The sequence below is a fragment of the Musca autumnalis genome, unplaced genomic scaffold, assembly GCF_047663935.1.
Source record: "Musca autumnalis isolate F117 unplaced genomic scaffold, ASM4766393v1 scaffold_1, whole genome shotgun sequence".
NCBI lineage: Eukaryota > Metazoa > Arthropoda > Insecta > Diptera > Muscidae > Musca > Musca autumnalis.
The window spans coordinates 104694633-104766721 of NW_027411644.1; the positions used below are offsets into that span (position 1 = coordinate 104694633).

At 37.8% G+C, this 72089-nt stretch overlaps 2 protein-coding genes across 2 annotated transcripts; both read right to left on the reverse strand.

The window, feature by feature from the left end:
• Positions 1-19547: 19547 nt before the first annotated feature.
• On the reverse strand, positions 19548-49828 carry LOC141397896 (dynein axonemal heavy chain 5-like). Its single transcript, XM_073974805.1, has 10 exons — positions 49637-49828; positions 42353-42412; positions 41254-41391; positions 41030-41189; positions 33561-33711; positions 28075-28711; positions 27905-28012; positions 19960-21039; positions 19773-19892; positions 19548-19718 (listed from the first exon to the last, which is right to left on the reverse strand). The coding sequence occupies exons 1-10, from the start codon at positions 49739-49741 to the stop codon at positions 19548-19550; spliced, it is 2730 nt and encodes a 909-aa protein (XP_073830906.1). The 5' UTR covers positions 49742-49828.
• Positions 49829-56309: 6481 nt separating this feature from the next.
• On the reverse strand, positions 56310-58289 carry LOC141397933 (uncharacterized). Its single transcript, XM_073974940.1, has one exon. It carries the CDS (start codon positions 58287-58289, stop codon positions 56310-56312), a length of 1980 nt encoding a protein of 659 aa, XP_073831041.1.
• Between the last annotated feature and the right edge of the window lie 13800 nt (positions 58290-72089).

Below are 72089 nucleotides of genomic sequence, written 5' to 3' on the forward strand. Positions count from 1 at the left end.
CGTAGAAACAAACAATTTTTTTCTATAACAATATATTTTTGGTCTGTTCCAGAACTGCAAGAATCTACTAATTTTTACTATTTTTTCCGATAACATAAAGGGAAAAATACTATCGTAGTAAAAAATAGTAGCTTCTTGCAGGTTCTGGAACAAAGCCTTTATGTGTTGTTTCGATTTTGTTTTCGAAATACAAAACACACACATACATATATATACAAAACATATTATACGGTCTGTCATAGTTGGATTTGTTCAAGTTGCAATTGAATACGCCCCAGCAAGCATTTTTTATCGCCCATTACCCGAAGCAGTCACTCCCAGGAGATAGAAATACACATCCGCGATCTCGCATTCTAATTGAAGTAGGCACACCGTTCGGGAAGAAATGAACCACGTCCACGACACTACTTGTGAATGCCGCTTTCGAGACTTCCTAGAAGTACTTTTAGCGATAAAATTGGTTGTGACGAAAAAAAAAAAACATTTTTTTTTCATTTTTCATTTTATCTGTTGTTAGTCTTTTAATTTTTATTTTTTTTACTATTCTAATTAATGTTCCAAATTACATACGTTTTTAAAGAACTATCCTTAGATGAAATCGCCATCTTCATTAATTTTTGTACTTTTAAAATTGTATGTTGCCTGGCCTGGGAATCAAACCCATGACCTTAAGAATGCAAAGCGAACATGCTTACCACTGCACCACCGTACCTTATAAACACCAGATAGACTAAAGTCTAATATTAGTTTAAGGTTGTACACGCCTCAAATGAACGTAAACAATCGAAGTGTCTGCATTGACCAGAGAAAGTGTCGTAAGTAGTAGCATTGTTAGTGTAAAAAAGCAATAATAGAATTTCGATCTCCTTTTCTGACACTAGGTAGTTATTCAAGAAGTTAAAAAAGGGACAGCAATGCAATTGTTATTGTAAAATGATAAAGGATCGCTATTTTCTAGAATAGAAGTTCAGAAAGCGATTACTTCTGATAGAGGAAGTGACTCACTCACTCCCAATTGCTGGCTGGGGCTCGACGTATTTCGGTAGTATTCTTAAGAATACATGTGTTTGGGTGCCACCGTGGTGCAATGGTATGCACACCCACCTTGCACACATAAGGTCGTGGGTTCGATTCCCCGGCCAGGCAACATCAAAACACTTTTCAACGGTAGCAAAATACCCCTCAGTAATGTTGGCGACGTTTCCTGAGTATTTCAGCCATGTAAAACTTCTCTACAAAAGTGGTGTCTTAGACACGCCGTTCGGACTCGGCGATAAACTGTAGGTCCCATATCATTGAGCTAATATGAATCGGGGTGCACTCATTGATATGAGCCACACACGCTTTAGGTATACGGACGTATTTGCGCATTGGCCTTACATTAACTATTCAAATATTTGAAGATAATAAATATTGTTGATTTTTGGAAACTATGGAAAAAATACAAATTGTCAACAATTATCGGATTTATGACAAAACTATTTGACGTATTAATACCAAAATTCAAAAATCTTCTAATAGGAATGTTTTCCATCGACTCCCATCAATATATTTGTACTCCGAGGTACTTGGTTTTGACCATTTTTGGCCACTGTCGTGACACTGTGCGTCGTTTTGTTTTTTATTAGCAACTTTTTATGCCTTTTATACTTTACCGAGTTATTCATTGAGGATTTTAAATTTATCAACAGATTTTTCTGCTCAATGATACTGTTTAGGATTGATAATCGTCCCAATTATTATTATCTTAATGCGATCTATTTAAAAAAGTTAAAAAATGTTAAAGTCAAATTCTTCCGCTTAATGTTTTAGTCTATCGTTGCTGAGGGCATAATTCTGAAACAAAAACAAAGAAATACTTATAATTTTTTTTAATATTGTATTTTTTGTTTTTTACCAGCTATCTAAAAAAACAAGTAAGAGAGGGCCATAAACGGACGTGACAGACCATGTGATACCCTACCCCACTACCCTTGGGCATCACCAGTTTTCTACGGAATCTATTTAATATGATTGCGAAATATTTTTTCCGTCCGATAATACAGTTGATATACATGATAACATATCAGAAATATTGCACATAACTACACTGTCATTAATGGAAAAGTTAGGTTAATTTTCCTTATTTTATAATGGACTGCCGGATCTTTTTGTATTAAAAAAGCAAAAAATATCAAAATACATTTAGAAATAGCTCTTGGGCGATTTTTATCGACCAATGAATAAACGACCAAGATTTCGAGGAATTACATTACTTCTACTATAGTTTTGGGTTTTCCCTCCAAAGGTCATTTTTGGAGGCATTATTCAGTAAAAGTTGTAGATTCAATAATTGTCTACAAGATTGGTCTTTATGATTCTTAAAAAAGACTTACCATTTTCGAGATATCTCGATCTAAAGGTAAAATAAAAAATTAGCCGCGTAAGTACATTGTGAGGCGAACCGGTTAAAGTAACGACACTATGTGTTAGATACTTCCGTAAGCTTTCAAACGATATCCACTTTGCAGTAATCGGTTCAGAAGAACCGGGTCTAACCCGGTTTTTAAATTTGGCCTTTCGGGTCTAATAACCGGCGAACCGGATCCGCAACCGTTGAAAATTATACATTTCCGTAGTCAGCGCAACAAACCCTACCTTCGGACAAAACATGAAAAAATCGGAGAGTTTTCGTTGGGGTCGTTCCCGTTGGGCTTTCGATTATACATGTGGGTTAAATGGGCTATTTTTGCGTAAAATGACTCTAACATTGAATAACTCTACTAAACACACTCCGATTTTGTTGGAATTTTTTTAAGAAGATAGCTATAATTTTGCTCTTCAAGAAAATATATATTTTTTTTGGGGACAGACCCGATTACTTCGCTTATTTTAGCCGGTTCGTCTGAATATGTGCATATTTCCCTTATAAGTGCATAAAAATCATGTGTTTTTTAGAACAGCTATATCCCAAGAATGGTTCCTTCTAAGAATAAAATTATGAGGGTCAAACTTGTAGATAATTTTTCTGTCTACAATATTTACTTTAGTCACTTTTTGATTAGACCAACCGTTTTCAACAAATAAATCCGAAAACCTAAAAACCCTTAAATTTTGACCTTTGACCCCGAATAATTTTGTTTGCACACATGGGATCGATGGGGACTTTTAGGACGTTGCTTCTAATGGCAAACCCTAGCACTCCACCAATGTCAATGTCAATGTCTATTTTGACCGGACTATTAAAAACGAAAAAATATGGAAAAATGCACCATGTTGCCCGGATTTTGCCCACACTGACCATTTCCATTATTCAAAACTAATGAAATCGCGCTCTATGGAAAGTGATTTGGCTCAAACAATGAAGTTATTGATCAGAAACTCCAATTTTATGGACCTCGAAAATCTTATGTTTTTTTCTTATGCTTAAGATTGCTTGAAACAAGTAAGAAAGTATCATTCAGCTGTGCCGACTGAGATATACCCTCAGCCTCGGACCTAAAGAAAAGAAGCAAACACAACACTTCTGACGTTTCTAAGGGCTTTTTGAGTTTTTTGAGCCAATTTCTTAGGAAGTGTGGATTTTACCCGAAAAAATTTTACCGTTTTAACTAGGGCACAAAACATGTTGCCAAACATTTAAAAGAGAGATTGTGGGAGATTTCACCCTTCGACGGTTATCTTACGTACTACCCAATGTAGTTGGTAAAACGGCAGCCTTCAAGTAGAACTTTTTGGAAAGAATTTCAAAACGATTCGAGATGAGCTGTTAAACTGCAATTTTCCTAAATTTTGTGTTGGAGGTACCCGAAGGGTTGGGCCGACATAGTCCATATTCCAACCTTATACATGACTAGATGAAATAATACGATATGCAAAGTTAGGACCAATCAGAAACTTCCTGCGGGAAGTATCTTGCCAATTTTCCATTTTAGTTGCTGCCGTCAAGGTTTCTTAAGGCTTTTAAGACATTATCTCAGGAAGTATGGACTTGCATTACCATATGCAAATTTATGACAGATTCGGTTATTCCCTTCTAGAGTGCCTCGAATGCCAAATTTTTTACCTGATCGGTAGTTTCGTTCGAAAGTTATCGTGCGCACCAGCCAGCAAGCCGGACCCCGTTTCAGACCAATGGCTGAGGGACTTTACAATAGAAAAAATTTTTTTCGCACTTAAATAAAACAAAATAAAAATACGTCGTTATAGTCCATGTTTTTGGTGCGGCTCTTATAACTTTTTCCCTGAAAACACTTTTGTAGATTAAAGTTATTTCCAAATATTTTGTAATTTATTGATTCTGTAAAATCTAATCGAATTCTGATTCTATGGTATAAAAGTGACGGGCATAATTTATTCATTATTCAATATTAGTTGTGATAAATGTAAAAAGATAAAATCATATTTCCCGGGAAAATCTCGTAACCAAAAAACGATAAAGCAATCCATATGTTAGACAGTAGTTTCGTATTCTAACCTTTAGACTGATATAATAAGCATCAAAGGACATGTTATTTGTTGGAATATACCCCAGAATTTAAAGCGTGGAGCAAATTATTATATTTTGAATATTTTTTCCACACAAATTATTGTCAACTTCGCCTGCTAAATACTCGTATACCCGATAATTATTCCAAAATATTGGCATTTTTCTTGCTCAAAACTCTTACTTCATGCAAAATTGTGTCTGTATTGAACTATACCTGCGACCCTTAGTGTGTTTATGATAACACTACACACAATTAAAACTGTGGAATTCTTGCTTATTCTAGGCTGTAACTATAATTGACATCAAGGGAAAATCCAAAAGGTCCCCCTTCTAAATATAACTCACGTTTGCGGAATGTGTCTTCCAGAAATAAAGATATAACATACATATTGAAAATTTCACCAATTTACTAAATATTATCTGATCATCATGTTAAATTGCAACCTCCTTCCTTGAAATAAACTCAAACATTACTCAAAATTTCGCTCCGATCGGGCTATAAATGCGACCTACAGAGCCGATACAAAATCGGGTAAAATTTTTGTTTTTGGTCCATTTCACCCACTAAATATTTTGCGATCATCACCAATACCTATTGGGGTATATACTGGTCCGAACCCGACCTCCATGCAAAATTTTGTGACGATTGGTCCATAATTGCGGCGTGTAGTTTGATACCAATTTTTAATGGACGGACGGACACACATCTCAAAATCGTTTTATCTCGTCGAGATATGAATTTTGGTATACCACATTGGGGATAGATAGATAATCTAAGCCTTTTGTTAGATTTTCGAACCGAGATAGCTGTAATTTGGTATTGTGTATTGTGAGAGGATTTAATTATGAATGCTTTAATTAATTGAGCTATCATAACCTAAGGAGTTTGTATTGAAAAAGTGATATCTTGCGTAGTCCCACACATCGTTTTAAAAAACAAGTAAGAACGGCGTTAAGTTAGGCCAGGCCGAACTTGTTATACCCTCCACGAGGAGTTGTTTTTTTATATATAATTTTTATTGTACAATATTTAAATGTTACAATGTAGAGTTATGCCTCAGCGCCAAAAGGCTTTATAGAGGCTAAATAGGCAACTATTATTAATAACAACGAACAAATTATACAATTAAAAATCAAATATACAAGAAGTATTTCCATATTTTGTAATAAATAGTCTTTCAACTTAGCTTTGAATGTAGACAAGGCTGCTATTTCTTTTAATTCTGACTACAGTTGATTATACTCGTTTGGTCCACAAAAAGATATTCGCTGTTTTGTACATTCAAAACGACATCTCACAATACTTAAGCTTGCGGCTAGTCGTGTAAATCTCCCCGTTAGATACATATTTCTTTGAAAATCGAGAGTTTGTGCATTTATTCCATGAATGGATTTAAATATATACAACAATAATTGATATTTATAAAGTCCCTTAAGAGGCAAGATGGTTTTGGCGTAATCGTTGTACAGGTCTAAAGTATGCGTTCTGAGTGGAAGATTATAAACAATTTTGAGAGCTTTGTTTTGCGATACCTGCAGTATATCAAAAGTTTTACGTCTGAATTAAGCTTTTGCTTAAACTTGTAAAGAATTCCAATTCCAGAAGATATTTTTGACTTGATATTTTGAATATGGTTATCCCAGGACAAGTTTCTACTTAAACAGATGCCAAGATATGTAACTGACTCTGATTCCTCAATTAAATGTCCATCTATATGAGCTCTAAAAATCATATCGTGTCTTGGAATATAAGGACTGAATCTGACAATGGATGTTTTACCGGAATTTAATACGAGTTTATTTAACCTCAAATACTCTACAAGAATTGCGGCATCACATTATATTTCTGCTCGCAAAACAAGCGGATAGCTATAATTATAAAACAAAGCTATGTCGTCTGCAAACATGAATAGTTTCCCTTTAAAAGGAATATTCTTTAAATCATTAATCTTCTTCTTTATTTACAACAAACAAACATTGTTCCACAACATCCCATACGGGACAAGGGAGACTTCTCTCATATCAATGAGTGCACCCCGATTCATATTTAGCTCAATGACATGGGACCTACTGTTTATCGCCGAGTCCGAACGGCGTGTCCTAAGACACCACTTATAGAGAAGTTTTTCAAGGCTGAAATACTCAGGAAATGTCGCCAACATTACTGAGGGGTATTTTGCCACCGTTGAAAAATGTTTGGTGTTGCCTGGCCGGGGAATCGAACCACCGACCTTCTGCGTGCAAGGCGGGCGTGCATACCATTGCACCACGGTGGCACCCTTCTTCTTTATTTACTCATCCGTTATCCGGATATAAGTGATCGTACAATTCATTTTGTTTTTTAATATTTATCGCATTATATTTATGTTATAGTATAGTGGTTGTCAGCTCTCTGTGTCTTGCAGCATTCAGCAGATCAGTTTCGTCGGTATAACCTGTCCAGTCCATGATGTTTTTGAGCCATGATGTTTCTTTTCTTCCTCTAGCACGCCTGCCATCGATTTTTCCTTTTAAAATTGCTTGTAAAATGTTGTATTTATTGTTCCTTAATACGTGTCCAAGATATGCTATTTTGCGACTTTTTATTGTTGTTATTAACTGCCGGCTTACATTCATCCTTCTTAGTACTTCGTCATTAGAAATTTTCGCAGTCCATGGTATTTTCAGTACTCGCCGGTAAATCCACATTTCGAAGGCTTCCAATTTTCTTTCATCAGAGGATTTGAGCGTCCAAACTTCTGTTCCATATAGCAGCACCGACCAAATATAGCATTTTATAAAACGTACTTTCGTTGTTACGTTTATGTCATGGCTTTTCATAAGTTTGTTGTATTTACAAAAAGCATCTCGCGCCATCTCTATACGACTTTTAATCTCTTTCGAGGGATCCCATTGGTCGTTTATTAGTATCCCTAGATATTTAAAAGATCGCACTCTTTCAATTTCTGTACCTTGAACTTTTAAGGTCACATCTGCATGGGGATTTTTTCTGCTTATGACCATATATTTCGTCTTCTTCATGTTTATTTATTTTAATATTTCTCACTTACACGTGCAAGTTTCTCCACAAGTTTCTGGAGACCGGATATACTTCCAGCCAGTAACGTGGCATCGTCCGCATACCTTATGTTATTAATTATTTTCCCATGAATTTTTATTCCGACGTTTTCTCCTTCTAGCGTTTCTTGGAATATTTTCTCTGAATATACATTAAACAATAAGGGAGATAGAAGACAGCCCTGTCTAACACCCCTTGAGATGCCAATTTCTTTTGTTGGTTCTCCACTTACTTCAATTCTTGCCGACTGATTCCAATAGAGACTTGTTATGCACATAAGTTCATTGTCTTGCATTCCTATATCATGTAATATTTCCATTAATTTATCGTGTTTTACGGTATCGAAAGCTTTTTCGTAGTCAATAAAACACATGAATACATCCTTCTGGGCATCCCTACATTTTTGTGTTATAATTTGGATGCAGTATAGTGCTTCTCTTGTACCCATTCCTTCTTTAAACCCAAATTGGGTATTTCCCATGTGTGCTTCACATATTTTGTATATTCTACTATGAATAATCTTTAGAAATATCTTCAAGGCATGACTCATTAAGCTAATGAGTCTGAAGTCACTGCATTGTTTTGCATTATTTTTCTTGGGTATTGCGATGAAGGTTGATTTTAGCCATTCTTGTGGATAGTTTCCAGTGTTGTATATGTAATTAAAAAGGTTGACTAGTAGGTGTATATTGCTGGAATCAATAAGTTTCAGTAATTCTGATGGGATTTCGTCCGGTCCTGTAGCCTTTCTGTCTTTCAATGATTTTATAGCGCGTTCTACTTCGCTCTGCGTTATAGGCGTCCCTCTTCTTGGAATTTCCGAATCATCCTCATAAGATGATCGTTCGCTATCAGTAAAAAGATTGGTAATATATTCCTCCCATATATGCTTCCTTCCCTCCAAGTCAAATACAGCTTCATTGTTTTTGTTAATTAGAACTGGATTGGTTATTTTCTTTCCATATACTCCGGCGGCTTCCTTTAGCTTCTTGTGGAGATTAAAATCATCGTGTATACTTTGTAGAAATTCAATTTCCTGGCATTTGGCATTCAAATTCGCATTTTTGGCTGTTCGGGTCGCAGATCGTATCTCCTTATTTATCTCCCAGTATTTTTCATAGTTTTTATTTCTGTATTTGCTTCGCTCATTCCATAGTTCTCGAATCTCGTCGGTAATCCATTCTTCTGTTCTTGATGATGTTCGCTTTCCCAGAGTGTTCTTTGCAGTCGTGTTTATAACATCTTTCACCTTGTTCCACAATTCGTGCATATTTTCTTCATTCAACTGTTGTAGTTGTCCATTTATATTGTTTTGCAGCTCATGTTTAGTTGCCGAGTCTTTAAGTTTTTCAATATTCATTTTATTTTGGGGCTGTTTTGTCCGATTTGATGCGAGCTTAATTCGTATATTTGCCACGAGTAAGTTGTGATCCGATGGCACATCTGCTCCTGGGTAGGTCGAACATTTTGTAACACTGGAGAAATATCTTTTATTTATTATTATGTAGTCTATTTGGTTTCTCACAATTTGGTTTTCATTGTCCTGTGGGGATTTCCAGGTGTATAACCGTCTGGGATGTAGGGGAAAACACGTATTGGTCACTTTCATACAATATTCCTGACAAAATTGCACTAGTCTGTCTCCTCTATCATTTCGTTCGCCTAGGCCATATTTTCCCGTAATATTTTCAACTTCTTGGTTTCCGACCTTGGCATTAAAGTCGCCTTGTATTATTGTTATTTCGTGTTTTTTTGTCATCTTTAGTAACTGCGCAATATCATTATAAAATTCTTCGACTTCATTCAAATTTGCATCTCCAGTGGGAGCATAGACTTGTATGATATTAAAATTTAGCGGTTTTCCGCTTATTTTTAACAACATTGTCCTGTCTGACTTTGGAACGAATCCCGTGACACAGGCCGCTATATGATTTTTAACAATAATAGATACTCCTCTTCTGTGAGCACCCTCCTGGTTTCCTGAATGATAAACCGTCATATTTTCTGATCTGAAATCACCGCATTCCGTCCACCATGTTTCGCTGACACCTAAGATATCAATTTGGAGTCGGTTCATCTCGCTTATTGTGTTATGAAGTTTTCCACTTTCGTAAAGACTTCTCACATTCCAAGTTCCAATTACAAGTTTTTTGTTTAGTTTTACCTCCGGGATTCTTAGCACCTCTGATTGCCGGAGACTGAGGGGTTTGTTTTGCGTTGTATTGTTCATGTTTTGTACGATTTTCAAGGGATTATACATCAGTGGTTTCCCCTTGCCTTCTGATGGGTTTATAGTTTCCTTCTATATTTCAGCCGCTCCACTGGAGTACAGACGCTGCTTGCTGCCGCCGAATCTCGATCAGACGCTGCCTTTTTCCTTTTTTTTTTTGGTTCGCCCCGCATATTTTATTTTTGCGATACCCGTCATATCTGATGAGCGTTCCCCTATCCACCACCTGGGGAGGCGTCCGATGGGAGAAAACAAGGAGGGAAAAAAAACTCCGCACGGAAAATCATTAATAAATATCTTAAATAAAACAGGACCCAGTACGCTCCCTTGACGAACACCAAATTTATCAGGAAGTTTCTTGCTTTTCTTTTCACCTATTTGGACAAACTGTTCTCTATTTACTAAAAAGTTTTGAAAAAAACATCAATGTTGTACTTGTGCAGCCAATATTTTCTAACTTCTTAATCAAAATATTGTGGTCTACAAAATCAAACGCTTAAGTTAAGTCATAGAAAACACCGGTAACTCCCCTTAAACCCCTTATCTAAGCCTTCACCAATGGTATCAATAACCGTTACTAAGGCTTCTTGTGTACCTGAACCTTTTTTAAAACCATATTGATGTTGAAATAGAATGTTGTTTTCATCTAGGTATGAAGATAATTGTTCACATATGATTTTTTCGAATATTTTATCGATGGTGGGAAGGACTGATATTGGCCTAAAATCTGTTACTTTGTTAGACCCATGTATTTTGGGAATTGGAGTAATTTTATGGATTTTTAGGTCAGCTGGGTATAATGAATCCTTTATCATTTTGTTGAATATTGAACATATTCGGTCAGATATTAATGATTGTTTTACTAACAACATTTGCTTTGTAATGTTGTCGTATCCTGGTGATTTGCAATGATTCAGATCAAGCACAACGTTTTCTACTTTTTCTTTGTTTATCCTCGAAAGGGAAAAACTTGTTGAAACGTTAGTTAGCGTGTTAAAAACATTAATATCATCACGGCTACTTGTTTCAAATCCACTTCGAATGTTTTGTATTACTTGTGAAAAGTATTTGTTGAAATGTTCAGCTCTATCCATGTCATCAGTTAAAACAGTACCATTTTCCGTCACCAGAGTGTTTTGCCTTTCAATATTTTTACCCAATTGACTGTTTAAGAAGGACCATAGCTTTTTATTTTCTCCACTATATTTTCGTACATTATGGTCGTAGTAACTATTCATTAGTGTCTTGTTACAGAAATCTATTGTTCTTATCTTTCCTCCTCTTTTTTAATAATTTATTTTTATAATTTATAAGGGAAACTAGTTTTTCTGACATCCACGGGTTCATTTTTTTCATCACGTCAACGACATTTGTGGTAGTGGTTTCACTAAGACTTTCAGCCGTTGAGAGAGTATTGTATAAGAGTTTATATTGAGCAGAAGAATCTAAACTATCACCGTAAGTTCCTAACTGTCTTTCCAAGTATAAGCCAAACTTTCTAGAGTCCAAATGGTACTTCTTTTCAATCATAAAATCTCTTCTGCCACACATTAAATCGATAGCGCAAAACATCATGTTGTTATCGGAGATTGATGTTTCAGTAGAACTTATTCCAATTTTATCGGAAATATTACTGTAAATACAATCTATACTAGTTCCAGTTGCTGGTCTGGTTACAGTTATGGCAGGAAAATATGCGGTATTCAGCGAAAATATTATTAAGCCTCATATTCGCACTTGTATTTGACAATAGATGTATATTAAAATCGCCAAGAAGAATGCAAGGGTGATTATTTGTTTTTGGTATCAGTTGCTCCAGTTTACTAAAAAAGAGTTGCAACGAGCATTTGTGTGATCTGTACATACACTAAACTTACAGAAACACCATTGATTTTCACATTAGTTAAGGATACCGTTATAAAGTCTAAGTAATTATCACTACCAATTTCAGAATCTAAATATTGAATTGAATTATCTATGTACAACGATGTTCCGCCAAACCCATCTGGTCTACAACAGTGTAAAGAATTAAAACCGGGTATAGAGTATAAACGTGAACAGTCTGCGTGGATCCAGCTCTCTTGAACGGCGACAATTTTAGGAATATTACTAAAACTGCAAATTTCGGATTTAAATCTGTTAAATTTTGATATTGAGGAGATACTTCTTGCATTAACAGATATAATGTTAAATGTATTCGAAAGAGAATTAACAATATGGGCAAATCCCAGAAACAGTCTACCAGACAAAATTTTTTTTATTTTATCCAAATTAAATTATTTTTTCACAGATGATTAGACTGGATATCTAATTTTAGAAATATGTTAAAAACTTTTTTTCTATCATTATTAACACAAAAATTATTACAAAATTCTACCCTACCTCAGGTTTTTTAATTTTATACAAAAATTTTACATTTTTTTTACATGTTCATATTATTACTTTAGTGTTAACATAAGTGGTAAACTCGAAAGCTATATTGTTATTCACTCAATTCTCTTAGATTTTGACAGAAAATATTATCTTTTACTATTTTAGAAAAAGTGAAATTAGGTATGAAAAGACAGATCCAAGTGGTGTAGCGTTCGTCACGAAAAATTATGTTTTTTTTATACTGTGGGCAGAAATTACTTTTTTTTTTTAAATTCATCTATAAATTTAAATAAAATTAATATCCTGCTTTTAAGGAAATAGAAAAAGAAATTTACAATAATAAAAAAAAATGTACAGTGCATTAATTTCTGTAGCGTTCGTCACGATATGAGTTCTCCAAAAAAAATAAAAAAAAAATTGTTTTTAATTCTGTTTTCACTTTCTCTTGTATTCTATTTTTGTTTTATTCTGTTTTCGTCACGATTTGAGTTCAGTTAATTGTTAAGAAACTTAAAAAATGAAATGATATTTCAAAGTTATATTTATTTTCTGATGGATGTGCAAGTCAATTTAAAAACAAGTTCATTTTAAGTAGTATACCCTTTTTCAAAGAAGAATTTGAGTGGAATTTTTTGCAACTGCTCACGGAAAGGCTGCAGTAGACGGAATCGGAGCTGTCGTAAAGAAAAAAAATTGGAAAATGGTAAAAGCTCAGAATATTGTTCTTAATAATGCCCATAATTTTTTTAGGTTGGCAAAAATTAATACAAATGGTATTTTCATGTTATATATAAGCAGTAGTTATATACAAAAATCAGCTGGAATTCTTTCGGAGAGATGGGCTAACGTTAAGAGCATTCCCGGAATTAAAAGCAAATATTATTTTTCGTCATATAACAAAAATGCGCTCGACATCGCACTAACGTCAGATTCATTAAAACATAAAATTTATTTATAAACATATACGCATTGATAAACTTTTTTATGAACATAAAATATGACTTAAATAACGTTATTTACAAGAAATATACATTGTTTCGTTAAAATAAATACACTGGTTTTTATTTACTATATACTGGTAAAAAATGTAGCGTGCATCACGTAGCGTGCGTCACATTAGGTTAGCTGATTTTGAAAAAAAAAATACAAAATTGTTTGCCTAAAAATTAATTGTTTTAGAATTCTCTTATATTCATCTTTCTTTTAAACTTTTCATTTTGTGTGCTTTATTATGCAAAATTTGCTAAAAATTATGAAAACATACCACAACGTCGGAAGCTACTTCCACTTTTTGTACTATACTTATACTTGTTAAAAAAAATTTTTTATAGCATTTGAAAGAGCTCTCAAATTCTATTAAATACTATGTATAGATTCAATGCATCTATTTGGAAAGTTCAAAAAATGTTAATATTTATGCCCGAAAACGCGTACAAATGTAGCGTTCGTCACGCAGGATTTACCCATATATTCATTGAAGAAATTTATGTTTTGAAAATATTTATTTTTAGATGACATTGATATAAATATAAAAGTATTTAATCATTATGATAAATACAAAGAAAAAATAATTATGTGGAAAAAACTAGTTCGACGATTTGTCATCATCGCCATCTTCATCATTAGAATCTTCATCTTCAGACAAAACATCTATAATCTTTTTAGATGTTGATGGCCTCGATCCAACTCTCGAGGAATTTTGCAAAATTCTGTCAACCTCATCCAACGATTTTATACGAATTTGCTTAGATTTCTCATCTTTTTTAACAAATACGTTGCTTCCTCTAACAAAAATATACTTGTATCCAACAGATTTTAATGTTTTAGAATGATTGAAAATGTGCATAGTTTCTCTGCTGATATAGCCATTTATGTAAACAGATTTAAAAGCATCAATATTTTTCAATTTGGATTTCTCTTTCATTAAGCTTTTCTTTGAATTTTGATTCATAAATTTGACTACAATTGATTTTTTATCGCTTTTTTTGTTTAAGAAGTAAGCATCTTCAATTTCATCCTTGGACATCTCGACACCAGATTGCTTTGCTATGTCGATTACAACATCGATTGCAGAAACGGTTTCATCAGGTTTCACTCCATTAATTATACAGTCATTACAGACTTTATAATCATTTAATACTTTTACTGACGTTTTGAGTTGTTCTACTTCTTCTTTCAACGCACAATTTTCTTTCTCTAGTTTCTTTATTTTCTTCGTGTTCTTTTCAACGCCTTTTAATATTTCATCATATTGAGTTGACATGTACTTAATTGTGTCTATTATCTCATCCAGCTGATTTAGTTTTGTTTTTATTTCTTCGAGTTCTTTTTGCACGTATGTACTCTCATTCGGTGAGCAGAAAAAACATTTATATTTGAGAGATAGATCACTCATTAGTTTTTGTATTTGCAATTTATCTAGCTTAGCAGCGTTGTCAGTATTGGGGATTTTTCCCCAAATTGGGGAAATTTTATTTGAAATGGGGAAAAAAATTTCGACTTGGGGAATTGGGAAAATGTTGAGGAAATCTGAAAAATATTTGGGGATTTTTGGGGAATTTCTTTTTTTGACTAATTACTTCAGATTATCTTTTTTAATTTCAGTACGTAAATAGTAGTAGCGCACGCGTGACGCACAAATAACATACATCATATACTAGCTGGTCGCAGCTGTAATCATTTATTACAGATTTGAAGTGTTATCATGCGGTTCGACGACTGACAGCGTACTAGAACAGTGAGTTGAATTGGAATAACATTTTCCATCATTTCTACTGCTGAAGGGGACTTAACTGCAGAAATGATTTCTGGATTGATGGGCAATGATGAAATTAAATTTTATTTAACATTCATGGCTCCAATTATAAAAGAGATGAATATGCTAAGGCTCATTATTATATCCTTTTTGTAGTTGAATGTTGGCTGATATCGGACAGATAACCCGTTTTTTATTCCTACAAGTTTGCTTTAATAATAAGTGTCAGATATACTAAAAGGAACTTTGTGTTCCTTTTAAAATTTAAAGTGCGCCCAAAAACAAGAAACATTTGAGAGCAAATTCAATCAACCAATCCGATTTGAGTAAATTTGATGTATACAGACTGTTTTGCTTAAAATGGAATGGAAGGTGTAATAACAAATCCCTGGTAAAGCGAACTTTATTCCTTATTTTTCTTAAAGTAAGGTATAACAAAAAGGGATTTTAAAGAAAAGATGTAAGAACGGGACTTAATCTAAGTTTTCAAACCGATGCACACTGCTAATATGCATTTTTCCCTGTGCACTCGAACATTGAAACCATTTATAAAAAATTAAGAAGATATTGAAAAAATAGTGGAATCGATTGAAAACGACCTAGGCTTTAATTTTGACTTGTACTTTTTTTTGAGTAACCAATTATTAAAGTTAAAAAGACCAGTGCCGAATATCTTAAACGCTGTTAATACATATGCTGAAACAGATGCCTACAAATATGCAATTTTTTAACTTACAAGCAATTTTTCCCCAATATTTGCAGCTATTCACTGGGTCAACACAATTTTAGCTCTATACAAAACTTTTTAGAACCAGTTGTCAACACAAAAATCTCCACTATTGTTTACGAATCGCAATGGAGAAAGTTATCATTCGTAAATTGGAGATGGTATTAAATATGCTTACCGTTCCAACAAGTAATTCTTAAGTAGAAAGAGTCTTCTATTTTGAACCATATTCAGAAATAAAATGCAGTACGAGTTATTAGAATAAATAATCAATTTCCTAACAACTCCATGTTTTGTAGAAATTTTGAACCACCTAAAGAAATGTTACAACTCTTCCATTATACAAATTTATATAAATCCAATGAGACTAATGATTCTGAATCACCTGAAAGTGAAGTTTTCAATATCGTTAATTTTATTCATATATAAGTGTATAGAATATTTAACAAGTTTAATGATATGAATTTCAATAGTAAAATAAAACTACATTTGACTTTGTCTTATGCCAGACTATGAAAATTTTCATTGAAAACTCTTTTTCATTTTCTTCTAAAATTTCATTGACATCCACACACGTACAGTGAGTCAATTAAGTATTTTGCCTCTTTAGAAAATTGAAAAATTTTCAATAAAATCGTTTGAAACCATCAAATTAGTGGTCAAAAAGTCGAATATTTATGTGTAGTATGTTTGTGGGTAGTTTAGTATCCAATATCTGCAAGAAACGCAGCGAAAGGCTTAATGGTCTTCTAGATATTGACCAAAATTTATAACAACATGAAATATTTTACCTCAAAAAAGTATTTTGCCTTTTACGTATTTTTTGAGAAAAAGACATTTTTGTTACACTCTAAAGATTTTTATTGTAACCGTTGGAGATTATGACATTATGCAACTGTTTCGTCATCAGTTCTACCACCTTGCGACATGTTTACGCGGTTATTTTCTCCAATTTTCCTACATTAATTTCTTTGACAATATGTTTTATTAATTTTGGTCATTACTGACATTAATCTCTAAGAAAATAAGTGATAAATGATTCGCCGCTACCTTCAAATCATAAGAAAAACTTAAAAAGTAAATAAAAAGCTAAAATGCATCGCGAATAGTGAAAGAAATTATAGCTTGGAACTATGAAAATCAAGAACAGAGACAAAAAATATTTAAAAAATCGCGAAGATCACTCCTGACCGCTTCCAAAAATGAATCGTGTCTTCAATACTAATCTCGGAACCAATGTCTTGGATGAAGTGTCCAAAAGGTTTCAAAATCCAAAGATATTGACGGTGTTATAGAAAGAAAAAAGCCATATTATTTTTAATAAATAAGACAAAATAGATCGCTCTTTATTGGTATTTTCCCGCAACATGTGAGGGTCATCCGATGCAAATATATTTAAATACCTTCGCCACTAAACCGCACCATTTTTAAAATCCAATTTTATAACTTAAGAGGTCTTGGCAAGGGATGATTGTTTCTCTATATTTTCCAATTATTTTCTAATGTTTTATTTGCTACAAAACAATCAGTATCTCTGGATTTTGGAAACTTGTGGGCAATTTATGCAAGACATTGGTTCCGAAATTAATATTGAAGACACGATTAATTTTTGGAAGCGGTCAGGAAGGATCTTCGCGATTTTTTAAATAATTTTTTGCCTCTGTTCTTAAATTTCATAGTTCTAAACTGTAATTTCTTTCACTATTTGCGATGTATTTTAGCTTTTTATTTATTTTTTTTCGCTTTTGTTAGGATTTAAAGTTAGCGGCGAATCATTTTTCACTGATTTTCTTAGAGATTAATGTCGGTAATGACCAAAATTAATAAAACATATTGTCAAAGAAATTAATGTAGGAAAATTGTAGAAAATAACCGCGTAAACATGTCGCAAGGTGGTAGAACTGATGACGAAACAGTTGCATAATGTCATAATCTCCAACGGTTACAATAAATTTTGTTATAAATTTTGGTCAATATCTAGAAGACCATTAAGCCTTTCGCTGCGTTTCTTGCAGATATTGCTTACTAAACTGCCCACAAACATACTACACATAAATATTCGACTTTTTGACCACTAATTTGATGGTTTCAAACGATTTTATTGAAAAATTTTCAATTTTCTAAAGAGGCAAAATACTTAATTGACTCACTGTATATGAAATCAAATGAAAATTTTGATATTTCCCTTGCTTTACATTGGTTTGAGAGTTACGAATTTAAACACAAAGAATAATTTCAGATTACAGAACCTTGTGTACAGAGTTTCACCCCCTTCACACCTCTTGCCTATAAACTCATTTTCACGTACATGAAAATTTGCGTAGTCTGGCATAAGACTTTTTTGTAATTATTTGTTAAAAAATTTTTGGGGATTTTTTGAGGAAATTCAATAAAATCTGGGGAATTTTGGGGAAAAGTTTTGGACAATTTGGGGAAAAGAGTCTAAAAAATACTGGCAACGCTGTAGCTTACTGGTTGTGGAGAGTTTTGTTACATGCATCACATTGTATGGAATCTTCTTCTTCCATGATTTGAGTCTTACATTGACCACAAACCAGTTTTTTATCTTACTAATGCTTTTTCTTGGCATATTTCTTTCTTTTCAGAGAGAACAACAGTTTCTGATTAAGATAATATAAGAACCATAGTATAAAATCGTTCAAATTATAGTATTTTTGATTATTTTCACAAGCGATGCAATGCGAGTTAAATATGACGTTTGAACACACCAGAGTTGCCAGACTATTATTTTTTATTAAAGTAAAATAAAGAAGACTAAATACCAAATTTCAGCAAGTTCGGTAAAACAATGTGGCTAACATTCAAAATACTGAAATTCAGGAGGTACCGTTCCATGGGGGTTATATCAAATCGTCGATCTATTCCTACAAATTTCTGGCGGAAAGTTTTTAGACTCAAATTTCCGATATTTCGGTAAAACTTTAAAAATACCGGAAATCAAGACGTACGCTTCTATGGGGGACCTATACTGATAATTCTCTTCTGAAATATTTGATAACCCAATAGAAAACTAAATAACGAATTTCAGTCTTTTGATGGGATATTGTCATCACAACCTTCAGAATCAGTTGGTACCGTTCTATGGGGGCTATATCGAAACGTGGACCTATACCGACGAATTTCAGTCAGAAAGGCTTTAATCCTCCAACCACATTTCAGCCATTTCGGTGGGTTGCTGTGGTTACAACACAAATAGCGAAAATCGGTATGTACCGTTCTATGGGGGCTATATAAAGGGGTGGACCTATACCAACAAATTACTGGGAGAAAGTTTTATACCCCCAACGAAGACTAAGTACCAAATTTCAGCCATTTCGGTGTGATAATGAGGCTAAAACCTTCAAAATGCCGAAAATCGGGAGGTACCGTTCTATGGGGGCTATATGAAGGCGTGGACCTATACCGATAAATTGTTTGGGGAAAGTTTTATACCCCCAACAAAGACTGAGTACCAAATTTCAGCCATTTTTGTGCCATAACGAGGCTAAAACCTTCAAAATACCGAAAATCGGGTTGTACCGTTCTATGGGGGCTATATCAAAACGTGGACCGATATAGCCCATTTGCAATACCAAACATCCTAGGAGTAATAGAAACTTCTATACCAAATTACAAAACTCTATCTTAAAAATTGCGAGCTGTATCTTGATTTCAACAGGCGGACGGACGGACAGACGGACATGGTTATATTGACTTAGAACTTTACTCTGATCAAGAATCTATATACTTTATAGGGTCTCCGATGAATATTTCGATGTGTTACAAACGGAATGACAAATTTAATTATACCCTCCATAGTATGGTAGAGGGTATAATAACAGCACACTTGACATCATAATCATAATGGTTAATAGGTGTCCTATTTTCAATTGTATGTATGATCTGGTTTTCTAAACCACTTCTCATGCAATATCTTCAAATGTACTCACCGGCTGGTAAAACTTGAAGTTTTATTTCCTGCATGCACATGAGAACGTGTAAAATACGATTCGAGTAGATATCATGGATGCGGGCCACCAGCACCTCAAAGGTTTCGATGGCTTGTTTGCACCTTTCATAGAATTTGCTCCAATTTTGATCGGTCCACTAAAAAAGGAATATTCTTAAATCTAAGGGAAAATAAAACTTCTCTCAACTCACATTGATGGTGGTCAATCCCGGTTTCAGCATTGCTGTCAAACGCACCAACTGGGGCAAGAACAAAGGTCTGACTTCCAATTTTACTGCTCTTACTGTGGCCAAGAACATTTTTATGAGATTCTGTAAAAAGAAATTCAAAATATAGTTTATTCAAAAAGTCTGTAATTGTTTGAAAATGACCCCTTACATTCAGTGAATCCTGTATTGTGATGAAATAATCCTGACGACTCATTAGGGTGGCTGCAACAATGGGAAGATCCACTTTAATTTTGGCCAAAAGTTTCGCCTCACGTATCAACAGTGGTATGGTGGGGTGCAAATTAACAAAGATACGATCACCCTGCAGCGACAATAGGGGCTGCAACAAACAAGCATCTGCCACACTAACATCTTGATCCATCCATATGGCTATTATTTCATCTTCATATTCTCCCAGCAAGTTGGCCACATGATTGAAACGTATCTCAACATCTCGTGTGGGAGGTAAAGCACCCAAAACGGGATGATCACACACTGAATCAATTAACTCACGAATGTGACAATGCAACGAACGACTCCAGTAAATACGTCCCGCAATTGGTGGGAAATTTCTTTGTACCGGAGGATCATCACGGTGCTTGCGAAATAACTTGATGACACGTTCCACCTCCTTATCCACATAGCGTACTATTCTCATATATTTCTCATCCATTTTGGTAAGGGGTATTTTCTCGCTCACCTTTTCGAAACGCACCAAGAACCGAATACACTGTGGTGTTTCCCATACCGTATCGAAATTGGTCTCAATCAACGTGGCTATGGTGTCCTTCAGGACATCTGTTTTGCTTATAAACCTCTCATAGTCATCATTAAATTCAGCATTACGATGATCGAGATAATCATATTTTTTCGAAAGTATTTCCTTTTTGGCTTCTTCAAAATGATTTGATGCCTCCTCCAAAGCTTCCGCCAACAGCAAACCCTCCAAACGCCTCTCAAACAAATGATTATAGTCATCGATTAAATTAAACATTGAAGTGATTTTCGATAACCTCTCACAAAAGGTGTCGAATTTTCCAAAAACGAAATTCTCCGAAAATCCAAACGGTGTCTGATTGGGTAAAAACGGTTGTTCCCGAACGGTGTAATAGGTCTCGTGATAAATGTGATTTAGCTTAATGCAATTGCTAAGTTTGGTGCGTACTAAAGTGCGATCTTGAGTCCATATGGTCTCCTTGCAGCGACAGGTGATGTAAGATTTGCAAGTTTCTATCATTTGATTGGTGATCTGAGAAATAGAAGTGATGTAGGGTAGGTGAGGGAGGTATCACAGAGAGAATATTTCGATATTCGCAAGAATATCGACATGTTGCAACTATTATTTGTGACATCAAGTCCAACATTCCAATTTTAGTGTTTCAGAATAGCCTTCAGATTGAGTCATTTCATGTGATCTTTCAATTCTCCCCGATCCGTTAATAATTAGTAGTTTTTGCTCTATTCCCCACTTATTGGAAAAGTGGAAAAATCGAATCTGAAATTTATGCACTGTTCCAGAACATGCAAGAAGCTACTACTTTTTACTACGATAACATTTTTTCCTTTATGTTATCGAAAGAAATAGTAAAAATTAGTAGATTCTTGCAGCACTGGAACAGACCATTAGATAGAAATAAAGTTTTCCTGCCATTCAATGGAAAGTAGTTGATGACGGTACCGATATTTATCGGTAACAAGCACCATCAAATAAGATAGGCCATCAATTAGTTTAGTGGAGGATAGTGTCGCCGATAGCGACAAAGAGAAAAGTATCCCGAACGATATATGGGACAATCGAATGCTGACAGACTATGAAAAAGCCAGGAATACCACCATAAACTATGATTCGGATTCTAGTCCGAAAACGTAGTGCCATTATGTCGAAATTAAGGATGCTGACCTTATCTCACCAGTCGCTCTTTCAACGCCAAATAAAACCGATAAGCCATGTTCAGCGGACCACTGAAAGTGCCAAAGTTAAAAAAGCTATGAAAAAATCGTATCGAAGGGCAATCGCATATTGCAGACGTGCCACAACTATCTGTGATAAGCTGAGAGGCAGGAGCTAGGTCCTCAAATTCCTAGTCGGCAAAACTTGGCGTGCAGATAAAGAAACCTTGTTGACCACATATAGCACGATACGTCGGTCTGTGGTAAGCTATGCGGCGACATTGTGATCCCCTAAGATATAAGTGCAACTTACTTACTTACTTAGTTGGCCCATTACAGAACATTTGTTCCATAGACCGAACTAAGAAAAGATCTCCATTCCTCTCTGTTTTTCGCTTGACTTTTTGGAATACCGCGCATTTCCATTTCTTCATCCACTTGTTTGCTCCATCGAAGCTTAGGCCTGCCGATTCTGCGTGCACCGCCATGTGACATGTATTCATACGCCTTTTTAGCGGGTTCATCATCGCTCATTCTCATGATATGGCCTAGCCAACGCAATCGTTGCATCTCGATACGTTTAACTATATTCATGTCTTTGTATAGCTTATATAGCTCGTGGTTCATACGACGTCGATATTCACCGTCAACGCAAATCGGCCCGTAGATCTTTCGAAGAATTTTCCTCTCAAACACACCAAGCACTGCCTTATCTGCTTGCGCAAGTACCCATGCTTCGGAGCCATACATTAGCACGGGTAGTATCAGCGTTTTGTATAGTGTTATTTTTGTTTGACGAGATGTGGCTTTGTTTTTAAATTGCTTACTTAGACCATAGTAGCATCTGTTGGCCAATACAATTCTTCTTCTTATTTCACAACTGATGTTGTTTGTTGTGTTTATGGCAGTGCCGAGGTAGACGAAGTCTTTAACTACCTCAAAATTGTAGGTACCAACTTTCACAGTTGGTCCGAGCTCTATGGACGCTTTGCGCGTCGACACCATCAATTTGGTCTTTTCGCCGTTTACCGCCAGAACCACTTTCGCAGATTCTGCTTCGACCTTCCTAAAGGTATCAGTTACTTCCTTTACTGATCGTCCCATGATGTCTATGTCATCAGCATAGGCAAGTAACATGTGGCTATTGGTGTAAATTGTGCCATTTCTTTTGACATTTGCATCTCGTATTACCTTTTCCAGCAAAATGTTGAATAGGTCACACGAAAGGCTGTCTCCTTGTCTGAAACCTCTTTTGGTACAAAATTCTTCGGAGAGGTTCTTTCCAATTTTAACTGAGGACCTAGTATCAGTTAAAGTCATTTTACAAAGCCGGATGAGCTTTGCGGGGATACCAAATTCAGACATTGCGTGGAATACCTTTGATCGGAGGGGACTGTCGAATGCTGCTTTATAATCGACAAAAAGGTGAAAAATGTCGATCTGCATCTCTTGGGTCTTCTCTAGGATTTGCCGCAGGGTAAATATCTGGTCAATGGTGGACTTGCCAGGTCTAAAACCACATTGGTATGGTCCAATTATTTCGTTGACCATTGGCTTTAGTCGTTCGCACAATATCCCTGACACTATCTTATAGGCAATAGGGAGAAGACTTATGCCCCTATAGTTTGAGCATACTGTCTTATCTCCTTTCTTGTGGACGGGACATAGGATGCTCAGGTTCCAATCGTCGGGTACGCGTTCTTCCTGCCAGATGGTGCTAACTAGCTGATGCATACACCTTATCAGCGCGTCGCCTCCGGTTTTAAACAGCTCGGCTGGTAAGCCATCGGCTCCTACTGCTTTATTATTCTTCAGCCGGTTGATTGCTGTTTTCACCTCATCTTGGCCAGGCGGTATACATTCTATACCATCTTCTGGGATTGGATCTGTGGTTTCATCGTCTTCGCTACTATTGGATACCAGCAGATTGGAGAAATGTACCTTCCATATCCTGAGCACGCTATCTGTATCTGTTACCAGATTACCTTGCTGGTCTCTACAGGAGGATGTGCCTGTACCAAAGCCATCTGTTTGATGTTTCACTCTTTGGTAGAATTTTCGGACTTCATTCTGTCTCCTGTACATCTCGATTTTTTCACACTCCCGCTTTTCCATTTCTCTCTTTTTCTTGCGGAAAAGCCGTTTCTCTTCTCTCCTTTTCTCCCGATACGACACTCCTGGTCATACCATGAATTCCTTTGTGGAGGTCTCTGGAATCCAAGTATGCATTTTGCGGCTGTTTGCATGGAGTGGGCAATATGTTGTCATTGTGTTGTTATGTTATCGGGACAAGGAGTGCTCGCGTTAAGCAATTGGGCTAGTTGAGTGGAATATGCTGTGGCTATCTGTTGTGTTTGCAGCCTATCGATGTCCAACTTCCGCGTTGAGTCTGTTCGTGCTTTATTTGCAACGTTTAGACGGGTACGTACCTTTGCTGCAACAAGGTAGTGGTCCGAATCAATGTTTGCGCCTCGGAACGATCGTACATCCAACACCCTGGATGAATGTCTTCCATCTATTACAACATGATCAATTTGATTACTTGTTCTTTGATCTGGAGACAGCCAGGTGCCCTTATGAATATCGAGATGATTAAATCTGGTACTGCTAACTACCATGTTTTTTGCAGCTGCAAAGTCTATCAGCCTCATACCATTTTCAGATGTTTCACTGTGGAGACTGAATTTCCCGACTGTTGGGCCAAAGATATTCTCCTTTCCAATTTTGGCATTAAAATCGCCTAGAATGATTTTAATGTCATGGGCAGGGCAACGGTCATATGTTTCTTCTAAGCGCTCGTAAAATATATCTTTGGTCTGTTCGTCCTTTTCTTCGGTGGGAGCATGAGCACAAATAAAGCTGATGTTGAAGAATTTAGCTTTTATTCGAATTGCAGCAAGTCTCTCATTCACTGGGGTGAAGCTGGATACCAGATGTTTTAGTCTCCGACTAACTACGAATCCGCAACCAAACTCATGCTTTACGTCATGGCAGCTATAATACAGTGCGTCACCTTTAGGTGTTGTTGTGACGCCTTTCCCAATCCATCGTATTTCCTGTATGGCAGTAATATCGGCCTTGTACTTTTCAAGTACGTCTGCCAATGCGAAGACTGCACCTTCTCTATAAAGAGTGCGAACATTCCAGGTGCAGATTCGCAGATCATGGTCCTTAAAACGTTTGCGGGGTTCGTCAACTTTAGAGGGGTTTGTTTTTCTTTTCTTTCGTTTTTTCATAGTAGGATGTTTTTTCTAGGGGAGGGTTACTAACCCGACGCCCAAACCCAAGTTTTTAACGTTCTTATATGTGAATGCGCGGCACATGTTAGCTCACTACCTTTAACGGGTGTTAAAGGCAATTCCCCAGGTGACACCACGGGGAGGTCAGTGTCCACTTGAGATGAAAGAGGGACCAAGATAAATCCAGGGCTTTGCCATGTTAAAGCCGGTCAAGACCGTTGCTTGGTATCATTCATCCCCTACGTCACCCGATATAAGTGCAACACGATGTGTTAATATTCAAACCTGTCAGAACGTCGTCCTGAGAAATTCAGCAGGATGACTTCTCCTCTGGTGCAGACGGTGGCCCTGAGTCTGAGCCAGGGTAGATTTTCTGTTTATCAGATGACGAATAATTTATCGAATGATAAACTCCATATCGAATGATAACTCATTCCATTCCACAATTTAGTCGTCGATAAACTATCCTCGGCCTCAGCGGAAACAGCTAATCATTTTAAACCAGGACTGTCGAATACACACAAGCACCTTCAATCGGCAGAAGTCGTTAGAACTGGCCCCGCGATAGGACGCTATTGAGGATGGAACCTCAACCAAAATTTTGGCCGATAACGTTCGACCTACGGTACGGCCTATTCTTCTTGAAGAACCGATTTGCAGAGCTAGAGGTTGAAGCTCATCCTAATCCATCTAGATAAGAGCGTGCAACCTAATAAGGATCAATATCATGGTGATGAACAAATTCGAAAGAACACACCCTCACTTGTCCTCAACAGAAATTCTGACCTAAACTGCTCTCATTACGATGACCGAAGAGGCTAAATCGAGTTCAACGACAACATCGATTCCAATAGCCCCTAAAGGCAAAATAAGAAGCGATGTCAACTTAACCCAAAGCCCCACAAACGATTCTGCTCTTTCGACCACAGCACGGTCTTCAAAGGTAGGCTCCACCACCAAACAGGACACCACTCAAAGTCGAAGGATGCTAAGTCAAAGGGTATGAATCATGCAGATAGCTATGAAGTCTGATGTTAGGAACCGGAATTTTGTAAATGCGGTTTTCGTAGCAAATACAAAACATAAGTACACTGAGGTGGCAGCTGTTGGCCGGAACACTGATGTGGTGTGGTTCCTGGTCAATCCGATATCGAAGAAACCGCAGCCGTGAGATTGCACGTTGTATTGCTTTTCTGTTTTGGGAGCAGCATATCTCGGAATGCCTGCTCTGGACTCTTTTGGTCAGTGCAGGGACATTAGTAAACACAGAACCAATTTGAATGTGTTCGGTTTGCAACATCAGATGCAATAGATGTCGGGAGTGGACTCGCTCATGTGAGGGACTACGACAGGGACTATGTTACTACATGCTGCGTGAAAACAGTCTTCAGCGAGTCGTCGTCAAGAATTTTGCAATTTAATTGCTATGGACTCCGAGATTATATTGAAGAAATATTGGACTTTATGAGTCGGAAGAATATCATGGTAGCGGCGGTGCAGGAAGCCAAGCTCAATAACAACTGCAGTTTGCGGCCTTGTGATGGTTACAACCTACTGAGGAAGGATCGCAGCAGAAGTTGACGTGGGGAATTAACTTTCCTATTGCACCAGTCTGTTCAATACAGACCTATCTCGCTTGAGCCTGGCTCTAATGACCCAACATGGAATGTATGGAGGTAACAGTCAGGTGTGGAACTGCCGATTTAGAGTTGCTGAACATATATATATATATATATATATATCTCGCCGATAAGTAGCTGTACTCCAGGTTATAGGCCCAACATTAGCCCGCTTTTTATTTCAGACGGTCAATGAGAACGCCCTTACCAGTATTAGCAAAGTACTGTGACGACAGGCATAACCATCGTGTCACCTGGTCTGACAAATGACGTCACCTGGCCACCCGTCCTTTCTCACCAGTCAGACCATCTCCCCATAATTGTCTCCATCAGCACACCGCCCGAGTTCGTCACCTCTAAACGCCGCACTTACATTAATGATGGAAAAACTGATTGGCGTAGTTTCAGGGAGTTTTAAATCTCACCGCTTCAGAGATCTGCCCAACCCTTCTGATGTTCGAGTAGCAGAGGGACATCATCACAGATGCAGCCGCTCGCCATGTATTTACAGAAGCAGAAGCGACAGGATTAGCAAATGAGCGTGTTCAGCTTCGTTCTGCTAACCCCAGTGACCCACTGAGTAAGGGAGCTGAGACTGGAAGTTTACAGGCATAAGCGGAATATGTGGCTAATTCATCTGAAAAATTGCAACATTGTAGCAAGAGTAAGTGAAATGTACGCAACGGTTACGTGACTCTCGAACCCTTGAAAAAAGGAAGATAAGATCTTAGTCGCGTGCGGCGACGTGATCCGAAGAGGTACGAAAGTTATTTTAATCGACAATGTGTCGGTCACCCAAGGATTGACAAGGCGAAGAGGAGAGTTCTACGTCAGGTCCTGCCAAACAGGACCCACCATAGTTTACATTGAATGATGTTGCTAATGCCAAATCATCCTAAGCATTTGGTCCTGATGGAATCTCCATGGTAATGCTGAAACAGGTGGATGAGCCGGGAGTGGAATAGTGAGAGTGATCCCACTACGGAAGCCAGACAATGATACTAGCAAAGGTGAATCGTTCAAACCGATTTCGCTTTTATCACTCTCCTCTTCGCCTTGTCACCTGAGATAAATAGAGAATCGGGTAGTACTCATTGACAATAGTCTAAAATGTCTGCATCGCGGAGTTGGCGCAGATCGTCCATCCTAGGAATATGAAAATATCTGCCGCAAAATCTGGTCGGTGTATTTCCGATCATGGCATATTCCACTGTACTGATCAGAAGTCCTCAAGTCAAGGTGCTCGACAGAAGCTTGGGTACTGAGAATAAAATCCAGACAATTCTGAATACGTCGTTTTGGTCATCCCACAGCAATGGGCACATTCTCACACTTAAAAAATTATTCACATTTATAATGAACTTACCTTAACCATTAGAGCTGATGTTCGTTCGGAGGTGTTATAAAATTGTGAGACACTATAAATCAAGCGTACGGTCTGCAGCAAACTTAAAATGGACTCCTTCATGCAAACCTAAAAATTAACACAATATCATTAATTTGAAATTATTGCAAATCTCATCTCTTTCCACTTACCGGATCATCCAAATACAACGAGTGACAACAATGTTCCATCGCCTGGATAAACTTTGAATTATCTCTGGCCTCATTGTAGCAAAATGTGATCTTACGATCGGTTTCCTTCCAATCACGCATTACCTTCGAGTTGGCCAAAAACAAGCAGTGCAGCGTAAACTGTACCTCTTTCTGCTGCAAATGTGCCAAAAGCTGAGAAAATTGAGCACCACGCTTCTTCCAATATTCCAACTCATCTTGTGGACCACTCGAATCATTTTCCTTACGCAATTGATCCGATTCACCCAATATTTTGGTTATACCTTTTATCCAATTCGTTACCCGCTCCTCCAGTTGACCACAAAATTCTTGATTTTTCGACAAATCTTTTAGCTCATCAACATGATCGATTCTCTCGAACATATCACAGCCATCATCGAAAACATTGAAGTGATCGCAGACTTGTTCACACACCCGCAGGGCACTGCAAAATGATCGCAGACCTGGCAATAGTTGGCCCTTAATAAGACCACAGCTAACATCTTCCTCTTCACCTTCCAAACTGGGAAAGGCCAAAGCTTGCATAAAAACGTATTCGATAATGCGTTCGATCGAAGTGACCAAGCCAATATTTTTAGCATCGATGATACCACAGAATCTGAAGTTTAAAATAATTGTTTTTTGGAATATTAAAACAAAAAGAAAACAAAACAAAAGAACAACTAAAAATTAAAATTTAAAGAATTTTGTAGTAGTTGAGCCAAAACTACTCTGGTTTGTCTTGATGGATGTACTCAAAGGATCGCATTCACTTTAGAGTAGTTTATGGCACCATCCGTGTTAATGCTATTTAAACCCGCTAGATAGGCTTGCTGTTCTAGGAGTTCAATCATGTAACCTAGAACCACTCTCCCTAGATTATGAAGATCTCTCTTGACATGCCTGGGTGAGGGAGTCCTATCACCATACGGTGATTAGGAGGACTCTCATGGTAACACCCGAGCACGTACTTGAAGGAGAGCATGCCATTTTGTTACTGTACTAGAAGAAACATCGTCTCCCCATACTAATGGTACACCGATGACATAAGGAGGCACCCTGTTGCAGTTCTCAGGGCGGCATTCTAACAGGTTTGAATATTTTTCCATCGCGTTGCACTTGTATTCGGGGCGCCGCATAGACGACCGATCGCGGTCAACATGTTTCTTTATCAAGGTTTCTTTATCGACCCCCAAGTGCTGCCGGCTAGGGACTTGAGGAACTTGTTACTATATGTCAGGTTGTCGCAGATAGATGTGGCTTGACGTGAACATGCTGTCGAATGTGATTGTCAGACCCTACTACCATCGACCATAACATTCAAATCAGGGCTTAGATATGCAATCCATTTGGTGAACAGAGTGGCCAAAATGTAGGGGCGTATATTTGCATATTCGCGTGGCGAATGGTGGTAAGATCTATCTAATAGGAGTTCAGTCTTTTCAAGGTCTTTGGTACGGGCGACAAAAGCGATATCGGCCTGTACGATTCACTTTTGCTGGCATCCTTGCCGGGCTTCCGTAGTGGGACCACCCTGCCCATATTCCAGACTTCGGGAACAATGAGGGTGGATAGCGACAAGTTAAGAACTTTAGTGAGATACTCCACTTCCGGCTCATCCAGCTGCTTCAGCATTACCATGGACATTCCATCAGGGCCCAACGCTTTGGATGATTTAGCGTTCCTGATGGCATTGGCAACATCATCCATTGTAAACTGTGGTGGTTCCTCTTCGGCAGGAAGAGATCTGATGCGACGTAATACTCTTCTCTTCGCCCTGTCACTCTCGGGGTGCTCGACAAACTGTCGATTGAAATAACTTACGCACCTCTTCGGGTCAGTCAACGTAACGTCGCCAAACGTATCTGAGGTCCTATCTTCCCTTCTTCCAGGGTTCGAGAGTGACTTAACCGTTGCCCACAATTCACCTATACCGGCTCCAATGTTGCAACTCCTCAGATGATTTAACCACTTGTTCCGCTTATGCTCGCCGACCAGCCTGTTAACTTCCAGTGTCAGCTCCCTGACTCTGGGGTCATAGGGGTTGGTTCACGCTCATTTGCTAATCCCTACGCCTCTGCTGGGAAGTTTGGTCTTACTTCGGGTATTCGACCAGGAGGGATATGGCGAGCGGCTGCAGCAGTGATGATGTCTCGGAACGTCCTTTCCGCTACCCAAACATCAGAAGGATTGGGCAGTTCTCTGAAGCGGTGGTTGGTGAACTCTCTGAAACCCGGCCAATCAGCTTTCTTATGATTGACGAATGTGCGGCGTTCAGATGTAATGAAATCGGGTGGTCTGCTAATGGAGACAATTATGGGGAGATCGTCTGATCCAAGAGAAATGACGGGTTGCCAGGTAACGTCATTTGTCAGACCAGGTGACACGATGGTTATGTCTGGCGAGCTGTGACACTAATTCTGGTAGGGGCGTCCTCATTGACCGTGCAAAACGTAGAGCTGTCAATCTGTTCAGCCAGCGCAGTACCTCTCTGATCGTTTCCGAGGGCCGAATGCCACATCTCATGATGCGCATTAGTCCATATTTATATTAGGCATCGACAAAATGACAATTGCCGCAAGGAAAATTGCCTAATGTAAATATGGACTTAAAGTCCCCCAGGACCAGACGATTATGACCTTCCAAAAGCGGGTTAATGTTAGGCACGTAATCTGAGATATAGCTATTTCTCGGCGGGATGTACACGTTCAACAACTCTATCTCGGCAGTTCCACACCTGACTGCTACCCCCATACATTCCATGTACGGGTCATTAGAGACAGGCTCAAGCGAGATAGGTCTGTATTGGACAGACTGGTGCAATAGGAAAGCTAATCCCCCACCTCCACTTCTGGTGCGATCTTTCCTTAGCACATTGTAACCATCACAATGTTGCAAGCTACAGTTTTTGTTGAGCTTGGTTTTTTGCACCGCAGCGACCTTGATGTTCTTCCGACTCATGAAATCTACTATTTCCTCGATCTTACCTCGGAGTCCATTGCAATTAAATTGCAAAACGGATGCATTCTCTGGGATTGGGACAACAACGGCTGGTGTTAAAGGCTGCGTGTGCGGTTGTTGTCGAGGGGACTGCTGGGGAGTTTCGTAATCCGACGACGACTCACTGGGGACTGTGTTCACGCAGAATGCAGCAACATAGTCCCTGTCGTAGTCCCTCACGTGGACAAGTCCAGAGCAACCCCTTAGATGCACCCACTCCTGACATCTATTGCATCTCAGCGAAGGTTGGATGTGGGTGAAGTTGCGGATGTGACAAACTGAGCACAGATATTGGTCCTGGGTTTTCCTCCGTCCCGGCAAGGACCAAAAGAATTCAGAGCAGGCATTCCGGGATATGCTGCTCCCAACACAGAAAAACGAAACAAATACAAACATATGTACACTGAGGTGGCAGCCGCTAGCCGGGGGGATGATTTTGTGTTGTTCCGGGTCAATCCCATGCTGATGATCGGCAACTGGGTAGCTATGTTTCACGCTGGGGAGGAATAAAGTCTCAAGAGTCTTTGCTATGGACGACACAAGCAAAATCGGCCTGTGAGATTTACCTTTGCTGGCATCCTTGTGCGGCTTCATTGGCGGGATCACCCTGTCCATTTTCGACATTTCGGACACTATGTGGGTGAAAGGTTGAAAACTTTGGTAACATACTCAACCTTGGGCTCATCCGGCTGTTTCGCCACTACCATGTAGATTCGACCAGGGCGATTTGGATGCTTTAGCGTTCCTGATGGCATTCGCAACACCATCCATTGTAAACTGTGATTGTTCCTCCTCGGCGGGATATATAAGTAAAGCAACTCTTCCAGGCTCCAGAGATAAGACTGTATTGAACAGACTGGTACTAAAGCAACCATGTTATTCATCCGACTCATAAAATCCACTATTTCCTCGACCTTAACACGGGGCCCATGTCACATGTACCATGTCACATGGTCTGGCCACTTGTTCCGCTTGTGCTCACTTACCAAACTGTTAACTTCTAGTGTCAGCCCTCTGACTCTGGGGCAGCGACGATGCCCCAAACTATCTTTCTGCAACCAAAAGATCAGAAGGGTTGGTCATTTCTCTGGAGCCGTTTTGGGGGAACCCTATGAAACTAGACTAATTAAATTTCTCATGATTGCCGCGTTCTGAGACAATAAAGTCGGGTGCTTCGCTGATGGAGACAATTATGAAGAGAAAATGTAGAGTTATCAATATGCTAAGCCAGCAATATACCCCCTAGTCATTACCTAGGACTGAATGCCTCATGATGAGCACACTTAAGTCTCCTAAAAGCAGTCGGTTATGACCTTTCTAAGTTAGTTAATGTTGAACCCATAATCTGGAGTACAACTATTTATCTGTACATTGAGACGGCTGCAGCTGGCCGGAACTCGAATGTTGTGTGTTTTCGGTTCAAACCGTTGTTGAAGATCCCGCCACCGTGGCTTTGCATATAATAGTGTGTGAACCTCTTTTGCCGGTCGTTTATCTCCTAAAGAATACATATGGTCATCTCTACATACATATATATTTGCCCACAGCATCTCCGAAGGACAAGGAAGACTTCTCTCATATTATTGAGAGCACGCCCATTCATATTGGCTCAATGATATAGGAACTACTTTTTTTCCCCTATTCCGACTACACCGCTTGTAGAGAAATTCTGTCGTTGCTGAAATAGTCAGGAAATTTAAGCAAACATTACATTGACGAGATTTGTCACTGCCGAATATTTAGATTTTCTGGTCGGAGATTGCACCATAGACCTTCTGAATACGGAAGGCGGACATTCTTACCACTGCACCGAAGACCACATTCGAATTGGTCAATAATGGTTTCTAATTGGTAATTTTCTACATTTAATAATGACCCATTGTGACGTGGGCTTCATCAAATCCTTATGCAGGCCATACATTTATTGCAATACTGCTGCTGCCGATGAACCCATTATGTACATGTGTGATTGAATAGTGTATGGCATTACTTCAATCTATATTCCAAAATTTTATAAATTTTCCTCCAAAACACGATTTTCAGTTGATGTTTTTAAATTTTGTATTTCCGTCACAAGTAATATTTGTTATTTTCGAAAACTGTTTGTGGATTACTTCGAGAATAAACAAAATTCATCGGATTGATAGGGTTTTATTTTCAAAATCAACATCATTTTGACTTTTATCCTGCTTGAAATATTCACACATATGTACATTGATAAATACTTAAAAATGTACTAATTTTATTACAAATGCTGTCCTGCATGCCCACAGTGTATGGGCCGCATTACAAATCGAACTAAATTTACAAACATATTTTTTTTTCTTTTTTGTAGCTCCTGCTAGACAGACACTCCATATTAGAATGTTACACATTTCGTAATATTTACATTTCAATATTATTTACATTATTAAAAGGTTCGTTGTATTTAAATGAAAAAAAAAACTAAAAACACTGATTTTACTCACAAATCCTTTTGAAATCCTTCCTCAGGCAATTGTTTGTTGGTATTAATACGAAATATATAGATGCAGATTCCAGTGAAAGCACATGACCAACCATCAGTGAGAAAGAGTTTTTTCTGCTTTGCTAAAGCAGAACCACCTGGTGATGTTCCACCTACACAAAACCGGAGGAAATTAATATTCATTCAAATTCCCATTGACGTATTGAAATAAATGAAAAATAAAAACAAATAAAAAATACACATTTCATTTGATAATGTTGTGTTAACACTGTGCAACATTTTTGAGCCAATCGCGTGCAAACAACTTCTGTCCAGAATTTTATGAAAGTAGAGAACCAATAGGCAAAAAACATATTTGGGTTTTCTTTTCTTAGATCGGGTTCGGTTTTTATGGCCTCATCTAAACATGGTTAAATATCGATTTTTTAAAACAAATCGGGGCTGTATCTCTGAAACCAGTACGAATCTTGTTTTGACATCTGCAGCAAACTTGTAGATAAGAGCAAGAAGAAAATATTTATAGGACTAGTGAACTCGAAAATTTGCACTTGTTGTCTCAAATTTTATAATATATATATAAATTCTATAATTTTTGTATATTTCTCAGCGTATCTCCCAAACGGTTAAATTTTTTCTTAAAGTTATCTTTGAGAAAATATTCTCTGGAATGTAATGCACAACTCTTTAGAACATTGCATCGTTGTAAAATGCCTCTATCGCCTTGGTTATAGCAAATTATTCAACAACAATTTGGTAAATATTTCAATAACTGATTGAAATCCCCAACATGAGAATAAACAGCCTGTGTGAACATTGTTTGAAATAAGTTTTGAAAAAGGCATGTTATGAAATACCCCTTAAACAACGTGAAATAACCATTTTAGAGTTTCAGAATGTTCTGAAGAAATGATGGTCACATTATTTGGAATATTTTTAGAACGATTACTTAGTTCAACTCCCAACAGATTAGTTGCTACTGACCGGAATTTTAGAAATTATGTAAACTTTTCTATATTTTAACGAATTTGATGCGCTGGATGCCGATTTTCCTAGTTCATCGGTTTGACACATACGTTCTACTACCTTATGGCTACAATATTGCCGAAGACTGCAAAGCAGAATTCTTATTAGTTTCGGAGATAAAGGTCCGATCACTAGAAAAAAGGCTCATTTTAGGTCGGTTTAGATGAGGCCATAAAATCTAAACCCGATCTAAGAACACAAAACCCAATTAAGGTTTTTGTAGCCTCAATATGTACTTTCAGAAAATCCCCATAAGAAGTTGTTTGCATTTCCAGTGTTGCACAGTGTAATAGAGCCATACAATTTTGAGAATTATTGCAGTTATATGTACATAGTAACTGTATGTGACCAGTAGTGCGATTCTCTAACTCATTTGTTGAGTTACCGACAAAAATCGGTAAAATTTAAATGCTTATAATTTCGGTAATTAACGGCATTATTCAGTAAGTTAGCGACCAATACAAAGAAGTCGTAGAGCATAAATGATTATTTATGTATATATGTATATAGTTTAATCTGTTAGTCTGTAAGGATTTTGTCATCCATAGACTAAGAAATAAATAAAAAAAAATAATTTTACGTTCTAATGTTACCGATTTTTGTCGGTAACTCAAAACTTAGTTGGAGAATCGCACTACAGATTGGTTTGTATGTATCGAAAAATTTAACCCAACATTTAAAACAGGTTTTGTTGTAATAAAATAGTTTAAAAACTATAAAGCCAACTTCTGTCTAAAGTATTCCAAATGTTTAGATTCATGCATAAGAAGATTGAAAAAGCAATTTTGGTGATACAGTAGATTCGCCATAATTCGTACATCGATACTTCGTAAAGCCATTTCCTTCGCATTTTAACCTCGATAATTCGTATAAAATTGCCGGTCCCTTGAATTACGAATTATCGAGTTTCTACTGTATTTAGTTTTTATTTCTCCGACTTTACGAGGGGCACTAGAAAAACTTCTGACCTAGGCAACACGTAGTGTCGTCAGGCGTCATTGGAATTTTTTTTGGAAAATTTGACAGTTTTTAGCCTCAGCGTACTCAGGACAGTTTGACATGTGTTGGGTTGATTACAGTGGCTTGATTGAGACACCTCCAAAACATGGTTTATGAACGCTTTTACAGCATCTACTGGCGACGAAAATCGTTTACCGTGACTTTTTTCGTAATGTGCTGAAATCAAATGAAGTCATTGGATCCCCAGTCAGGGCTGTCGTGTTGAATTATCGGGTTCTTCTTCGAGAAAAATAAGTTGTCGGGGTTCGGGTGTGAATAGTCGGGACCATGAAAGGCTCGCCGTTAGGGTGTGAATAATCGGGACCATGAAAGGCTCGGCCTTCGGCTATGAATGATCGGGAAACGATGTATACGGTGTTGGAGTGAAGATGATCGGGAACACGTTGTATTCGGCGTTTGGTTGCAGATGAACGGAAGGCCTATGTATTCGGTGTTCAGCTGCAGATGATCGAGAATGCGATTTATTCGGTGTTCGGCTGTAGATGATCGGGAACACGATGTATTCGGTGTTCGGCCGAAAATGATCGGGGACACGATGAATTCGGTGTTCGGCTGCAGATGATCGGGAACACGGTGTATTCGCTGTTCGACTGCAGATGATCGGGAACACGATGTATTCGGTGTTCGGCTGCAGATGATCGGGAACACGATGAATTCGGTGTTCGGCTGCAGATGATCGGGAAGACGAAGTATTCGGTGGTTGGCTGCGGATGATCGAGACCTCGATGGTTTCGGTAGTAGATATTCGGGAACACCATGGGTTCGACGTTCGACTGTTGATATTCGGGAATACGATGGATTCGTCATGCGGGTGTTGATGTTCGGGAACACTATGAATTCGGCGTTCGGGTGTTAGTCTAAGACTACGGTCTAGTTTCTACCATTTACTACTGACCCGAAGGCCCTGTAAAACTGCAAACCCGATGGTCCAGTGCCGAGCTAAACAGCTGACCCGAAGACCCTGCTGAACTGTAAACTCAAAAGTCCAGTGCTGAATTGGACAGCTGACCCGAAGGCAATGTATAACTGCAAACCCGAAGGTCCCGTGCCGAGTTGAACAGCTGACCCGAGGTCCCTGTAGAACTGTAAACCCGAAGGTCCAATGCCGAGTTGAACAGCTGACCCGAGGTCCCTGTAGAACTGTAAACTCGAAGTTCCAGTGCCGAATATATTAGCCACCACAACTCAATGGGTACCTCTCAAAAAGTATTTCCAACACTAATCACCTAGGTGTAAGTTGGCGGATCTAGAACAACCTTTTGTTCCAACCCGTGTAGCAAACTCCCTGCAGTAGTAAACTCCCCCTCAACTTCTATTTCTGAAATACTTGAGGGATCCGAAGTATACGGTGAATGCGAATTATTCGAATATACCCTGAACACTGACGACAATGGTTGGAAAATTACACTGGAGTGAAATTTACCATTGTGTGGCATGGTGGAGTGTTGTTAAAGCCCTGTTCCCGTATGACTGTAAGGGGTAGTAGTTGTTGTGTTATGTACGTAATCATATTGTCACGTTAAAGAATGTGGAGTGTGACACAAAGTGGTGAATGTTTCCGAAGACTATCCTCAGTATTTTTGGATTATTGGCACTGGGTATCCGCTATCTCCGACGGATATTACTAGGTTTACCTCCAAGAAAAGAAAAGAAAAAGTGAACGGATGATTTTGTAGAGTAAACAATTACGCTTCCGGAAGAAATTGACTGTGGCTAGAGATCTAAGCACATACGTTGTGAATGTTAACTCCTGCTGCAATGATGGAATAATAATTAGCGAAATATTAGCGGATGGATTGGGAAGTTTCGCCTTGCTACACTCCCATTTTGATCTTGAGAAATTTCGGACTTTTGGCTTCGGAATTCGAGGAAGGTTTTACGTAATTTGCAAGGCAGCTCTCGACATCATTTGGAAGGGTGAAATTCATGATGTCGGAAATCAGCATTGAATCCACTGTATCGAACACCTTGGACAGGTCAAGAGTTGCCAAAATGGTACATTCTGGCCATAATCTCCAGCAATTCTGTTATTGTGTCATGAGCTTTTCTAAAATTGTTTTGGATTCTAAAACTTTTGCCACAGGTGAAAGAAGAGAAATCGTGCAATAGGATTCTCCATTGGTAGCGGATTTTTCGGTCTTGAGAATCGGAATAACTCGCCCTATCTGAAGTCTGTAAGCACCACATGTATAATTGAAAATATTATACTGAGCTTCTTCAATATGAGCAATAAGGTGTCATGTGAACCAAGGACATTGGATCTCCGAAGGGGTAATTTCAATTAATTAACAACAGAACTGTGTAGCAAACTTTTCGGCATCGGAATACTAGAGATTGTAGAAATATGTAGCAGAGAGAATTTTATTCTTCTTGAAACCAGTTTAGCTTTTTATGGTGACCAAAGCTGCTTCGACCACACCATCAACAAGTTTTCCTTATCAAGTGCTGCCGACTAGCAACTTGACAACCTTGTTCCTACTCCCTAGCTTATTGTAGATTGTTGTGGCATGCTCGGATGATGTTAAAACTCTGTCGAATGTGACCCACAAAATCTTGTGTTAATTTTTGGTCAGATTTCTTACTTCGGAAACCTGTACATCAAGGGACCTACGAATCTCCGCTGTCCATGTGGTGAAGAGTGTGGCTGTAGACTTACTAGTTGATATGTTCAGGTTCCTTGAGTGGAATGCACTAACAAGGTTAGAGATATAGACATTTAGTTTATCGTGCAATCATCCGCAGAAGATATGATATTTATACCGTTCGGTGGTTTTGGAAGTCCATAGAGATAGAAATTGAATAACTCCGAAGGGCAATTTCATGTTTCATTTTCTGATGGTATAGAATCTAAGGTTTAGAACTCGGGATTAACATCCTCAGGGGGGATGACGTGACTGATAGTGTCGACTGCCTTCAGCAATTCCAGTACCACAAGAACCATCCTGTCACACGGCTTCTTCTGGTTGAGTCCTCTGCATACGTACGTGATTAGGGCGTGAAGGGCAGTCATTGTACTATGCTGGTAATCGGCGATTTAGTAACTTCCCTAAAGCTGTGAAGGAGTATAAGATACACCCTTACTCGCATCTTTCTTAGGTTGCAATAGCGGGACCAACGTAACCATTTTTGAGCGGCTAACGACAAATTGTACACATTGATTAAATAAATACTCTACTCCAGGTTCACCTAGCTGCTTCAACATGACCATGGTGATCCGGTCTGGGTGAATGGATTTGGATGATTTTGCTTTTCGAATGACTTCTGCAACTTCAGCACCAGGAGAAATGTGCCGGTTCATATTGGGCTGGACGCGTTCTAATACGACGCAAAACTATTCTCTTCGCCTTATCACTTTCCGCGTGCTCCATAAACTGCCTGTTGATTACGTCAGGCGCAGCTTTTCGCATCTGCCACACCATCGTTGTCAAATATGACAGATGTTCGGTCATTCCTCCTACCAAGCGAGACTATAATTTCTCAGTACCCATGATTATGTTGCCGCTATTCAGGTGTTCTAGCCATTTGTTTCTTTTGCGATGAGTCCCCTAGTACCAAACGGTTATAGGCTTCCAACATAAGTATGGGAAGTAAAGTCAAGCTCAAGTGCGAATGGTCAAATGGGTGTAACAGGAATGCCAACCCACCACATCCATTTCTTGTATGTACTACTTTGGGAAGCACGTTGTATCCATCAAACTGTGCAGGCTGCAACTCTCAGATGTTGTTTCGACTCATGACAAAAACATTGTCAGTTACCTTACCAGGTGTTGGTTCCGTAATGTGCGATGTGAGTTGCAGCGAAGGCACATGCGGTATCAGAGATTGCAGAAGCATTTCTTACTCCGATAATGATGATGGAGTGCATCCATCCATGCATCTGTTGCATCGCGTCAATGTGGCAGACAGAACACAGCCATGATCCGGCATTTTCTTCAATTCCGGCACGCACCACTAAAATTCGGAGCAAACACTCTGGGATGTGTGGCTCCCAAAACGAAAAACATATACCACTCTGCGGAGTGGTAACATCATTCCGCGACATCGTAACATCATTCCGCGACACTTTAATTACTTTTAACTTTATCGCGGAAGCTGTCCATTTCATGCCGCAGGAGGTCATTTCAGCGATAACGAAGTCAATATCTTCCGCAATAAATATTTTACTGCCTAAGCGGCACGCGGTGGTTACTTCAGCAATTGTTTCTGCTTGCTTTTTACATATGTACATTAGGCCGGGGCGATTTGTGTGGAAGGAAAACAACCTTAATAGGCCCTTCGCGTTTCTGATTCCTGGGATTAAACTGAGCAAAAAAGTCTACTGTACCATATGTCTACGATGAAAATCGAGCCTCCTGATTTTGACTTTAAGTTTTTTATTGACGTTTTTTGGATATTTTGGCATATAACAGCCAAACCATTGAGATTTTCGATCCAACACAAATACTAAAATTGTAGCCAAGACAGTAATTAAGAACTCTCTAATACATCGCGAAAGCATTGGAACGAAGGAGAAGGTGCAAACTTTTCGAAAAATGTCGATAAATGACACTGTGCTACAAAAGTTGACCAGAAAAATATTCAAGTGTTCTGATGTAAAATTATATCGTGTTGGGATCCATGGACAACGACAATGCCTTTAGTTCGTTTGGGTCACTTCGTTTTATTTTTTTATAACAGTAAAAGTAGTGAAAATCTGGGTTTCTTATATTTTCAAATTTAAACGGGCATATCTTAATTTTTCCACAACGGATTTCTTTTGATCCTCCTTCCATTTAAAGGGGTGAATAATATCTTTTGAATAAGCTTTTATTGTTTTAAATCGGTTTGCAAATGGCTTAGTTATAGTGGTTTAAGTCTAAAAACCCCCACAAAAAAACTATAACTGAATTTTTCACAATTTTCAAAATAAATATTGAACAAAACAAAAATACATTATATTTTTGAAAATTATGAAAAATTCAGTTATAGGTTTTTTGTGGGCTTTTTCAGACTTAAACCCCTATAACTTAGCCAATACTTTGAATACTTTTCTGGTCAACTTTTGTAGCAAAGTGTCATTTATCGACATTTTCCGAAAAGTTTGCACCTTCTCAAGACCAAAACTGCCTGAAAAAGCGTTCCAATGCTTTTGCGATGTATTAGACAGTTTTTAATTACTGTCTTGGCTACAATTTTTGTCTTTGTGTTGGCTCGAAAATCTCAGTGGTTTGGCTGTTATATGCCAAGATGTCAAAAAAACGTAGATAAAAAACTTAAAGTCAAAATCGGGAGGCTCGATTTTCATCGTAGACATATGGTCCAGTAGACTTTTTTGCTCAGTTCAATCCCAGGAATCAGAAACGCGAAGGGCCCATTAAGGTTTTCAAATCGCCCCGGCCTAATGTACATACATATGTGTTATGAAAGGGAAATTTCTTGCTAGCTTACCTTGTGGTGTCTTCGAAGTACTCGAAGTCATACCCGAACGAGAAGGCCCTGGCTTATTGGGATCTTGAACCGGTTGAGGTTCAGGCTCATCAACTTCTTGGAAAAACCACAAAAGCTTATTTTTCATGTTGGGTAAGAAAAGTTGATTGATTTCATCCAACTGTGAAAAAATAAATTTGTAAAAATGTTTAATTATTCTACTACTTCCAAAAAGATCTCCTTACCATATCACCCTCAAAAATATAATCCATCAATTGATGGCGCGGCAATTGAGTGGCATCGATCAGCAGTTGAAAAGTGAATTCCAAACGGGGATCCATTTCCCCGCGACGGGCTTTACGTTCACATTCTTCACGACGACGCTGTGCTTCGTCAGCGTCCGTAGCCATTTTGCGAAGTTTTGCAGTTTATTATCCATTGTGGGTGGGGGGACAAATAAAACACAGTTTACAGCATGGATTTTGGAGAGAATAGGTTGTGGAAAGGATATGTTTTCGTAGAAATGTTTTTTTTTTCAAAAATCAAAAAAGACATATTTTTTCTTAATACAAAACGAATTTCAAAATTCAAAATATTTTCGTTCAAGAACAACAAACAAAGGTGTATTTTATAAAGTACATAAACAAACGAGTTTGAAATACTCTACCAATATAGTAGGCATGGTATAATTATACCATGATAGTAGGGTTAAAAAATGGATTACAAAAATACTTAGAAAATATTTCTCAATACCATAGAAGGGATCAAAATGCAATTCCTTCTATTTTAGAGCAAGCAAAATGATTAAATTTAATTTTTAAGGTAGCAGGCCAACTCAAATCAGATCATTGCGTCACGTCATCCTCATGATGATATAGTTGATGGTGGTAATTCAAACCCTTACAATTGTTTTTGATAATAAATAAATAAATAAATAATCAGTTATTCTTAAAAATCATAAATAAGTAAAAAAGTTTTAATGCATTTTTGGCAACAAAAATATATGACGTATGAGTTGACCCACTCCTCTTTTAGGTGCCAATTAAAAAATCATGCGTTTGGTGAAAGGTTATGAAATATAAAAAAATAATTAATATTAAAAAAGTTATTTAGATAAGTATTAGGGTGCCCGTTCAAGTAAAGTACAAAAAACTTGAACATTTTAAATGTTTAGTGTTTTTAGTGTAAATTTAAGTATATATTTTCAAAACATTCAAAAGCTCCCGGTGTATTTATAAATCGATGTAGCCAATCGATTATTTCGAATCCAGATTGATACTTCTGGATTGTACCTTGTGCGCCAATTAACAAAAACGAACATCAATTATTCGGAAGATTTTGTACCTTTTTCCAGGAAACAACCACCCGTTCCAGTTTGTTCTTATTACTTTTACTACCATTCTTCTGGAAGATTGTTGAATTGGTTAAATTAGTATGATCAAATTATTGTATTAATCGAAATATAGAAGACTTATTTTCGGTCTTATCTATAAAATTTATGAACTTTCGGACCTAAGCTCAAAGGAAAGTGTAAAAAAGGATCAGTCGTTCTTCCCGACTGAAATATTACCTCAAGCCAATAAACTAAAAAAAAATAAAATAATGTATATCATTTATAACATAATCCTAAATTAAAAAAAATAAAAGTAATACCTTTAGCCTATGACTGTAGTTAACGAAAAAATTGCAATGTGAACCACCCTAATATTGATCATCTTTTAGTAGGTTAGATAGATCAGCTGATTAACAGCTGTAGTTTTAAGGATTGTATTGTTATTATTAAGAATAGATTAAACCAAATATATGTAGAATTAAGAACCGTTATGTTTAATATAAATAAAGTCATTAGTTACTCTTGCATTTACTAGCATTTGCATTGTCAACTAGTTGTGTCTGCCAGCAAACCCTTCTTTTAGAGCCAGTGGCATTTTTAAGCACCGCCCAACAACGTAGACAGGTCCTTTTATTGCTCCAAAGATACACATGCCTAGATAAAAACAAGAAGTTTCCGAGCAAAAGCCTACATGAATTAAAAAAAGCCAACAACAGTAATTGTGAACCTAAATGTACTATGAACAGGTCCCTAATTATACCCTCAGCATAATAATAAATAAATGTGTCCTTTAGAGCAATTTCGTGACGATTCACCTTTGGCCTCATACAAATTACTATGGAAACTTTAAGACACCAGTGACACTTGTTTACATATTCCGATTGTGCTCAAACTTTAGCTATCATAAAATTTAATAAAATTAAACACATTATGGGGGGTGCCGCATAAAAAATACGACATCGATTTTTTCCCTTTGAGTTAAAACCAGTCTAGTGTAAAAGACTGTCCAACTGGCCCTATCACAACAGCATAATTTTTTTCCAGGGCAAATCCATACTTCCTGAGAAAATGGCCACCATGTGTAGTGGCTGATGCGTACGACAGCTATGGAACCGGATACTGCGTTTGTCCAAACTTTGCGTATCGTAATACTTTTGCAAATCTTAGAGTTCGAAGGTGGACATTAGGGTTATGACTTTTTTTACAACCTCATATCCCTGTATCATATTTTGATGACCCTTTGCCTAAGATTAGATAAAATCTTAATTATAAGGAGATTCGATAAAAAAAACCTCACGCAGAAAAAGGTTTTAAAGTTTTTATATACGAACTTTTTTTGAAAATATTTTGGGGTCAAAAATGTGGAAATTGGAGTACAAAAAGGTCGTAAGTCCATAGGAAAAAATATATATTGGATGAATACTACAGCTAATGTATTTTAGATATAATTATAAACGTCGTCCATGGTTGGGGTACATTGCAAAGGAGCAGCCTACAACTTTGGAGGATAATCGGATGATATTTGGCGGAGTCACAGGACCGGACTTTTGCATAAAAATCTTATAATTACTATTTAATAATTTAATTATTTATTTTGCAACGAAAATGTATATTGACAGCTATTTTGCTTTATAAGCGTACTGATTATGAAATGTGGACTCCTTTTTATTAATGCTAATTGTGGTGATGTATGTGTACAAATACCACGCATATTGCAAAATTTGTAAAAAATTCCAATTTTGTATTGTTTTCTTTATTGTCGTATATCTTACTTGGAATTATATGTGGTGCTTATATGTAAAACGTCCTTTGTGCTTTGCAAAATAAAATATATAGGCATTTGCAAAAGTTTTAAAAATGTCCCATTCTTTTAATCTATTTGATCCGATCGATGATGCAAAAGTGACGGATCTGTGCGGTTTTAAATAAATGCCAAATTGAGATCAATGGCTTCAACTGAACTTTTCAGATACGTGGATGAGATTACCTCAAAAAAATTAATAATGGAATAACTGCATTGCAGTTTCAACCGTACATATATTTGGCAATTCCGTTATTTAACCGCTACTTTAATTTGCATTAATGGAAACGTCCAAATTTCTTTTCCCTATATATTTTTAAGCAACTTTACCGAAATATGTCCTGCATAAATTAAAATAAGCACCAAAAATATAACTTGGCTATTTTTAACACCATGTGATTATTTTCACCAGCCAAGTACTATCCGATCATATTCCACAATTATTAGCATCTTCCTTCGTGGGTAATGTTGTCGATATAGAACTATAAATGCGTCCTCTAGCGTGATTATGGTTACGCTACAAACAAATAAAACTGTGGATCCGGTAAATATATATGGCTGAAACTCTGTTATCTGACCATGCATATCAACATATTTGGCATCAATGGAAAGGGCAAGAGTTGCTCTTCTAAGTATAACTTATAGAGGTGGAACATATCTTCCGGGAATAAATATATAGTCATTATACTAAAAATTTTACCAATTTTCATACACAAGTTTCGGTTCATTTAATCCGCTAATTATTATCTGACCATCTTTTTTGTCGTAGACCCAAACCTTACTTAAAATTTTGTGCCGATCAGACCATCATTGCGACCTCCAGAGCTGCTGCAAAATAAGATAAGAATTTGTTGTTTTTGTTCATTTCACCCCTTACGATCATCACCAAAAAAATAAAGAGGTCTCTTGTGGTCGGAACTTGACCTCAACACCACCTGTTGCCAGGCGACATTTGATTTTTTTTTTTTTTTTTTTTTTTTTTGAAAGTTTGACAGTTTTTATTTATTATTGTCTTTTTATGACGACGGCCATTATTTATGAAAGTTGAAAAATGAATTCCAGCGAAGTACCACACACCCAACCAATATGCTACGATTGTTTCGCTGGTGGTTTAAGTAATCGAAGGTGGGTTTCCTTCATGAATTGTAATGCCCTCGACAACATTGTCTGTTTGTTGGAGAGGACCCAGGTTCAAACCTCAGCCGTGGCAGCCGGGCTCTGCTCTGAATTTTTATTTATTATTGTCTTTCTAGGACGAAGGCCATTATTTACGAAAGTTATTTACTAATTAATTGAATTAATCGAGCTAACATGGCCTAAGTAGTTTGTATTTGTTTTTAGCCTGAACGTATTCAGGACAGTTTGTCATACGACCAAGTGTTTTGTGACTTGAAAACCCCACTTTGCACGTTAGATCCAGCAAAATTGGACAATCGCTCAAAAAAAGCTCTTGTGGATTAGTGCAAAGAAGTAGTGAATAAAAACGATCGCGGTACTTTAAACGACATTTATAAGATCTTCCCAGATGACGAATCCTCGATCTGTGCTTTTGAGCACGAAACAGAAAAGGGATCGACCCTTTGGGTCTTCGAAAGCGAGTCAAATTCAACGAAAGTTGTTCATGTTCTTCGGTTAAACTGACCATGTGACTACTATACGGCTTGAGGAACGTAGGACGGTTAATTCTAAGTAGTACACTACAATTTGTTTGCCTGAAGTCTGCTGAGAAATTCGAAAAACGAACAAGAGAAGACGAATCATTGCGCACCACGACAATGTGAGCTCTCACAAATCGCTTCAAACCAGAGGATTTTGGACTGGACAAAACGTGGAATTGATTCTTGCGCATCAAGAAAAAATGCGTGGTCAACGATTTTCGTGTCAGATAATGCTTTTGAAGCGTTCAAAAACCCTGTTTGGAGGAGTCTCAATAGGAGTGAAAAAAGTGCTTCAACAATGGTTTGAGCGCATGAAAAAGTGTATAAATCATGCTGGAGACTAGTTAAGAAAACAATAATACTATTTTTGATGGTAAATATTCGCCTTTTCATCGTTAGGCCAGAAACGTTTCTACTTCCACTCGTACTGCTGAATGCAGGGTTGCTCTGTTTGCCCCGTTCTTCTCTTTAGTAGCTTTACGTTCGTATTTTCCGTTTTGTTCGTATTTTTCGTTGGGTATTTTTAGTTTGAGGTTTTGGTACCCAAGTATAGGTTTTGCGGAAGCATTTTAATTTTACCGATTTTGCCGGATATTTGCATTATCCTTAGTTGGAAGAACTGCACTGAATGAGCTACTATGTATGTTTGCGTAAACCTATTTGTCATCAACGATAGGACCCGAAGCCATATCACCCTACGATATCTAAATTCCGTCTAAATTCTACAAATGGTTGACATCCAGGGTTTAAAATGCTAACGCCATATTAGCAAAAGCACCGAATATTTGCAGCTTTGCCTGCTAACATTTCTTCAAAATATGTTTAGCAACAATGAACAACGGCAACATGTAGCAACACATTTCACAAAAATATTGCTAGCGATGCTGATGCTATTTGATATTGTCGCTTTAATAAAAAAGCATCGCACACGCATACTCATATTTTGCAGCACACATGATCTACACATAGTATTAGAAAAGAGAATAAGCAACAAAGTTTCAACGGCTTAGCCACGTTTTCAGCAAACAATTGTTTTTGAGATCAGGGTTACCAGTGTAATGCATTCAAAATCACGATATAATTAATTCCACTTTTTCGTTCAAAGGACATGTGAATTTTTGGTGAAGCCGTTCAAAATATATTTTTTATTTTTAAACAATAATAATTAGTATTCTTTAGGTTCTATCATATGATGGGAGCATTTTGAGATTAAATGACATCTTTTTTATTACTGCGTTGGCAACTCTAATGACAAAAAACATCCTCTCTGGCTAATTCGCTGCGACGAATGGTCAGCCGACTGCTGAATATGTAGCGTGGTTGTCGATTATGCCTAACGAAAAAAAGATTAGGCGTAAACAACGAAATAAGCAAAAATGTACAAAAATAAATATGCGTTCGGTTGCTTATTTAGCCGTGTGTGTCAATGTTGTGTAGCAGTTGAAGTGTACAGCTAATGCTAATGTTTTTAGATGCTGGCTTTTAAACCCTGCTGGCATCCAATCATTTAGAGCTGACTATCTAACGTCCCAAACACGGTTGGATGAAGATTTTTCTCTATGTCGGTGTCGAAGACCTTCGATAGATTCAAACCCCGTAGTTAGTGGTTAGAATCAATTGTCCAATATGTTCATATGGACTCTCATTCAGCAGCCCAAGTGATGAACACTAGATTTAGCTGCGAATAATTTCATATTCTTTAAATGCAAGAACTGCATTAAATCCACTTGTCATTAACGATAGGACCCGACGCCGCGACTTACTTACTTTACGATATCTATGCAGTAGAAATGTATACGTTAAACAAATCCGGAGATATCAGTAGTGGGATTCTCTAACTCATTGCTATTGGAAGAACTTTACGACTACTTTTTATTCGTCACTCACTTACCGAAAAATATCGCTAATTACCAAAATTATAAGCTTTTAATTTTTACCGATTTTTGTCGGTAACTCGAAAAATGTGTTAGAGAATCGCACCTACAGGTCTAAAGGACTTCGACAGAAGAGAAATTGACTTGTATGATCACCTCTACTAACATTCTTGCCTTGCTTCAGTAGCGGGACGGACCATTTTTTCAGGTTTCTGTTACGAGGGCTGCACGATAACTTTCTGATATTATATGAACACCTGTAGTCGAATTCTGTAACTAATTTTTCGGGTTACCGACAAAAGTCGGTAAAATTAAAATTCTTATAATTTCGGTAATTAGCGACAATTTTCGGTAAGTTAACAACCAAAATAAAGTTGTCGCTAAGTCCTACCGATAGCAACAGCGTTGTCAATTTTTATTGCTATTTTTATCCAAATTTTTCCTTTTAATTTTACCGATTTTTGTCGGTAACTCAAAAAATTAGTTACAGAATTCCACTACTGGCAGCAAAAATGGGGTTTTCACCTTAGATCCAGCACAATTTGATAATCGTTCAAAAAAGGCGTCATAGACGAATCTTTGATCTATGCGTATGAGCTCGAAACAAAACAACAATCAACCCTGGGGCTCTTCGAAGGCGAGCCAACGTTGTTCATAGAAGAAGCACTTCATAGCAAATGGTCGCATGTTTCTTCGGCAAAACTGTTAATTCTGATTGGTACACTACAATTTGTTTGCCTGAAGTCTCCGGAGAAATTCGAAAAACCAACATGAGAAGATGGTAATGTCTTGGTCAATTTGCGTGTATAGCGTTGTCCCCTTCTGGTCGTTAAGCAGGACTTGACACTCTGTCTGATGATGGTTTTGGGTTCCTTAGTGCCAGAGAATTAATTTCAAGTATGTGGCGCAAGCCATAGATATTCTTCGGCGGTGTATATACATTAAGCACATCTAACCCGACAATTCCACACTTAACACCTACTCCCATATATTTCATGTATGGGTCATAATGAACACACGGTAAGTCTCTTTCTTCTATAACACCACGATAAACAAGCTTTCTTGTGACTTCATCTGGTGACGATCAAGTGACCAAATATATCGTCGCGTTGTCTATCGACCGCATTCACTTGATGAATGAGGAATTTCGGCATTAATGTTATGTTTTGGATAGCGGTCATATGCTTATTGTAGGCGTTCATAGAATATGTTTTTGCACAAAATTTACACTGATATAAAATCGCTGTATGTAGGATAATCCAAAAGGATGTGATAGACAAAATTGCTTTGGGTCAGTCACTCTATATTAGACAAAAAAATGGCATCAAGAAAGGCAGTTTATTTAAATACTGAAGATGTCAAAGAAGTCCAATACCCACAGTGAGATGCTTCATTTTGATTAGTCATCCTTGTGACAATTGCCACGTTCTCTTTTCACACAATGTTGTTCCTTTTTAATGTAATTATGAAATACCATAAAGCCCATCGAACATGAACTTACATATCTAAAAATTCACATTGAGGCATATGAATTTCTATTCTATCCAGAGAATAATTTGCTTCATTTCGTGACTTAATGTCCTGTTTGTGTCTCTGTTTATCATAAACAATTCACTTTGCTTTATACACACACACGCGTTCATGCATCCATTCATTCACACACAACCGCACACATTGCAAATCCCACGCAAGCAAATCACCACAATCAGCAAAAGTTATCGACATCCTTGCAAATCACCACTACTGAGTGAATAAATTTCCTACTGGGTCTCTCTCTCCAACGACAACATCAGTTATCGATTAAACAAAAAATGTCCTACAGATGGCGTGCTCAAACTGCTTGCTGACAGGATACTCAATGATTGATTACATAACCTGCTGGAAGACACTTTGATGATTGCGTAACATTAATGAATTTCAATTGCAAAATTTTAAGAAAAGATTCAATATTCTTCTTATCACCTGGAGTAAATCTCCTTCTTCTTCCTCCTCCTCGGAACTGGACTCATTGCGTATTTGTGCAGCATGCTGTGCAAATTGTGCCCTGGTATTTTTATGGACAAACATCCTTTCGAAAATGAAGTCCTTGCAAATTTAGTTGCTCGAAGAACAAAAATAAAACGTTACAGAGAATTTCGATATCCACAAAAATCAAAAAGAGGATATTTTTCTCGCAAAAAAACAAACTTTTCACAAAATTTAAAATTTTTATCACAATTTTTAAATTTCTAGTATTAATTTTTCTTTGGTTTCAAGTTACTATTTTCCGTCTATCTTCAAGGGCTGCCGATTGTGTAATGAATTTGTGAAAAAATAAACAAGAGTTGCTAGCCAGCCTGTGTGCTCCTTGCAGGAGGATACTTTATATGGCTGAATAGTGCAGTTTGAATTGTAACCGCTTAGTAACCGGTTGTTATGTTGCTAAAATAAACAACTTGCTACCAAATGTATATCAGTTTGGAGACTTTGTGTGTGTAAATGGTCGCTGTCTGTTGAACTGAGTAAATGTAAGGTAACAAACACACACACACATCCCTGTTGTTGTTAACGAGAAAACACTTGCATTGTAAAAGCATGGATTGTGATGAAGATTATTACGAGAGAGAATAATTTCATATCATCTTGTTGATTATGCCTTCAGTATACCTCCGGTAAAATGTAAATTGGGAATGTGGACCAGTTGAACGTTCTTATATTGAATTGTTTTGAACATAGGCAATATGGGTATCAAATTACAGGAAATTTTCTGTAGAATACAAATATTCACATCAGAAAGTACGCACCTGTAATTTTAAGAAATTATCTTCCGCAAGATGGATTTAGAATGAAGTTTTTGTGTGGCTTATCATTATTATGACATGACCTACCGTTACTCTTTGGTTTCCATTTAGGTTAGATTAGGTTTGGAGATGTGCAGCCACTAACTGTGACTGCGTCATTCGGAGACCTTCCGGTCCATTGTGATCATCCAAAAAGTTATAGGAAGAGGTAGAGTTGGGGTGAAAGAAACCTGTATGACAAGAGATGTAAACGGGAAAAGACATGAGTGCGGAAAAAGAAAAGATAATAACAGAAAAAGGATATAAAATAATCAAGTAAAAAATAAAATAGATTTGGGTAGTGATGGTTGGAAAACTGCCGGATATACGGTTTACGTTTTCAGGTTGCGCTGCCCCCAGCCACATCAGATGTCTGATGGTAGCGGGTTCAATAGTTGAATAGAAGTTTAGACTTGGTAGGAAAATGAACACCCATTAACCTAAGCCGCATAGTGGTTGAGGAATTGATTTTCCTGGTCAAAACCCCAATTTTTTGTTCCCACCGATTGTTAATTTCTATATTGGATTCGATAGTAAACATATTGAAACTAAGGAAATCAATCCGTTTCCAAGAAAAATCCTGAAAACCTACCATAAACCTAAAAATGTGAATTTTGACCGCGATTTATTTCAAAATCCCTCTAGCGATTTTTTTAAGGTCAATCTTGTAGAGAATTTTCACTGCTGTAAGATTTGTTCTAATGCCATTTCGATAGGGCTTGCGGTTTGCGAACAAAATCGTAAAAACATAATAAAGCCCTAAAAATTTGAACTTTGACCGCGATTTATTTGAAAATCCCTCTAGCGATTTTTTTCCTTTTTTGATTTTTCTCATCTATGAACATTGTAGTTTCAGAATCCGCATGAACTTCCCAGGTGTAAGCACCTTTCATTTAAAATTAGTTAAGGTGCACCGTGTGGGTAATTGTGCCATGAACCAAACCATAATGCTTAAAAAAAAACAAACCATTAGTATTTAATCACCTATCTGTTCAAAATGTGATCAGAAGATACATAATTATAATCACTTTTCAAACACTTGCATGATCTGTTTCTGATTAAGCATTTTTATACCCTCCACCATATGGAGGGTATAATTAAATTTGTCATTCCGTTTGTAACACATCGAAATATTCGTCGGAGACCCTATAAAGTATATATATTATTGATCAGCATAAAATTCTATGTCGATTTGACCATGTCCGTCTGTCCGTCCGTCCGTCAGTCCGTCTGTCTGTCTGTCTGTTGAAATCAAGATACAGCTCGCAATTTTAAAGATAGAGAGTCAAAATTTGGTACAGAAGTTGTTATTACTTGCAGGATGGTTGGTATTGAAAATGGGATATATCGGTCCACGTTTTGATATAGCCCTCATAGAACGGTACCTCCCGATTTTCGGTATTTTTAAGGTTTTAGCTTCATTATTCTACCAAAATGACTGAAATTTGGTACGTAGTCTTCTTTAGGAGTATAAAACTTTCCTATAGAATTTTGTCGGTATCGGTCCACACCTTCATATAGCCCCCATAGAACGGTACCTCCCGATTTTCGGTATTTTTAAGGCTTTAGCCTCATTATCCTACCAAAATGGCTGAAATTTGGTACGTAGTCTTCTTTAGGGGTATAAAACTTTCCCCCAGCATTTTGTCGGTATCGGTTCACACCTTCATATAGCCCCCATAGAACGGTACCTCCTGATTTTCGGTATTTTGAAGGTTTTAGCTTCTTTATCCTATCAAAATGGCTGAAATTTGGTAGGTAGTCTTCTTTAGGGGTATAAAACTTTGCCCCAGAATTTTGTCGGTATCGGTCCACATCTTCATATAGCCCCCATAGAATGGTACCTCCCGATTTTCGGTATTTTGATGGTTTTAGCTTCTTTATCCTATCAAAATGGCTGAAATTTGGTAGGTAGTCTTCTTTAGGGGTATAAAACTTTGCCCCAGAATTTTGTTGGTATCGGTGCACACCTTCATATAGCCCCCATAGAACGGTACCTCCCGATTTTCGGCATTTTGAAGGTTTTAGATTCATTATCACACCTAAATGACTGAGTCTACGTTGGTGGTATAAAACTTTCCCCCAGAACTTTGTCGGTATCGGTCCATGCCTTCATATATAGCCCCCATAGAACGGTACCTCCCGATTTTCGGTATTTTGAACGTTGTGGCCTCAATATTCCACCGAAATGGCTGAAATTTGGTATGTAGTCTTCTTTAGGGGTATTAAACTTTCCCCCAGAATTTTGTCGGTATCGGTCCACACCTTCATATAGCCCCCATAGAACGGTACCTCCCGATTTTCGGTATTTTTAAGGTTTTAGCTTCATTATCCTACCAAAATGGCTGAAATTTGGTACGTAGTCTTCTTTAGGGGTACAAAACTTTCCTCCAGAATTTTGTCGGTATCGGTCCACACCTTCATATAGCCCCCATAGAACGGTACCTCCCGATTTTCGGTATTTTTAAAGTTTTATCCTCATTATCCTACCAAAATGGCTGAAATTTGGTACGTAGTCTTCTTAGGGGTATGAAACTTTCCCCCATAATTTTGTCGGTATCGGTCCACACCTTCATATAGCCCCCATAGAACGGTACCTCCCGATTTTCGGTATTTTTAAGGTTTTAGCTTCATTATCCTACCAAAATGACTGAAATTTGGCACGTAGTCTTCTTTAGGGGTACAAAACTTTCCTCCAGAATTTTGTCGGTATCGGTCCACACCTTCATATAGGCCCCATAGAATGGTACCTCCCGATTTTCGGTATTTTTAAGGTTTTAGCTTCATTATCCTACCAAAATGGCTGAAATTTGGCACGTAGTCTTCTTTAGGGGTACAAAACTTTCCTCCAGAATTTTGTCCATCGGTCCATGCCTTCATATAGCCCCCATAGAACGGTACCTCTCGATTTTCGGTATTTTGAACGTTGTGGCCTCAATATTCCACCGAAATGGCTGAAATTTGGTATTTAGACTTCTTTGGGGTACTCAAACTTCCCCTTTAAATTTGTCGGTATAGGTCCACGCCTTCATATAGCCCCCATGGAAAGGCACCTCCCGATTTTTCGTATTTTGAAGGTTGTGTCTTCAATATTCCACCAAAATGTCTGAAATTTGGTATTTAGTCTTCAATATGATATAAAACTGTTCGCCAGAAATATGTCTGTACAGGTCCACGCTTTCATATTGCCCCATTTCTGACTAAAATTCGTCGGTATAGGTCCACGTTTCGATTAGCCCCCATAGAACGGTACCTCCCGATTTTCGTAATACTGAAGATTGGGCGCCACCGTGGTGCAATGGTATGCACGCCCGCCTTGCACGCAGAAGGTCGGTGGTTCGATTCCCCGGCCAGGCAACATCAAACATTTTTCAACGGTGGCAAAAAACCCCTCAGTAATGTTGGCGACATTTCCTGAGTATTTCAGCCTTGAAAAACTTCTCCACAAGTGGTGTCTTAAGACACGCCGTTCGGACTCGGCAATAAACAGTAGGTCCCATATCATTGAGCTAAATATGAATCGGGGTGCACTCATTTGATATGAGAGAAGTCTCCCTTGTCCCGTATGGGATGTTGTGGAACAATGTTGTTGTTTTTTGAAGATTGTGACGTCAATATCCAACCGAAATGGCTGAAATTCGTTATTTCGTCTTCCAAGAGTTATAAAATATTCCAGAAGAGTATTATCAGTATAGGTCCACGTCTTCCTATATCCCCATAGAAGCGTACTTCTTGATTTTCGGTATTTTTTGAGTTTTAGCCGCATTCTCTTACCGAAATATAGGAAATTTGGTATTTAGTCTTCTTTGAGCCTAAAAACTGTCCGTCAGAAATTTGTCGGTATATATCGACGTTTTGAAATAGCCCCCATAGAATGGTGCCGCACATTGTTTTACCGAAATTGCTGAAATTTTCATACACGAAAGGAAACTAATTATTCCATTTTACTTCAATACAACTTGTGGTGGAGGGTATAACAAGTTCGGCCCGGCCGAACTTAACGCCGTTCTTACTTGTTCAATCTTCAGATGATCAAGATATGATAATAAATGACAGAAATAATAGACGCATTTTAAGCGTCTCAATGATTTAATATATACATTTTGTTATTGTATTTCTAATTGAACTATTTGTTATCATTAGAGGGAGTCACTTTCGAGTCCCTTTCTAATCATACAAGCGACTTAATCAGATTTTGATCACCAAAGGACTCTAAAAAACTCCGCAATGTGATTTTTGAAAAAAAACAATCTTCCAAATGCTGGCTGGGTATGCTAGTTACTTTAATAAATATTTCTATCATACTTTGGAATTGAGAAAATAATTTGTGCTACTTGACATTCCACTTTAAAATCCAATGCTTTTTGATCTGACTAACTCAAGTGATATATTAATAGAACAGTTTTCTAGAATGACATTTTCCTAGTTTATAGAGATAAGATAGCTTACTTAAAATTAAAAGTAGCGGTCTTACAAATATTCATGCATCTATCAGCTGTATGTACTATAAAATTTCAATTGACACATTATTGAGAGATAACATGGTAAACTGTCATATAAACGAATATCATAAATCGTATAATATTAAATTAGATAAATAAATTCTGTTGAATAGAAATACAATACGAATGATGAATGACAGCACAGTGGGGGACATGTTCGGTCATCACAGTCTAATAGTGCATTTACATTGTATTGGATAAGGTAAATGCAATGGGTTTTAACAAGTGTTGCCGAATTTGACGATTTATCGTCATTTTGAAGATTTTTTTTTGGCACAAAATTGAAAAATTACGAATTGTCGAATTTATGATTTTGTTGAATTGTTAGTGGTTGAAAATCTGCATTGAAAAGTTTCTTAACATCCTACTAAAGCCCTCTTTTAGCCATCAGTCAGTTTTCAATGACAGTTTTTATCGATTTCCTACAACCAAAATGTACGTGGATGACTGACAAACATGAACGGTCATACAGTTAAGCAAACGATATTTGAACTGTCATTCAAAGCTAGCAACTTGTACTTAGCACTGCATTGCTGCATTACTGAAAGCTCCTTTTATGGCGGCATTTAAAACAGATTTTGTAGATTTATTTATTTCTGCACTAGCAAACCCCGGTCCGCGTTGCTGGCCCGTCGCACGGTGGTGGAAAGCACTAATCTAGCGGCGCGAAATTAATAACTTGCAAACGAATTGAGATACGTCACTGAAATTTTGCAAAAACTCAGCTTGTACCTGTGGGTAATAATGGGCCAAATATGAAGAATATCGGCTAATGTTTTGGGATAGCCCCCATATCACGGTACCTTCCGATTTTCGGTATTTTGAGGATTTAATCCACAATTTCGTAGCAAATTAGCTGTAATTTGGTACATAGGGTTCCTAGTGCTCACAAAATATTTCCACCAAAAATTATGGAAATAGGTGCACGTTTTGATATAGCCCCCATGTAACCGTATCTCACTGCGTATAACATCTTCTTACAAAACATTTTCAATACGGATTTATGTTTCGATGTATCCCCCTTTTATGGTACCCCCGATTCATTGAATTTTTACTTGTTATTCCGTATTGTAGACTTTAAAAAGGCCTTCGACTCTATCCGGCGTTGCGCAATATGGTCGGCACTGAAAGAAAGAGGAACACCTCATGTTTACGAGAAGTTCACTCTTGTGGTGTTAAAATACTTCTTTAATCTTTTGCAATAGTTTTGCCAAAAGATGCGCTGCACAAAGCTCCAGTTTCGGCAGAGTCTTTCTGTTTTTTATTGGATTCACCTTACTCTTTGCCGCCACCATTGTAATTTTCGACCCGACCTTAAGGTAAACCACTGCTGCGTATGCTTTTTCGGATGCATCTGCAAATCCATGTAGCTGAACCATACTCGCTGGTGATATCTCCAACCTTAAGCACCTTCAGACTGTTCATAAATCGCTTCCACTCTCCATTCAATTGCTCGTCCAAAGGCTGATCCCATTCCATTTGTTGTGTCCATAGGCGCTGAATGAATATTTTTGCTGTTACCGTCACGGGGGTTAACCAACCCAAAGGGTCAAAATTTTTTGCCAGGTTTGACAAAGCCAATCGTTTGGTTACCTTATCTTCGTTGTTAATCTCCATGTTGAACGTAAAGCAATCTGTTGTTGGATTCCATTGTAGCCCCAGCGTTTTCAAACATTCATCTTCTTGAATGTACAGAACCTCATTTTCCTCAGACGAACTAACTGCATTTAATACATCTGGTGAGTTTGCAATCCATTTTCTTAAATGGAACCCGTAAGCCTCTAGTTGTTGTGATATTTTCTCCTGGATATTTCTGCATTCCTTTTTTGAATTTGCTCCTGTTAGAAGGTCGTCCATATAGAAATCTTCCCTGATTCTATCCGCAATTCCTTGATCTTGGCATCTGTTTCCAATTTCTATTAATGTCCTTACTGCCAGAAATGGTGCTGAAGCGGTTCCATATGTTACCGTGGTGAGTTTATATTGTTGCACCGGCTCTGATCTGCTATTTCTCCAAAGTATATATTGATAGTCCTGATCTTCTTCTGCTATGTTTATCTGTCTAAACATTTTTTCAACATCGGCTGAAATGACGAATCTCCATGATCTCCATTTAGTAATAATGTCGAATATGTCTCTCGTAAGAAGGATATCATTCAAGGACTTTCCGTTTGATGTTTTTGATGATGCGTCAAACACCACTCTAACCTTTGTAGTAAGACTAGTTTGTCGTATTACTGCTTGATGGGGCATATAATACTTCGCTTGTTTTGTCGGATCTGCCTTTACCATATGTCCCATTGATACAAGTTCATTAATAGTTCTTACATATTCTTCTCTCAACTCAGCACATTCTTCCAGTCTTAAAAATCTCGCCATTGCTTTTTTATGCGATTCTCCCAACTCCTTATTTTCAGTAAAGGGTAATCTGACGACAAATCTTCCTGAACTGTGTACCCGAGTTGTTTCCTCATAAAGTTTCAAGCAATAGTCATCTTCAACCAGTGCTTTTTCATCCTCTACCTCCTCAATTTCCCAAAACCGTTCAATCGTTGTTGTAGCGGCAGACCTCACGTTGCTATTCCAAGGCTTCATTTGTATCGTTCCAGACAGAATCCAACCCAACTTCGTGTTCTGTCCCACAATCGTTCCCTCGTGACGAACTCCTTCTTCCAATATTTGCGGGAATAGGTCAGCACCAATCACTAGGTAGATCCTTTCTGACCTATTGAAATTGGGATCTGCCAGGCTGATGTTTTTCCACTTTTCCACATTGTATTGGAAGTTAGCATCCGGATGAGCTGACGCTAACTTCGGCAAAACAAGTGCTTCTACTCTGATTTTAGTATTGCTGAAAAATCTTGGTCTTATTTCCAGCAATATTTTTGATTTTGCTACTCCCACCATGGTCTCTCCGAGACCTCGTAGCCTCACGTCCGCCTTCCTCTGTGGTAGTTGTAGTAGCTGTGCTGCGTCTTCAGATACCGATGTTATTTGCGATCCTTGGTCCAGTAACGCCCTTAATGTGATATATTCTCCATGCAGGGATTTAACGCGGACTTGGGCAGTAGCCAGAATCACATTTGCTGTTGTATGCGTTGTCATTGCCTTCGTGTTATTTGTTTTCTCCAAATGGATTAGTGTGTTATGACTCAATCCACACTTCTGACATTTGCTATCGTTATAGCACCGCTTATCTTTTCCGTGTTTTAGACATCTGAGCCACAACTGGGCTGTCTTTACCCAACTATACCGTTCGTTCGATGATTGTGCCGCAAATTTTTTACAAGCCATGATACCATGCCCAATAAACTTGCAGAAACGGCATTGCTTCTTTTCGCCAAATCCAGTTCTATCCTGCTTTCTGCCTGCTGAAGCTTCCAACGCTTGGTATTGTTGTTCTAGAAAGTCCAACACATCTGCGAGTCTTTGAATTTCTTTCGATTTTTTGACATTTTGTTCATATTGAATGAGCCCATCTTTGTCTAATTTCCGTATGATAATTCTGGCTAAAATTGGATCTGCATGGTCTAACGGTATCTCCATAGCCTTCAATGCATGAACGCTCTCATTCACGCTGAGAATGATGGAAATAAATAAATAAATCAATAAACTTTGAACATATTAAATATATATGTAACTATAGAATAAAATGGAATTCTCTCGTAGAAGCCGCATGCGGAATAAATAAAGGAAAAAAATTTCCATATTTAATAACATATTTAGCTATAATATGTTGTCTCCGGGGGTAGAACTCCTCCTTGCAAACATTTCTCAAGATAGGTCCATATTTTGATTTAGCTCCCATACAAATGCACAGCTAAATTTGTATGAATTTCGTGCAAAAGATTTGCAACCCTTATGTAGTTATTCCGCATCCAGAGAGTCCAATTTCATTCCCAAAAAAATAATCGAACCTAAGTTCGGCCAAGTTTACAAGATGCACTCTATGGAACAAGTTGTAAATATTCACTCAGTTATTCACAACCAAATACAAGAGTTTTTGTTGCATCAGATTTTAAAAAATTGTTGCAAAAAAATTAACTTCATATTTGTTTAAATGTTAAATAAATTCGTAATAAAACTGGACAAGATTTATTTTTAATTATTTTAATCAAGATTTATTAATAATTAATGTACAACCCATAAAAACACTAAAAAATTTAATTTTTTGAAAATTTATTGCTATATACATAGCTAAGTACCTCCAGACCCCAAACTAATTTTTATAATTTAAATCACACCCTCTGCTATTAATTAAAAATAAATCTTGTCCAGTTTTATTACGAATTTATTTAACATTTAAACAAATATGAAGTTAATTTTTTTGCAATAATTTTTTAAAATCTGATGCAACAAAAACTCTTGTATTTGATTGTGAATAACTGAGTGAATATTTACCACAACAAAAATGGAAAAAACAAAATCTTTGTCTGCAAAGTGTCTGTAATCGATACAATGGAAAATATTTCGAAATTTTTTAGTTCGATTTTTTTACTTTCGCCCCGCTAGATCAGTAATGGTTTTTAATGACAACTTTTTATGGACTTTATGCTTGCCAATTCAAAGATAGGTATTTTCTACCTCACTTCTTCGGTCCATTGTCAAACCGAGGAGGATATTAAATTTATCAACAGATTTTGTCTGTAACCTTCTTTTCTCTTACGGACTTTGTCGGATTTTTCGCCCATGTCCCCTGTCTTTACCCTAAATTATCTAATTATAAAAGTTTTTCAAGGCTGATGGACCGTTGAACCTCACCACTTAAGGAAATTTGTAAATGTGAATATGTCGTTTTTCTTGATCGGGGGCGAAACCACAGTTGTCTCGAAAATTAATTTGCAACCCGATGCACTCATAAGTTTAGCACATATAGCGATTATAAAACAATAGGCTCCCGAAATTCGTCTACAAATATATAGCATTTTTAACCACGGGATATTCCTGAATATTTTCTGAAAATTGTATGAAATTAGGTTCAGTAGTTTTGGAAACATAATGTATTGAAAAGAGTGGGCGTTGTCATCAGTTTTCAAGATATAACATATTTAAAAAAGTGGGCGTGGTCCGGTATTTTGGCTCCAGATATGTACCTAGGGTACACACAACCCCATTGCCTACCAAAATTTATGCTGAAACCGATATAATCATAAGTTTGGCTTATACACATAGCGTTTAAAAGAAAGACGTGGGCAAGGTAAACCCACCTCCTCCCACCCGAAATTCATAAAATATACATAATAACGGCAAACATTGAGCTTTTGCTGCAAATTTGATGGAAATCGGTTCAGTAGTTTTGGAGATATAACATTTTTAAAAAAGTAGGTGTGGTCGGATCTTTAGGTCCCGATATGATAAAGATATGGCGTTTTTTTTTAACTATGGCATATGGGAAATACTCCACGCCCTTAAGTAAGGTCGGAGGCACAACCACAATTGTCTCGTAAATTAATTTCCAAACCGATAAATTCGTAATTATTGTAAAAATAGCTATTTTAGAGAAATAGGGTATAGGGTAAGTACCCCGTCCCTTCCGAAATTCTACAAAATATGTAGCCTATTTCCACAGGAGTATATTCCTGTAGTTTTTGTAGAAAAAATTAAAATTGAAAATTGAAAAATTTGGGTGTAAAAGTTGGCGTGTTCAAATTTTATTTACATAAAAACATTTAAAAACAAGTAAAAAAGTATCAGTCGGCTTTGCCGACAGAGATATACCCTCAGCCTGTCCAAATTGAAACACTTTTTTCACAAAAAACTTATGTATTTAGGGGGTTTCAAAATGTTGGTCGTATGAACCGACAAAAATGTTGATTAGGATTAAAGTTCAAAAATTTTGCGGAAAAGGTACTTAAAGGGGGTTTTACACCCTTCGGGCTGTTTTCTCAAGAAGTATGGACTTGCCCCTGAAACAACTTTTACCATCGTAATTGAGGCAGCGAATGTAAGTTGCTTCAACAAAAATCAAAGTGATTGAATAGGAGGTCTTAAAGTGAACTTATCCAAGATTTTGTGTGGGATGTACGGGATGGAGTGGACAAATATAGTCCATATTCGAACCTGATCTATATCTGGTAGATATTATGAGAATGTGTAAAGTATGGACCAAATCGGTCACTCCCATCAAGAGTTGTCGTGCGCACAAATTTTCCGAATATTTTTGAACTTTTGTGGGGCAGGTACCTGAAGGAGTGGACCGAACTTAAACTAAGTTTGGAAACAATATTACGAAGGCCAAATTTTGGCCATTTCCGTTCGAGAATCATCTTGCGCTCCAACCACTACACACGGTGTCATAGGGTTTTTTGTAACTTTCAGGCTATTTTCTCAGGAAGTATGGACTTGCCCCCTGAGGAAACTTATACCTTCGTATAGGGGACAGTGAATACAAGATGTTACAACAAAAACCAAGGCGATTCGAGAGCAGGTCCTAAACTGAACTTTTCCGAAATTTTGTGTGGGAGGTACTCGAAGGAGTTTACCGATTGAGTCCATAATGGAACCTCATCTTAGACTGGTAGAAATTTCATAATGTGCAAAGTATGGACCAAATCGGTTACTCCCTTCAAGAATTATCGTACGCACAAATTTTCCGAACATTTTCGAACTTTTGTGGGGGAGGTACCGGAAGGAGTGGACCGATATAATCCATCTTTAAACTTGAACTACGTTTGGACAAAATATTACGAAAGCCAAATTTTGGACCGAATCGGCAGATCCGTTCGAGAGTTACTTGCGCTGCAACCACTACACACGGTGTCATAGGGTTTTTTGTAACTTTCAGGCTATTTTCTCAGGAAGTATGGACTTGCCCCTAATGAAACTTACAGCGTCGTATAGAGGACAGCGAATACAACTTGCGTAAACAAAAATCAAAGTGATTCGAGACCAGGTCCTAAACTGAACTTTTCCGAAATTTTGTGTGGGTGGTACCCGAAGGAGTGGACCGATTGAGTCCATATTGGAACCTCATCTAAATTTGGTAGAAATTACACGATGTGCAAAGTATGAACCAAATCGGTTATTCCCTACAAGACTTATCGTGCGCACAAGTTTTGCGACAATTTTTGAACATTTGTGGGGGAGGTACCTGAAGGAGTGGACCTATATGGCCCATCTTCGAACTTAAATCGAATCTGGACAAAATATTTCGATACCCAAAATTTGAATCGAATCGATTGATCCGTTCGAGAGTTAACGTGCGCACCAGCCTGCCAGACAGACAGACGGACGGACATTGCTAGATCTACTCAAAATTGTCTGAAACGGATATCGTACAAACATACTTGGGGTCTAAAACCATTATTTCGATGAGGCTCATTTTTGGTCGTATCAAAGTGTAAATACCCTCTTTAGCCTAAAGGCTGAGGGTATAAAAATATTATACAAATCGGTACCGCCGTTCTCAACTGATGCAATTACCAACGAACGACATTGTATTTTTATTTATATAGATATGCATGTCAAATAAATCCTCTAACGTAAACCTGCTATAACTTTTATATAAAGTGGCACGAAAAAGTATTACGTTATAAAGAAACTTTGTTACAAAGAGGCTATTTTGAGTTAAAACTCAAATTTTTGTTCTAATTAAAAATTTTAAAATTTTATGGATCCAAAAACATAGTAAATTCTAAGAGTAATGGTACGTTTACGAAATCGAGTGGATTTCAACTGCCAATTCCTATGCGCATACGTCAAATGAAATCTAATCTGAAATCCATTGGATTTCATTTGACGTTTAAACATTGTAAATTCTAAGAGTAATGGTACATTTACGAAATCGGGTGGATTTCAACTGTCAATTCCTATGCGTATACGTCAAATGAAATCTAATCTGAAATCCATTGGATTTCTTTTGACGTTTAAACAATGGAATTAACAGTTGAAAACGAGAGGATTTCGTAAATGTAAACCAAGCATAACAATAAGAAAATATATCCCAATTTAACCTGCTCATGATGTACATAGAAACGTGATTACTATTTACTTCTGTGTCATTTTTACCCACTTTTGTGTGTAAATTATTGCACCTTATAAAATATAATAAATTGATGTCTGGAAAGATAAGATCAGATAAATGTTGTTATTCTTTTTTATTTTGTTTCTTGACATTTACTCCAGTTTTGATGATGTGATCTTGTTAATTCCACATACATACATTCATATTTTACTCTCTCGCTCTCGCAACGAAAATAACAATGGAAATAAACAGTGTTAAAGTGTTATCACCTCGGACACGGTACAATCAGAAAGTGTGATAATAACAGCACAACTGCCTGAAACGTCGTAAAATAAAACCTTAGAAGTGACAAACATAGAACCTCAAACAAAACAAAAAAGAGTTAGTCTAACAGACGACAACAGTCCAGTTGAATTAACAACCATCGCAGTAATGTGTCGAATTTTATAATAGTTTTGAATTGTCTTGATAAGAATAGATTAGAAGAGTGTTAAAATTTTGTTTATTCGTAACAAAGTGAACTATATTAAAGCAAATAAAATAATTTGGAAAATTTCATAATGCACGAATCAGGTAATTAAATGCAAAAACTAAAATTTAATTAAATTATACTTGCTGAAATGAACGCCTCGGATCCACATGTCTCAACATTGATAAAAACCCTTGTTGGTTACATTTATTGTTTCATTCAGGGACGTTCGTGATAAATACATAGTTTATTTACCAGCATGGGCGCCCCGATACAAAACATTTGTCCAATAGCCGAACTTAAAAGTCTATCCAATTTTTATCTTTTATCATCTTTTCATTTAAATATTTTAAAAGTAGTTTATTATAGAAAAATGCTGAGGTAATAAAATAAATTGAAAGGTTTATATATAGCTAGATATTCTTATCAGAATGGGGTAATCTGTGCTCGTGGTCAAAGATTTCTTCAATAGAATACTTTTTGAAAAAATGGGAATGAAGTTAGAGTGTGATATCTCGATATGTTATTTAAAAAAGAAACAAGTAAGAACGGCGTTAAGTTCGGCCCGACCGAACTTGTTATACCCTCCACCGCGAGTTGTATTGAAGCAAAACTGAACAATTAGTTTCCTTTCGGTATAACGATGTGGCTAACTTTCAAAATACAGAAATTCGGGAGGGGCTATATGAAGGCGTGGACCAACGAAGAATAAATACCAAATTTCAGCTATTTCGGTGGAATATTGAAGCCACAACCTTCAAAATACCGAAAACTGGGATGTACCGTTCTATGGGGGAAAGTTGAATACCCTGAATGAAAACACCCGAAAATCGGGTGGTACACTTCTATGGGGGTAATATGTAGGCGTGGACCTATACCTACAACTTGCAGGTGGAAAATGTTGCACCCCCAACGAAGACCACACACGCCACAACCTTCAAAATACCAAAAACTGGGACGTTCTATGGAATATTGAGGCCACAATCTTCAAAATACCTAAAATCGGGAGGTACCGTTCTATAGGGGCTATATGAAGTGGTGGACCTATACCGACAAATTTCATATGGAAAGTTGTATACCCCCAACGAAGACTATATTCCAAATTTCAGCCATTTAGGTAGGATATTGAGGCTAAAACTTTGAAAATTTCGAAAATCGGGAGTTACCGTTCTATGGGTTTATATGAAGACATGGACCTATACCGAAAAATTTCAGGTGGAAACTTTTTTAACCCCAACGAAGACTAAATTCCAAACTCCAGGCATTTCGGTGGGATATAGAGGCTATAATCTTCAAAAGACCGAAAATGGAGAAGTGCCGTTCTATAGGGCTATAAGAAGACATGGACCTATACCGAAAAATTTCAGGTGGAAAGTTGTATACCCCCAACGATGTCTAAGTACCAAATTTCAGCCATTTCGGTGGGATAATGTAGCTAAGACCTTCAAAATACCGAACATCGGGAGGTACCGTTCTATGGGGGCTAAATTAAAACGTGGACCGATATATTCATTTTCAATACCAAACATCCTCGGAGTAATAGAAACTTCTATACCAAATTATAAAGGTCGATCTTAAAAATTTCGACCAACACGGTCCTTATTGGAACTGGATCTTATTCTGGACGTCATTCTGGTCATAATGTAGGGTCCATAATGGACTTGGACGCGCAAAAAATTATATATAAGTACGGTGACCAATATTTTTCAATGAAAATAGAGTACATGTACAAATGTTTAAAAAGTTACAGCCCAAAAAAGAGGACAGAAAACCTTTGGAGATCTTCTAAAGAACACAGAGGATTTTTGGAGGTCTTCTAAAGCCAACAGAAGACCTTTGGTGGTCTTCTAAAGTCAACAGAAGACCTTTAGAGGTCTTTGTGGGTCTTCTAATGCCAGAAGACCTCTGGTGGTCTTCTATAGACAACATAAGAAATTTGGAGGACTTCTAAAGGCATCCGAAAACCTCTATAGGTCTTCTAAAGACAACAGAAAAATCTCTAGTGGTCTTAAATGGACAACAGAATACCGTTCAAGATCTTCTATAGACATCAGAAGACTGTTGGATGTCTTCCAACGGCACAAGAACACTTGTTTCAGACTAGGGTTTATTCATTTCATTGGATTACCTAGGTATTAACATGTTCACATGTATATGTAAAACAAACTAAAAATAGAAGACATAGAGTACGCCCATGAAAATAGAGGACAAATAGAGTAATTAAAAAAATAGAGCACGGATACCTAAAATAGTGTACTGTACTCTATAATAGAGTACAGTTAGTCACCGTATATATAAGCGACAATTTGGAAGTTTTGTGAGGGAGGAACTGGAAGGTGTTGTCAGATGTTTACCTTTTGCAACTTGATTTAAATTTGGTGTGATATATTACGTACGTATATTACGATGTATGTTTGTATATTAAATAGTTGTGATTTTCTTATTTCAGTTAAATCACGTTCATCAACACCCCAGCAAGAGTATTTAAAACCTGGACAAGCTGAAGTTTTGCATCTATTACAAAAATGGAAATTAATGGAATTACAAACGGCTTTTAGAGGTAAAACTTAAGAAAGGATTGGGATACCCCAAATTTGTTATGTTTCATTTAAACCATATTTTCAGAACATGATATAACATTGCGCTCCCTAATGTATTTAACGGAAACGGATATCAATGAACTCATACCTAAAATTGGTTTACGGACAATATTTCGCGCTCTGCTACTAGAGTGGAGAGAAAGCCAATGTAGTGCCCAGACTTTCTACAACAGACTTCACAAACAACTTGATGATAATGAATCATTTTTGGAACAAATTGAATTGAAAACTGAGGGTAATTCTTTAGATTTGGAGCAGGATGCCTTACATACAAAAGGTGAGGAGAATTTGGATAATTCAATTCAAAGGACAAACAAACTGAAGGCAAATTTTTCATTTCAGACCAACCACAGTCCGAACACTCATTTAATGCAGATATTCCACAACAGTTAAACGATGAAAATAACAATGAAACAATAAATCCTCCTCCAACAGAAAGTGGAACTTCTGTACCAGTGAACCGTAAATCTTTTAAAAAATATCATGGAGATAGATTTGTAAGTATTTTTAGTGACAATTTTAAGAAAAACGTTGTTAGCTAATATTTTTAATATCCCTTAGGTTGTCCTTGACATTTTGAAACGTTCCACTGAGGGTCAGGCTATTCTGGAATTTTATAAAATCAATAAATTTTTGGATATTAAAAATCGCAAACGTATCGTCAATCTCCTCATAAGAGAAGTGGTAGAGCGTAAAGTAGACAAATACACAGCCATATTTCATGATATGACGCAGCAACTAATAGAACTGTTTCCCACAGAAAAATATGTAAGAAAATGGATATCTTATGTCATTTATTTGAATTGAATTTGATTTTTTTATTACTTTTACAGGAAACCTATTTTGTGGCCCATTCTGGATCACAATCGGCCAGAGGTGCTTTATACTATCGTTATTCAAATTATACTCGACAATTACGCAAAGAGGGTCTGCTGGCTTACAAAAAACAAAAACCTCGAATTTGCGTCAAATAAAAATATTGAAACTAAATTTTGTAAATTTTCGCTCTCATGATAGATATTTTTAAGAATATAAGTAAGAATATAAAATAAATAAGAATATATTTTTTAAAGACCAATAGAGCTTTAGTCGTCATATTTCGAAAGACTTTTGGGAAGGTCCAACATATTAACAAGTACAAAACTGTTAAGTTCGGCCAGTCCGAACTTTTTATACCCTCCTCCACAGTTAAACGGACGGAACGGGAACTTGTTATACCCTCCACCACGAGTTGTATTGAAGTAAAATGGAACAGTTAGTTTCCTTTCGTTTATGAAGAAGTCTAAATACCAAAATTCAGCAATATGGGTAAAACAATGTGGATAACCTTCAAAAACGTCAATCTATACCTACAAATTTCTGGCGGAAAGTTTTTAGACTCAAAGAATAAATACCAAATTTCCGATATTTCGGTAAAAACTTCAAAATACCGAAAATTAAGAGGTACGCTTCTATGGGGGAAAATCAAGAGGTACGCTTCTATGGGGGTGTAGGAACCCGCAGACCTATACTGATAATTCTCTTCTGGAATGTTTTATAACCCCATGAAAGACATGAATAACAAATTTCAGCCATTTCGGTGGGTTGCTGTGGCCACAACCTTCAAAATACCAAAAATCGAGAGGTACCGTTCTATGGGGGCTGTATGAAGGTGTGGACCTATACCGACAAATTTTCCAACGAAGACTAAGTACCAAATTTCAGACATTTCGGTGTATATTGGAGCCAAAACCCTCAAAATACTGCTACATGAAGGCGTGAGCTTATACCCATAAATTTCAGGTGGAAAGAAGACTAACTACAGAAATTTCAGCTATTTTGGTGTGATAATGAGGCTAAACCTTCAAAATACCGAAAATTCGTTTGGTACCGATCTATGGGGGAGGTACGTTCCATGAGGGTACGTTCCATGAGGGCTATATGAAGGCGTGGACCTATACCGACAAATTTGATATGGAACGTTTAATACCCCAATGACAAATTTAATTATACCTTCCATATTATGGTAGATATAATTGATTATCCAACGTTTCAGACTTGGCCGGAGGGTTGTCTGATCAATGTCCTCAAACATTTCGGATTGCTTGACAGAATCAAAGGCCACCATCACTGTTCTATCACACGGCTTATCCTGATTGAGTCCTCGACATATATATCTCGAGATGGCGTGCAGCGCTGTTTTCGTGCTGTGCTGCTTAAGCAATCCATGCTGATGATCGGCAACTGGATAGCTATTTCTGATGCTGGAAAGGTCTAAGGCCTCAATGGTCTTTGCTACGGGCGACAAAAGCGAAATCGGCATATACGATTCACTTTTGCTGGCATCCTTGCCCGGCTTCAATAGCGGGACCACCCTGCCCATTTCCAGACTTCGAGAACAATGAGGGCGGCCAGCGACAGGATGAGAACTTTAGTGAGATACCTCACTTCCGGCTCATCCAGCTTTTTCAACATTACCATGGAGATTCCACCAAGGCCCAACGCTTTGGATTATTTATCGTTTCTCATGGCATTTGCAACATCATCCTTTGTAAACTGTGATGATTCATCCTCGGCATGAAGATATCTGATGCGACGTAGTACTATTCTCTTCGCCTTGTCACCCCCGGTTGCTCGATTGAAATAGCTCGCACACATCTTCGCGTCAGTCAACGTAACGTCACCAAACGTGACGTAGGTCCTATCTTCCTTCATTCCAAGGTTAGAGAGTGAATTAATCGTTGCCCACAATTCACTTATACCGGCTCCAATGTTGCAACTCTTCAGATGATTTAACCACTTGTTCCGCATATGCTCTCCGACCAACCTGTTAACTTCCAGTGTCATCTCCTGACTCTTCGGTTACTGGGGTTGGCTCGACGAAGCTCAAAACGCTCATTTGCTAATCCCGTCGCCTCTGTTGGGAAGTTAGGTCTCACTTCGGGTATTCGACCAGCAGGTATATGGCGAACTGCTGCAGCAGTGATGATGTCTCGGAACGTCCTTACCTGAACATCAGAAGAATTGAGCAGATCTCTGAGGCGGTGATTACTGAACTCTCTGAGACTAGGTCAATTAGCTTTCCCATGATTGATGAAAGTGCGGCGTTCAGATTTGATGAAATCGGGCGGTCTGCTAATGGGGAGATGGTCTGATCCAAGAGAAATGACGGGTTGCAGGGACGTCATTTGTCAGACCAGGTGACACGATAGTTATGTCTGGCGAACTGTGACAATCTCCTCTAATTTTGGTAGAGGCGTCCTCATTTACCGTGCAAAACGTAGTGCTATCAATCTGTTCGACTTGCGCTGTATCCCTCCGGTCGTTTCCTTGGCCCAGACGGTTCCCCTAAGACCAGACGGTTATGATCTACCAAAAGCGATTTAATGCTAGGCTTGTAACCTGAAATACAGCTATTTACCGGCAGAATGTATACGTTCAGCACATTTCATGTACGGGTCATTAGTGTTAGCTCAAGCAAAATAGGCCTGTATTAAACAGACTGGTGCAATAGAAAAGCTAATCCCCCCTTCCACTTCTGGTGCGATCCTTCCTTAGTACATTGTAACCACCACAAAGTTGTAAGCTGCAGTTGTAGTTGAGCTTGGTTCCCTGCACTGCAGCTACCTTGATCTTCTTCCGCCTCATGAAGTCCACTATTTCCTCGATCTTACCTCGGAGTCGTTACTTACTTACTTAGCTGGCCCATTATAGAACATTTGTTCTATAGGCCGAACTAAGAAAAGATCTCCAATTCTCTCTATTTGTTGCTTCGCACTCTGGAATACCGCGCCTTTTCATCTCTTCATCCACTTGTTTGCGCCATCTATTCTTTGGCCGGCCAATTCTGCGTGCACCGCCAAGCGGTTCGTATTTATACGCCTTTTTAGCGGGTTCATCATCGCTCATTCCTATGATATGGCCTAGCCAACGCAATCGTTGCATCTCAATACGTTTAACTATATTGATGTCGTTGTATAATAGATACAGCTCGTGGTTTATGCGGCGTCGATATTCACCGTCAACGCAGATAGGTCCGTAGATCTTTCGAAGAATTTTTCTCTCAAACACACCAAGCACTGCCTTATCTGCTTGCGCAAGTACCCAGCCTTCGGAAACATCAGCACGGGTAGTATCAGTGTTTTGTAAAGCGTTATTTTTGTTTGACGAGATGTGGCTTTGTTTTTAAACTGCTTACTTAAGCCAAAGTAGCATCTGTTAGCCAATACAATCCTTTTTTTTATTTCACAACTGATGTCGTTAGTTGTGTTTACTGCGGTGCCGAGGTAGACGAAGTCTTTTACTACCTCAAAATTATAGGAACCAACGTCGACAGTTGGCCCGATCTCTATGGACGCATTGCTCGTCGACACCATCAACTTAGTCTTCCCGCCGTTTACCGCCAGACCCACTTTAGCAGATTCTCCTTCGACCTTCATAAAGGCATCTGTTACTTCTTTTACTGATCGTCCCATGATGTCTATATCATCAGCATAAGCAAGTAACATGTGGCTATTGGTGTAGATTGTGCCACTTCTTTTGACGTTTACCTCTCGAATAACCTTTTGCAGCAGGATGTTGAAAAGATCACACGAGAGGCTGTCTCCTTGCCTGAAACCTCTTTTGGTACAAAAATTCTTCGGAGAGGTTCTTTCCTAATTTAACTGAGGATCTCGTGTCAGTTAGTCATTTTAGAAAGCCGAATGAGCTTTGCGGGAATACCAAATTCAGACATGGCCTGGAATACCTTTGAACGTTGTGGGCTGTCGAAGGCTGCTCTATAATCGACAAAGAGGTGGTAGGTGTCGATCTGCATCTCTTGGGTCTTCTCCAGGATTTGCCGCAGGGTAAATATCTGGCCAATGGTGGACTTGCCAGGTCTAAAGCCGCATTGGTATGGCCCAATTATCTCGTTGACCATAGGCTTTAGTCGTTCGCACAATATCCCTGACACGATCTTGTATGCAATCGGGAGTAGACATATGTCCCTATAGTTAGAGCATACAGTCTTATCTCCTTTCTTATGGACGGGACACAGGATACTCAGGTTCCAACCGTCGGGTACTCGTTCTTCCTGCCAGATGGTGCTAACTAGCTGATGAATACACCTTATCAGCGTGTCGCCTCCGGTTTTGAACAGCTCGGCTGGTAAGCCATCGGCTCCTGCTGCCTTATTATTCTTCAGCCGGTTTATTGCTGTCTTTACCTCATCTTGGCTGGGCGGTATACATTCAATACCATCTTCTGGGATTGGATCTGTGGTATCTTCGTCGTCTTCGCTGGATACCAACAGGTTTGAAAAATGCTCTTTCCATATCCTGAGCACACTGTCTGTATCAGTTTCCAAATTACCTTGCTGGTCTCTACAGGAGGAGGTGCCCGTACCAAAGTCATCAGTTTGATGCTTCACTCTTTGGTAGAATTTCCGGACTTCATTCTGGCTCCTGTACATCTCGATTTGTTCACACTCCCGCTTTTCCATCTCTCTCTTTTTCCTGCAGAAAAGACGTTTCTCCTCTCTCCTTTTCTCTCGATATCTCTCTCGTGCGCTACGCGTTGCTACGGATTGTAAAATAGCCCTATATGCCGCATTTTTCTCTTCGGTAGCAGCACGACCCTCCTGATCATACCATGGATTTCTTGGTGGAGGTCTCTGGTATCCAAGTATGGATCTTGCGGCTGTTTGCATGGAGTGGGCAATACTTTGCCATTGCGCTGATACGATATTGGGATGAGGAGTGCTTTGATTAAGCAATTGGGCTAGTTGAGTGGAATATGCTGTGGCTATCTGTTGTGATTGCAGCTTTCCAATGTCAAACTTTCGTGTTGTGTCTGTTCGTACTTTGTTTGCTACGTCTAACCGTGTGCGTACCTTTGCTGCAACTAGGTAATGCTCCGAGTCTATGTTTGCTCCTCGGAACGAGCGTACACCCAACACGCTCGATGAATGTCTTCCATCTATCACAACGTGATCAATTTGATTTCTTGTTTTCTGATCTGGAGACAGCCAGGTGCCATTATGGATGTCGTGCTGCTGGTGCTGCTAACTACCATGTTTTTTGCCGCTGCAAAGTCTATCAGCC

Excerpts from the sequence above, each read along its gene's own strand:
- LOC141397896 (XM_073974805.1), bottom strand. The coding sequence starts at position 49,741 with ATGTTTGTCCATAAAAATACCAGGGCACAATTTGCACAGCATGCTGCA. Across the intron at positions 21,040-27,904 it reads CATCAGCTCTAATGGTTAAG|ATCACCAATCAAATGATAGA; the intron begins GTAAGTTCATTA and ends TCTATTTCTCAG. Across the intron at positions 19,893-19,959 it reads CAATACAGGATTCACTGAAT|AATCTCATAAAAATGTTCTT; the intron begins GTAAGGGGTCAT and ends TTCTTTTTACAG.
- LOC141397933 (XM_073974940.1), bottom strand. The coding sequence starts at position 58,289 with ATGGCTTGTAAAAAATTTGCGGCACAATCATCGAACGAACGGTATAGT.